The sequence below is a fragment of the Fundulus heteroclitus genome, chromosome 6, assembly GCF_011125445.2.
Source record: "Fundulus heteroclitus isolate FHET01 chromosome 6, MU-UCD_Fhet_4.1, whole genome shotgun sequence".
NCBI lineage: Eukaryota > Metazoa > Chordata > Actinopteri > Cyprinodontiformes > Fundulidae > Fundulus > Fundulus heteroclitus.
The window spans coordinates 13,980,887-14,049,041 of NC_046366.1; the positions used below are offsets into that span (position 1 = coordinate 13,980,887).

Below are 68,155 nucleotides of genomic sequence, written 5' to 3' on the forward strand. Positions count from 1 at the left end.
TACTTACATCAGACAAAGCCTTGGAAATACCATCTTTGTCTTTTGCAACACGGGTCATCAGAGAGACTTTGAGATGAAGTGTCACAGATTGGAAATTTGAAACAAAGCAATTTTTGCATGAACCAACCTTTTAAATTGATTTTTTATTCCCAAAGTCTCTGCTCACTTCCTCTGATGAGGAAAATTTGATAATTTAGGCAAAAAATCCCAAAGTTGCAAATCTAAGAAGCATGTTGACATAGTAGAAGAACAATTTACTGATTGGCTAACTACAAACCCTTTTGTAGATAAAAATAAATAAATAAAAAATCAGTTTCTGACTGGCTGCCCCCCACATTAGTTGGTTGAATGTAATAAAGCTTGGTTTTTGAGTTTGAGATTCCAGCTTTAGAAAAAAAAAAAAAAAAAAAAAAGCATCCTTCCAAGCAAGACAGAGTACCAACCTAATCACCAGGACCATGTCTATTTATCTCCAGCTGCAAGGAATCGTAATTTTACATTTAATGTTAAGCTTATGACAAAAGGACTGTAAGAATTGTCCATCACTGATGGACAATGTCTCCCACCCTGTGCATGGAGCTGTTGTAGAGTTGGAGGAACTCTTTCAGCAACAGACCATTAAACCACACTGATGCTCTAAGGAGCACTCCAGCAGGCCCTTCTTCCCAGATGCTTTAAGACTTTTTAATCTCTGCTGCTCGCACCAAACTCAATAAATGTTTGCAAACATGCTTACGGTTGCACAGGTTCTTGATCTGACCAACAATCATTCACACCATCTCTCAGATGCCAATGGCCATTTGCACTTGCATACTTTAAAGGAGCAATGAGCGATATCTCATCGTCTGTAGACCAAAACAAGATGTGTATCAAGCCACGCCTCTCCCTCGCTCCAGCACTAGCCACCCATTGCCCCTTTCTCACCCATTGGTTCCTATGAGTCTATTTGCAAAGCATAAATACAAAACAGAACAGCACCACCTTTCGGAGGAACATGTCTACTGTCAACTTTATAATGCCATTAGCGAGATAATTTTTTTAACTGATTGGCGTGCTCCATCTAAAAAGACACATATAGATCTTTACAAAACAATTTTTTTAGTTCTTTCTATAAAAAATATTTAAATTTTGCTTATTGCTTATTTAAAGACTCTGAGGCGTTTACTGGTACAATCATGTATATTGCATGATTTTTTTCTCACATTGTTCTGTCAGCTGCTGTCTCTTTTTTTAATATAGTGTATGCATTTTCACCTGAATATACGGTATTGTCAATCAACTATTGCACAGTTACCCCCTCCTGATAAGTTCATAATTTTTAATTTTTTTATTTAACTTTAAATTAGCTTTTTCAATATATATTACATAATGTAGTGTGTGCCTCCTGTCCCGTTGTGGAACAATACAGATATTTCTATTCTATTTTTCTATTTTAAGGAAAACAATGGTAGACTTTATGAACCGGTACCAAATCCAAAGTGTGGTTGCTTCAAAAGATCTCAAAAGCAACAAGAAATGCCAGCCTTGCTTACCTTTGTAAGATTCACCTGCATGGATTTATTTTTTGATTCAAATCCTTTCATTTCCCTCTCCCAATTTTTTTTAAACCAGGGATTTCATAAAATTCCTAGTTATATATTCCAAAACAATCTCCCTCTTGACACTTGAGATGTAAACACATTTTAATGACTTTCCAGTTACTAAGCTGCTTCAACACCTAGAGAAAAAAAAAAAGTCTCACCCAATAAGAAGTGCAGTTAACAGTTTAGTTATCTTGTTCATTGTTCGCCTATTAATTTGCTCTTGGTTGCTTTGTTTTAAATTCAGTTTGTTTTATTAGTAATAAGACATTTAAGACATTCCAGAAAAATTTTGTGTATGCCTCATCTGATATTAAATGTAAGAGATTGAACTGGTTTAATCTGGATATCCAGTGAGACTGGTTGTGCGATAATCATTTAAAGTAGCGGCCACTAAACAACAAAAAGATGTCAATGGTATCTTATGACAAATTCTAAAAAAGGGAAAAATAAAAGAGCCAAACAAATTCCTTCCCTTGGCTGGAATCAAAGATTGGACTCAAAATTCACAATTAATATTTTGTCTCTGTTTCTTATGTCATTCAGATTACATATATTTGACAAGATTTTGACAAACATGACAAGTTGTTTGATTGAAGTCCAATGTATGAGATTTTACATCTCAAAAAGGATTTTGTATCTCACAATTATTATGTTAAAGTATCAATTTTGACCTTGTATTATCAAATTAAGAATAAAATAACTTGCTATTTATTCAGTTGTATAATCATCAAATTAAAAATAAATACTTAAATGTTCGGACCCTGGGTGTATGTCAAAGTCTTAACACAGACCAGAGATATTTGTGCAATCCTCTAACTCCTGGGATAATTTATTGATAAATTATCAGCTCTAGTGATGCTAATCCCAATTTGGCTTTTGACATGAAAAAATATGTTAACTGACAGGGACTAACCTGTAGGTGAGGAATTTGATTTGGTAGAAGTTGCAGTGGTGTTTCTTGACCTTGTGGTTTCACTCAGGGGTGGAGACGGAGTAGTGCTGTTTGTTGAATTGAAGACTGCAGATGAATAGTCAAATGATAACCATGATGCGTACTTGCAATCAAGTTGCCTTATTGTAGTTCTCAGAAGAAATGCTTCCTCAGTTACACTATATTAGAATTTCACCCCACCAAATCATTAAATTCAGGTGTACAAAAGTTGTACAACTTTCAATAACAATAGAGCAATATTTTGGGAAACAGCCACCATGGTGGTATTTAATGCTTAGACACTGTAAAGATTAAAACGTATTCTTTTTACTATGTCCTGACAGGTAAGGCCTACAGGATGAACAGGATTAAAACTTGTCATAGCAGTCTACATACTTATTGTGTTTATGCTTACTTACATTGTATGCAGGTTAACTCAAAATCCGAGCAGCAGTCCCCAATTCTCACACAGTGCTCATCACAGAAACACTGAAGCCTTTGGCAGCTACTACTTAGACCATTTAGACTATTTAGCACAGCACTGATGGATTTGAACAGCCTGGACCAATTTAAGACAGCACATCTTGTCAGAAAAAAAAACTACACAATATAACTGATGTATTTATAATCTTTTCAGAGAGTAGCACTCCAACTAAAGTGGATATATACCTATACTAGAAATAAGTAGATTGAAGGACATGGAAATAACTATCTATACACTGAAACAGGTTTATAAGGGTCATAAACCTAATGAGAGCAATAAAAATGTCTGCACTGCAGTAGAATAATGGAAACAGTTAATGTGGTTTGTTGGTAATGTTGGTTTTTGAACATTACCTGTTGCTTTGACATTTGTAGCAGTTGTTTCAGCTAGGAGGTTGCAAAGGATACATTAGTCAAGCGAAGTTAAAAGTAAAAAAACAAAACAAAAAAAACAACTTTTAGATCTAATAATAGCTGACCTAAAAATAGGATAAAGCACAGTGAACGTGTTGTATAAACTGCCTATTGAATTAATGAACATTTAAATGTGTGGTTTGGGCTTAAAAGCACAATGAAATAAATGGTCATTCTATAAAATGTAAGGGGAAACAAACATTATTCAAAACCATGTATAATATTTTATGGGGGGAACATAAAGATATATTAGAGTAACATCCAATATTACATTAAAAGAAATCAGAATTGAACACATAAATCTGAGTCAGCTCTAGCCTTTTTAGTTCCCCAAAGTGACATTAAGGTTTGACGACCCACCCAAGGAAGTGGAAAGGCTACAAAAGAAAAGTCAAAATAATTATCCAATAAGTTTCCAAAGTGCAACTTACACAGAGGTTCAGAAAGGAATTAGCAGGTATAGATTTTCCTAGAAAAATAAGTAATAGTAATGTGCTCAAACAAAATGGGCGTGATGCACACTCAATTCACAAGACTGCACTGCCAAGGACAAATAAAGTTGAAACTTCTTTAAAGTTGCAGAATATTTGGACAATCCAGCGAAAATCCTTGTCTCTTTGGATGCTTTTGGATGTCTTTGCAAACACAAAGTTTGGAGGGAGAATGGTGCAGCTCATCACCATGCCAAAAGGGAAGTTTGCATATGACGACATCATGGTGTCACATTTTTTTTCATGCTGTGGGCTGTCTTGCAATTAGAGCTACTGCCAGACTTAATATAACTGAAATAAGGACTAAAGGAGAAATGTGTTGAGACCCCCCCACACACGCACACACACACACCCACACCGTTATGTCCAGCTTCATGGAAAGCAGAATGGTGCTCTAGCTGCTGTAGCTATGCCAATCATATTTGCTTTACCAAGGGAGGCTTAATACATACAAACTCTCCCTTCATATCCCACCTTTGATGATTTATTTTATTACTATTTTGGTTTTATGTACAAACTGATGCCAAACATCGCAGAGTAAAGGCTCTCACATACTCAGGCATACCTAATGCCTACATTTCTTGTGACAAATTCCGTACAATTCCGACACTTTCTGCCAGTGGGGCAATGCGGGGTAAGGGATGGTAAAATGTTTGATTAGTGAGTTGAGCACCCAGAGCCATTTCTTTTCCAGCAGTCACCCACCTATCAGTGCGATACAGACGGGGGGCTTGTGATGCCGTGTGACCGTCTGCTTGGAGCAGCTCAGTGTATCAAGTTCACACATAAAACAGTTTATAGTGTGATTCGATGTACACGGTTGTAAAAATTCAGCATACCTGTCCACGCAGAGTCCATGCAGAGTCCTCCTTGAGTAGGCACAGACTCCGCACGGACATCCGTGGACTCATGTCTGCTCAAGTACGTGGGGGCCTTGAGAGGGGAAGAGTAATAAAAAGGACAAGTTAGGAGAAAGAGGACAGAAGCACAAAGTAAACTGAAAAAAATTACAAAACCTGACAACGAGCTGCTCCAAATAACTGCTCCTACAGCCACCATTTGGAAACCGGGGAAAGACAACCTAAACACCCGCAAAGAGACCACGTGTCCACCCAGAACACAGCTGCAGAGAGCCTGGGACAGAGGGCCTGCAGCCCTAGAGCAGAGGCCCCCTCAGGCACCGGGGTCGACAGCCTACGAACCGGATCAGGCCCTAGTCACCCAAGCGTGAGTCAGATTTTTATATATACTAATTTATTTTGTATGGACAAATAACTTGGGTTCTGGACATCTGATGAACATTTTAAGGCAATGGTCCCATTAGAAATATTTAAACCAGAATGCAAGCACATGAAGAACATACAAAGCCATCACAAAAAGACCGTGGCTTAAAATGGATTTGGACAATGAGCCTTTTTTCCTTCAGTCAGCAATGCTAACCTTTACTGTGTTTTCCCATTTCTTATCGACACTAAACATGTTGACCATCAGGTAAAGTTTGCATATGTGAAAACTCTTTAGAAAATAAATATGCAATGTTTCTTTGTGTTTAGGTCTTGTTCATAAGTACGTTCTTAAGGAATTTGTTTTCCTGTTTCATAATAAGTACCTAATAATCCTACCTGGTGTGCTGTGATGTTTAGAACAAAATTACAGCTGATTTAAAGTACCTTTTCCCTCTTATCAAGATACAGAGTTTTTCCTGTTATTATATCCTGAGCAATAGTGGATATGTAGATAAGTTTTAGGACAGATATCATTTCAGGAGGCCAACAATGATTGGTGGAAAATTGTCAGCAGGATTTTCAAGGTCGTCTTTGTGGGTATAAAAAACATCTGAATCACAGACAAAATATTTTGTCCATGAATACTGTGTGTGGGCGACGAGGGTTAAAGTACTTCTTGATTGTGAGATCATACAAGTTGCTATATATTAGAGTTTATATATTATTATGACCCGAGGAAATTTTTAAAAAAAATTCGATGACAAAGTGGATTTTAAGCCTTTTTAGCGCAAGGCTAATAAAAAATGTTGCGCCGGGTGTCACATGACCGATGACATCATTCGTTGACAAGCGTTGATTTGTTGACATTGCAACAAGTTACTTCCTGGTTGCAAACACAAATAGACGGATTAAACATGGCTAAAAAGTGTGTGGCTTATGCTTGGTCAAATATCAACAAGGATAATGTCGCCTTACACACATTTCCGAAACCTAAAAAGTCCCGGAGGTGAGAAAATCCTCGCTGAATGGAATCAGCAAGTAGCCCGTATCCTCTAACCTTTAGTTTCAGACGCAGCGTTGCCTCACGAGTCCTGAGCGGAGTGTTTCTCCACTCAGAAATCTCGCTGTCATCAAAGCAGCCTGCTGTGAAGTGACGTGTTATCCACACTACCTCTCAGCACGGCCCTGCTACCCCGCAGAACCCTGAGGCATTTAAAGCCGTGGTGGGGATAGACCAACAGCCCTTTCGGTTCCGAACCCCCATGCCCCCCCCCAGGAGAATATGAGCGCCATGGTGCAACAGATAAATGCACGTCCGCTCTCAGAGTGCTCACGTCGTTGTTTCCGTGTTTACATCTGAACTGTCAGCCAGAACCGCGATTATCAGCCCCGGTTCCAATTATACACCAGCAACCCATTTCGTTTATTCTCATAAAATGTTTTTATCAGACTTACCCGAATTGGAAGACGCTTGCGCTGTCTTTCATGTTAAAATCACTTTGTGAATCCGCATTTGAACTTGTCGTGTACTCCATTGTACTCTCTGTAGCGTAGCCTGAGCTACATCTACGTCATACCACGTGACCCAAATTGTGGATTTTCAGCCTAGCGGTCGCAGAGGGACAATTTTTAGTCCTTAAAAAAAAACCTTTAACACGGCAATGACTATCTTAATGCCACAATTTTTAAAAATATGGTCACTAATGCATGCATTTCTGAGTTGGTTGATCTCAGAATCAAGAAGTACTTTAAGGAGTTTGTCCAGTAACTGGCGGCTTACCTATTTGATCCCCTGCTCTGACCGTCTCAGTCGTGTCCTTGGACAAGACACTTCACACGCATTGCCTACTAGTGGTGGTCAGAGGGCCTGGTGTCACCGATGTATGGCAGCCTCGCTTATATCAGTCTGCCCCCGGGCAGCTGTGGCTACTAACATAGCTCACCACTGTTAGGGTGTGAATGTATGTTGTGTAAAGCGCTTTGTGGTCATAGGACTTGATAAAGTGTTATACAAGTACAAGCCATTCACTTTTTAAAATTATTCTAAATTGTCTGTCCGCTTCCTTTCATAGCTTTCCCCCGGTTGATGCTTCCAGACTTGTACAAGGAATTGACCAAGTGACAAGCAACTAGACTTTTGCTCAGTTTTTTTCTAAACATTTTAACACCCATCCAGTAGTCTTTTAATCAATTCTGTGCTTGAGCAACCTGTGGCTGGAGTGCTACTTATTTTAAGCACATGGCGGTACAACCACATTCCTAGTCAAACGCAAATCAACGACCCACCCATCACTCATGTTTTGACAGGGATGTTGCATTACAATTTTAGAATTTGACCAAAAACTTATCATTTGTTGCCAAGGTAAAATAAGTGCCAGTGGGTTTTGTGATTTATTTATTATTGGCCTAATCCTGCTTCGCTACTAAAGGCCTATTTTTTACCCCGGTTTAAGATTTGACAATAAAATAAGGAATCATTGATCAGAGGTAGAACGATTTAAATACATATTTAATTCATACAAATTAAATATGGAGACAGTACATACCATTTACAAGATGTTGTTCTCACCGCGGTGGATAAGTCTGTCTGTCTGAAGTAAGTTTTACCAAGACATTCCTTTTATCAACTTTAAACTCCTCCTACATGGCTCAGTGGGAGGATGACTGACCCCCTCTCCTGCTGACCACCCCCTCAGGACAATAAAACTCCATGTTTATCTTACGCTGAAGCAGGAAAGGACAGACCCAACTCTGCTTTCCTCAGTAACCCCAACTAAGATATATTTTTAATTCTCAGTTTCCACCACCAGCTCTGCAGCTTCAAATTTTGATTTGGCAACACCAAGACCTTCTAGCAGGTGTACAGTAATATTAGTGTACCCCTCCACTGATTGTATAGCCAGAGACCAGACTGAATTGGCAAACAGCATCTGTAGTACTGTAAAATATACTTGATTTTATAGCCTATTTGTCAGCATTGTTTGAGTATTAAATTTTCAAAAGCTGTAGGCCTGGTTTGGCTCACCCATGTGAGTTTCCACTGCATAATGTAAAAGTTAAGGCAACAACAACATTTTGAAAGCAGCCCTAGTCCATGTAAACTTCTGAATATTAATTGTCAAAAATAATCTTCATTCTGGCATTTAGCAAATTATTTTGGCAATGTAAAATTTGACAAGTTTATTCAGATGTCTAACAGTGAGAAAACCCTCATGTTGCTTTTCATACTGTGAGCAAATGTCTAGTTTCAAGTGTATATCAATTTCCAGTTGAGTTTACTGCATATGTTTTAGCACCTGATCCAGGAAGTCATTTAGAAAGGTTGGATTTGCAAAATTGTGATGGTCTTAAACTACAATCTTAGTATTTGTGATACGTGCAAATGCCTCAAACATTGAGTACCCAAGTCAGATATTTTTTCCATAATTATAGGTAGATCAACTCACCATTATAGCTGCCCCAAAATGGGAAAGAAGTGAAACATAAGAAAACCCATTGCCCTGCTACGCGACAGTCTAAATCAGGTTTAAGTCACCATATAAAAGAACAGTGCTTGTTTGGAAGCATACCAGCTTGCTGACATTCAAGTTAAAACAGGTTTTTAGTCTCTACCTGCAAAGAGTGTGATGAACAGTTAAGACTAGAATGATGAAAGCCACAGAAGTAGTTCTCTATACATTTTTTAATCACTGAAAAATGGTCACACATGGACTGTACTTTAGGATAATTGCATTTGAAATATTCACACCTTAGTTTTTGATCTCATAATGAATTTACAGCAAACACCACTTAATCGTAAATAGCAACTAGTTCACATGAAGAGCTTTAAACAACCTTCAAAATTGCAGATAAACCAATATTTAAAGAGGATACTGGCAGCATGATAGTAAAGTCATTGTGAAAAACTAGAGGCACAAATCTATAGCACATGACAACGTATTAAAGATACAAGTGATGAGTTTTCATGTAAACATTTTGAATCAGTCATCAGAAACCATGAAGATGAAATCTTATCCAAGTTATACTCTCCAGCTTTCTCCAAATTCTTTAGTATTCTTGGCAATAGTGCCATCTGGTTTCACCTTGTCATTAGCTTTTCGTCCATCAAAGTTTCCACACAAACCTTCAACCCTTCTTTTATAAAGGAATGGCAGAATGATGTCTGCAGAAAAGAAAGCATACATTAGTTAAACAGAATTTAGACATGTCCTTTTCAGTTTAAGATTCATTACCAGTTTTGCAGTGTCCATTGAACTCCACTGACAGACCAAAGTCTGTCTTAAGGTAGATGTGGGAAGACTGCATCTTGATCTCAAAGCCAGGAGCTGATGAACCTGGAACTTGAATCCTTTGTCCATCCACCTAGAGGGAAATTATTTTCATTTGAGAAACTAGGTATTCCTCATTGTGCCAAATTACTGTTAGAGGATTAATGCACACTTGAATCTCTGCAGTTTTTTCCACATGCAATGACCTGATTGAGCCATTGTCTAGTTAGCAGAATTCTCTTGATGCCAAATTGTTAAAGTTCAATTAAGTTTGAACCAGTTACAAAACATTCAGTGTTGCTTTCCTAATTGCAAGAACTGCATTTGTTACGCTAGTCCAATGACATTTACCACTTTTGATACTTACCAACACCTTCCTCTTGTGCTTGAGCTCAACAGTGTGATTGTACACTTTGATTTTAAGCTCTTGCAATCTTTGTCCATGACCCTCTGTGTCATCATCAATACCTTCTTCACTGCTGTCATCACTTTGACTGTCCTCATCAGTGCATGTATTTGTACCCTCTATGTAGATTTCTGGGAGATTCTTTGGCAGATTTTTTGTCCTGACTAGCACATACAAGTTTGACCCACTGAAGTCATGCTTCAGTTTGTCAAATGTTTTGTACTCTGGGTCTCCCTGGATGGTGCACTCACCAAAACCTTTAAAAAAAAGAAAAAAAAAAAAAAAAGTGTTAAGTTGTATCCAACATTAGAATGCAAATAAACAAATTCCCATGCCATACCTGTGGACTCGCAATAATACTGGCCCATTTCATGTTGAAGGCAGACCGCGTCACCTTCACACCCATCTTTGTCTTCACAGTCAATTTTCCCTTCATCGTCATCATCATCTTCACACTCACATTTCTGAGTGCAGTGATCAGTGTACCATACCTCTTTGAACTAAAACAAACCAAGGCTACAGCCATCTGCACAGATATTCCTTAGAATGTTTTAAATTTGTCAAAGTTTTTACTCACATTGTGATAAGTACCATTCCTGTCCATGCATCCACACTTCTGTACAGGCAGACAAATGCTCCCTTTTTGTGCAAAGCCATCATCACATACACATCCTGATGCACAAGTCTTCTCTGCATTGCAGTTTGGTGGGCCATTCAGGTGCTTGCATGTAGGGCTGCATGCAGGGATGCAAGTGGTGTAGTGACTGTTCTTGGCGCAAGAGGGTGCTAGAGAACAAGTACATTTTAAAAATAAAAACGAGCTGAAAAATATAAAAAAGCTGTATGTTGTCCATATAAATAACATGCAAATAATTTACTTGAAATATGTGGGGTTCCTGGTGGTGGCCCAGCAGTGGGTGAAGGTTGGGGCCCAGTCTCATTTGACGACACTGGCTTGGTTGTAGCTGGGACCTGGGGTCCAGCAGTGACATTGCCTACTGCAGTTGGAGGCTGTGGCCCAGCTGTGGGTGAAGGTTGGGGCCCAGTCTCATTTGAGGACACTGGCTTGGTTGTAGCTGGGACCAGGGGTCCAGCAGTGACATTGCCTACTGCAGTTGGAGGCTGTGGCCCAGCTGTGGGTGAAGGTTGGGGCCTAGTCTCATTTGAGGACACTGGCTTGGTTGTAGCAGGGACCTGGGGTCCAGCAGTGACATTGCCACCTACAGTTGGAGGCTGTGGCCCAGCTGTGGGTGAAGGTTGGGGCCCAGTGTCATTTGACGACACTGGCTTGGTTGTAGCTGGGACCTGGGGTCCAGCAGTGACATTGCTTCCTACAGTTGGAGGCCGAGGCCCAGCTGTGGGTGAAGGTTGAGGCCCAGTCTCATTTGACGACACTGGCTTGGTTGTAGCTGGGACCTGGGATCCAGCAGTGACATTGCTTCCGACAGTTGGAGACCATGGCCCAGCTGTGGGTGAAGGTTGGGGCCCAGTCTCATTTGACGACACTGGCTTGGTTGTAGCTGGGACCTGGGGTCCAGCAGTGACATTGCCTCCTGCAGTTGGAGGCCGTGGCCCAGCAGTGGGCGAAGGTTGGGGCCCAGTCTCATTTGAGGACACTGGCTTGGTTGTAGCTGTGACCTGGGGTCCAGCAGTGACATTGCTTCCTACAGTTGGAGGCCGTGGCCCAGCAGTGGGTGAAGGTTGGGGCCCAGTCTCATTTGAGGACACTGGCTTGGTTGTAGCTGGGACCTGGGGTCCAGCAGTGACATTGCTTCCTACAGTTGGAGGCTGAGGCCCAGCTGTGGGTGAAGGTTGAGGCCCAGTCTCATTTGAGGACACTGGCTTGGTTGTAGCTGGGACCTGGGGTCCAGCAGTGACATTGCTTCCTACAGTTGGAGGCCGAGGCCCAGCTGTGGGTGAAGGTTGGGGCCCAGTCTCATTTGACGACACTGGCTTGGTTGTAGCTGGGACCTGGGGTCCAGCAGTGACATTGCCTCCTACAGTTGGATGTTGCCCAGCTGTGGGTGAAGGTTGGGACCCTGGTTTGGTTGTAGCTGGAACCTGGGGTGCATTTGTTGTACTCATGTTTGCTGGTTTGCCCAAATCTGTAACAGTGTCATACAAACTGTCATCCAAAAGGCCAGCAACATAACACATAAATGCATGTTAAACAATCACCTTGGCAGAACCCCTGATGAAGCTTTATGTCATCCAAGGCCACATCAGATTTGTCATCAGAACCTCTGCGACCCTCAAAAATTATCTAAGTGAAAAATCACATAAGAGTCAAATTACCAAGCCATTTTCATTCTAATAAAACAAATTTATAAAAAGAAACTGCACCTGGAATGTTCCATTAACTACCAGGTCCACCTGAGCAAGATGCCACATATTTCCTTGATCATTTCTTCTTCTCCATACTACAGTAGCATGTCTGTCTTGGAGCAGGTATACATGAATCCCCATTGTGTCAGCAGAGCCATACATATGATACCAGAACATAAGACATTGTGGGCCAGCATCTGAACACTCTGCACTAACAAGGCGGGCAGTGTCCCCCAGTGATGCCCGGTTGGCTTCAATGTATAGATAGTGGCCACCTGAATAGGAAGAAGCATATATAGCATCAGGTAACATTGTGGATTAGTCTTTAGTGTCAAATGATTAGCTTTGGTTTTATTATGGAATTCTTCATTATATAAGGGTTGGGGACCATGTGACAGGATACAGGTTATTCAATCAACTTCAGAAACAAACTACCTCCTGTGGTGTGATCTGAAAGTGGACCAGTGTTTGAAGTGGGGGTGGAACCATTCTGCCTCTCCCAGTCAAACACATCAGTGAGTAGTTGACTCCATTGACAAAGATCTTGTTCAAAATCACAGTCAAGTTGGCATACTGAAATTAGAAGTTGGAAATTCACTTTAACCCATGTACATTTTTTTTCCTCAAGTAGCACGATGTGTCACAATGGTGCTCTAGCATTACTATACCTGGGTGGTGGGTTTGTCCTGGAGATTTAGTTGTGTTTTTATTATTTGAAACAGTTGTTAGTTTGTTTGTGGGAGGTACTGTAGTTACATTCAGTGCTGGGACCTGGGCTGTACTTTTCAGCACTGGGAACTCTGGAGTTGCAGTTGATGCAATACTTTGAGGGGTTGTGCCGTTGCCCATAGGGGGCTCCAAAACTGCGGTGGTAGGTGATGCAACACTTGGAGGGGTTGTGCCGTTGCCCATAGGGGGCTCCAAAACTGCGGTGGTAGGTGATGCAACACTTGGAGGGGTTGTGCCGTTGCCCATAGGGGGCTCCAAAACTGCAGTGGTAGGAGATGCAACACTTGGAGGGGTTGTGCCGTTGCCCATAGGGTGCTCCAAAACTGCAGTGGTAGGTGATGCAACACTTGGATGGGCTGTAGTGTTGCCCACAGGGTGTTTGGGAGATTCAGTTGTAAGCACATTTACAGTTGGGATGGCTGTTGTGTTAAATTCAGGTTCACCCAGTCCACTCAGATCTGTAGAGGGAGCAAACTTGAGTTAGGTTGAGAATACATCATTTATAAAGATTTAGCAGTTCATTTACCTGAACATCTTCCTTGGTCAAGCGTTATGTCATCTATGGCCACATCTGACAGATCATTGGAACCTCTCCTTCCCTCAAAGAGAATCTAAATGGGGATACTGATTTGTAACTATCCAGCATTTGCCTGCTCAGCTTTACAGTGCTTATGTTGGGATAAATCACCTGAAAAGGTTCAGTTGCATTTAGGTCAACCTGGGCCAAGTGCCACATGTTGCCTTGGCTGTTCCTCTTCTGCCAGACTGCCTTTGCCACCTTGTTCTGAAGCAGGTAAATGTTGAGGCCCATTGTATCTGCTGACCCATACATATGGTACCAGAACTGCAGACACAGAGGACCTGTGTCTGTGCACTCTGAGCTAATGAGACGAGCTGTGTCACCATACGTCACGCTTGAGGCCTCAATATAAATGTAGTGGCCATCTATAAAACAAAGACATCTTTTTAGTTTGTTCCCCCTTGTTTTAATCAGTTTGCAAAGACTAACTTACCTCCAGTGTGGTCACTAGAGGGGCCAGTCATCTCAGTAGGTGTAGACCCATTGCTCCTTGTCCAATCAAATGCATCAGTGACCATCTGAGTCCATGTGCATAAGCCAGTGGTGAAGCTACATGCAAAGTTGCAGACTAAAGGGAAATACTGGCATGATTAAAAAGTGTAACCATTCCCCTTGCACTCCAACATTAAATTACAGCTTTGTGGTTTTTACATATTGCAACTTATAAAAATATTAAGGGAAAATCATGTACTTGGGTGTGGTGGGGTAATTTCTGTAGTTCTGACAGGAAGGTCAGTTCCAACTAGGTTGGGGAAGGCATCTAGGAGGGTTTAAAAAAAAAATGAATAAAGTTACATACACAATTTAAAGCCTAACCATGCCTATCCATGTTATCAGTATTCACCTGAGCATGACCCAGGAGTGATGGCAACATCATCTATAGCCACATCTGACTGTTCAGTGGAGCCTCGAATTCCCTCAATTATGACCTGAAAGAGCATATTCATTCAGTACCATTGCTATTTGCAAGACATAAGCCAAACAATATCTTTACAAGCCAGATATAAAAATCCTTACTTTGATAGCTCCAGATGCTTTCAGATCAGCTTTCCCCAGATGCCATTCAGGTCCTTGGTTGTCCATTGTAGACCAGATCTTTGTGGCCTTTGTACCTTGGAGCTGATAGATATTGAGAGCCACACTAGTGGCTGAACCATACATGTAGTACCAGAAGTGGAAGCAGATTGGGCCATCAAGTTGACATGATGGGCTCAACATTCGAGCAGGGTCTCCATGAGTCGCATTGTCTCCCTCGAGGTACATGTAAAAACCAGCTAGAAGATGATTGAAGTATCACAGTAAGTATCAATTCAATAATAAAGGAGAGAATTTATTATTTTTTTTACCTCCAGTTGTGTGGTCCTGGTTTGGTCCTGTTAGATTTGTTGGTGTAGATCCAGAATGTCTTGTCCAGTCAAAACTGTCTTGCATGAGCTGCTCCCATTCACATAAATTTGTGTCAAAGTTACAGCTAATGGGACACACTAGAAAAAGAATAATGTTAGCCAATATGTTAATTTGACAGCCCAGTGAGAATGTTTGCATTGTTAACAAGCTATGCCAAATCAATTCAATGTCTTACAATTCTGAATTGGAGAGCTAGAGGCTGGAATGGTTGGAGCCGCAGTTGTGAAATCTTTGAGGGAAAAACAAAAAACCTCATTACACCATTTTAGATTAAAGATGCTTCATTTCTTTACATCTCAGACTAAAGAGTCTGATACTCACCACATGGTGTGCCAGTTTGCCAGTGAGAGAGTTCCACTCCTTCAACAAAGCATGCTGTTGCATAAGACTTCAGGGACTCACATAAAGTGAACCGATTACCACTTGTGGCACAATAGTCATATACACAACTACTAAAGTAGATGCTTGGGTGAACATGTTCATGGCAGGCCTCAAAGGCCCCTTTAAACACCATAGAACATTCCTCATTGGCCATGTTCTTCTCATCATCGACACATTCTCTGGGATCATTTGGATGGGTAGTACACCTAAAGATGAATATTTTGAAGTGAGTATTTGAGCACACAAGGCCCCTTATTGCGTAGAACATTCCATTTTAATCTGATGTTCTAATTTAAGCATACTGAGATTAAAATTGTGGAAAAATGTTTGGAAGTTATACATGTTCCACTCAAACAGTCACAGCAATGTGTATTAATAAGTTATCCATTAATAAGTTATCCATCTTCTAACACAGCTATCCCTTGTGGGGTGCTGGTGCCCAACTCCAGCTGTCAATGGGCAAGGTACACCCTGGACAGGTCAGTCTATTGCAGGGCAACACAGACAAAACCTCATAATTTAGAGAGGCCAATTAACCTACCAGTCATGTTTTTTGGACCGTGGGAGGAAGCTGGAGTACCTGGAGAGAACCCACGCATGCACAGGGAAGTCATGCAAACTCCCTTTGCAAGGGTGGGACTTTAACCTAGAACCCTTCTTGCTGCATGGCAACAGCACTACCTACTGCACAGCCCATTACTAAATCATGTCATAACATTTTAACTTCCAAGATGGTTCAAGTAAATTTACTCATCATGGAGCAAATCAACTATTCTGCTAGATAACTGTACACATTTTATCAGGACAAGTAACCTTACTCACCCTTCATTGGCATGCATTATCCAGCTGTTGCCAAACTCAAATGATCCAACAGCAATATTGCCTCCTGGCATTACAAAGTCATCCTCTTGATATCCAGAGTAGGTGCCACACAGACCACAGAGTTCATATTTGAAGCGCTCATCCACCTGCAGGAACAGCCTGCTCTGCCCATCTATCACCATTTTTAAGCCAAAGGTCGTCTCCAGAATAGTGTAACCCTTCTTCACATAGACCCACACTGAGCCATATGAACCGTTGGTTGAATAGGGAAGTCTGACAGCGTCACCATTCACCTGGAGATTACACCACTTTAATTAAAACTGACAGGCAAACCAGTAGTCTCAGTTTATCATACTAGGTAGCTAGCCAGTGATTAACTGCCATTTGGTCAAATTATGGCTTGCCATTTCATAAACTTACATCAACTTCCCCACTCTGATTTAGGGTAAGGTTCAATCCACCAAGCTGAAGAGCCACAGCTTCAAGTTTGGACCTTGTGAAGTTTTGATTAGCAGGGTGGATGTTGAATCCAATTACAGTGAACTGCACTGTAGCATGTCCACCACAGGTGGTGGTCAGGGTGTAAGCACAGCCACCTTGAAAGTCGTAGGCCAATTTGTCAAAGGTAACATAGTGTGGATCCCCATACACACTGCAAGTGGCAGGTTTGAAAGGGAAGCAGTCTTTGATGCCATTTTTTTCTTTACAGACTTCATCACTGGCACATTTCATTGCGGTGCAAAGCATGCCGTCATTGCCAATACATTGGCACCGTTGGACACAGTCTCCCTCCACAGTTGTTGCCCCTCTCTGTCAAGGAAAAGGTTTGAGTTAAACGCCATACCATGTACACAAAAAGAGGGGGGAAAATAAATAAAATAAAAAATACACTTGCCTTATAGTGTTTTCCTTTATACCAGCACCCACAGTCTTCTGCTGGGACACACTTATCCCCACTGAACTTGAAGCCAGGGTTGCACTCACATCTTTCCTCACAATTGCCACACAAACCTGTTTGATCGAGACTGGAGCACACCTCAGGACAGCCACTGGCACAGGAGTTATAATGGCTGTTCTCGTCACACTCGAGTGCTGAAAGATAGGAATACGGCATGACAGATCACCCAGCCATAAATTAATAATAATAAAAAAAAAAAAATCAATAAGATGACTTACAGCAAAAAGTTGAGTTCCTCCATGCAGGCACATCAATTCCAGCCTTTTGGCAGACATCTGCGTAGGCTTCCAGTGTTTCACATAGAACTTTATCACCATGACCAGAACACAAGCCAAGCAAACAAGCACGGAAATAGCCCTCAGCACCCACAACTGGTAGACAGGAACCAAAGGGCCCAGAGCTTGAACGTAGCAGCCCACAGTATTTCTCACTGCTGTAATGAGCTTTGTCCAGTGGGTTACACTGTTGTGGCACTTTAATTGTTTCACAGGAGGAGACGTTTCCTCCCGTCTGCCAACTCTCAGCCAGAGCTGTAGCACTTTCAGCATTTGTGCCATCAGGCTTGAGCAAGTCATCTCCAGGCAGCTGATTGAAGTTACCACACAGTCCACAAACCCTATCAGAATATTCTAATGGGATTCTGATCTCAACAGCCCCTGTATTGTCATAGGAAACAGATACTCCAGAACTGCTTCCCACTACTACAGCAACAGGGTTGCTCTTGACATTGATGGTGTCATTGTTCAGGCTTAGGGGAAGCCTTTTCCAGACACCATTAACCTGAAAAACAAAAAACAGGTTGGAGCAAGTTACATTCCATCACTTTAAAAGTTTGCTTTAAGAAATACCAATATTACGTTTGAATTGCATAGATGACTTAGATATATTAAAAGTGTAATAGAGCCCTTTTGGTAGCAAATTTAAACATCTCTAGACATTCACACTAGTTTGAATTAAGAAACTTCAGCCACAGAGACCCATTAAAGAGCCAGTATAGGCACTTGCAGACCTTAAGGAAACCTACCACAGCTCGACGAGTCTCACTCTTTAGCAATGACACCCTGAACGTCCCCAGGTCCACATTTATTTGTTGGATAGTTGGCAGTGACCCATTGTCGTTATACACATTAACTACCTCTACGTAGAACTTTGGCAGAGGTTCAGATGCTGAGCAAGTCTTGGCCAAAACATAAGTGCAGGGGGACATGAAGCGGAACACTACACCATCAAAGGTATGGCAGTCTGTGTTGCTGTGGATTGTGCACACGCCTGAAGGAGAAATCCTACTAGGGTCATCTCTCAGAGGGTCACATATCTGGCCTTTAGGGCACCAAGAGGGAACGCAGAAAAACTGGGCAACCAAGCAGAGGCAACGTGTTGAGTCGTCAGTCCACAGCTCAGTATTGGATTCACACTGGTTTCCTGCAAGGTTTATTTATAAAAAAAAAAAAAAAAAAGTCAACAATTTGACAAGGCATTACTCAGGTTGTCAGTTGGGAGGATAGGTAGCACTTACTACATGAGCCTCTTCTTACTCCAATTTGTTTTAATGTAGTATGGTCTACGGATAGTGGAGCGACGGCTTCAAATATGACCTAAAAAAAGGAAAAAAAAAAAAAAAGTTATGTTAAACTTAAAACAAAAAAATTCCCCACACAGCAAAGCAATTAACCTCAACCTAGAACACGTCACCTGAGCGCCCTGTTCAGTGATGTTCAGGGGCACAGACACTTGTCTCCACCCATCTCTGGGGAGGGGAGTAGAGGTCCAGAGTTCCACTTGACCCAAACTGCTTTTCAGCAGAGCACGAAGTGTAGCACCACTGGATACACCCGAGGCCAGATACCAGAACTCCAAGCAGGCCTCACCTCCGAATGCCAGAGGAGGGCTTTTCAATATTTTCACTTTGACATCCCCTGGAGCTGAAAATGTAAAGCCATTTCCAGAGAACGTCTTAATTCTGGGACAACACTTGAGCAAGCGATTATAAAAAGATCCTGTCAGTCTTTATCTAGAACCTTAAATTGATACAAAAAAAAAAAAAAAAAATAAAATAAAAAAAATAATGAATGTTTCAATGAAAGTAGAGGTCCTTAGTACCTGCTCTTTGGCTGCTTGTCCAGTCACAAGTCAGATTCCCATTTTGTCTATAGAGACACTGGGCAACATAAGCTGAAAAGATCAAATAGCATTACATAGATGTTTTGTCTGCCCATTGTTCTCAAGCAATACCATTTTCAGCATTTGTAATGAGGTGTTTGCAGTACCTGAGGGTTCCTTCCACTGAGGTAACTTTACCAATGACAAGTCATTTTCAGCTCTAAAATTACAAAAGGGGTAAAAAAAAAAAAAAAAAAAAAAAAAAAAAAAAGTGTAAGAAGCCATTTAAAATACTCACATTCATGAAATAGTGAAATAACTTTACCTGCATATTGTAGCTGAATGAGCCAAAAAGACTAGCGCTACAGTGATCAACAAGTCTGCATGGATAACGCCAAGCATGACTGCTGCCCAAACAGCTGTTTTTCAGCTGTTAAACTCAAGCTCTTTAATAAGGTGAAGGACGAATAGTTATAGCGAAGCCGTTCTGTGAAGACAAGTCACATAACCCATTAGCCACCTGTCGAGTTGGAAGTCCCGCAGCTCTTACAACACAGCAAGGAGTTGACCGTATATATCATCCCGGCAACCAGGTAACTTCATTAGTGGGAGGAGAAACAAATGACTAAGGAATGAACAGGGCTGGACTTTGCATGCAAATGCTCTAAAAAAGGTCATGACATCCAACCAACAGTTTCAGTAAATAGTGACATGAGGCAAGGTTTAGGACTTCCCAGCCATAAAAAGCACTGAACCAAAGTACCCTCCAATAACTGCTGTTTTAACCAAGTTAAAACAGTAGTTAAATTGACCAGATCGTGGGAAAAATAAAAATAATCATTAGGAAATGTATCAATCCTAGTAAAAAGTCAAAGAAATTAGTTTTGTGCTAAACATTTTTTTCTTAAGGAAAATAAAATCCTTACTAATCAATATCTACACCTTAAATAAACATTTATTTAAGATGTAGAGTTTGCTAGAAAAAGAAAGGAAAAATCAAACAAAGAACAAGAAGACCACACACCTACAGAGTCAAACACCCAGCTCTGAAGATTTTGGTTTCCACTGTGCCAGCACAGCTGATTTAAATAGAGAGCTCATCAGCAGCCCTTAGACGAGCTGAATGCTGACCCAGATCATGGATTTCAATCAGGTGCTCTTGAGTGGTAAATCTTTAGAATTGTACTGGGCACTAAATTCCCAAAAACAGCGCTGGAAAAGGCAGCTATTAATTATAGTGGAATTATTTTCTGTACATTGGCAAATATTTCCAGTTTAACACATACCTACTTTATATATATATATATATATATATATATATATATATATATATATATATATATATATATATATATATACATATATAAACATCAGGATATAAATTATCTTTGAACTTTAAGAGATGCTGTTTATGATGTGTATAAATTTCAGTAACATTTTTTCAATAGAGATAATATAGAAGTTAGGTCTCTTGTGTAAACATTCAGAGCTGATATCTGCATGCTGTAAAAGAAGTCCCAAGTTCTCTTTCCAGTGTGTCCTAAATCTTTTCTATTTTTCTATTTTTTCATTTTATTTATTTATTTTTTCGGAAAAGATATGCAGAAAAATAATCTGCATCAACATGTGCACTCCTTATTCACGAAAATACCCACAAAGTATACATTTTTACCTGATGATGTAGGTGGTGTTTGCAGAGTTATATGGTGAGTGTTTTTCAATCAGGTAGCCTTTCAGGGGTTGAAAGGAAGTGCTGAGAAAAAAAAGAAGTATTGTGCGGGAAGTGCTATCTGAGCCATTTATTGTGACATTCCTGAGGCCATGGCTGCATGTGTAAATACAGAGCTTGGCCCTAAATAAATAAGGCATTAAAAAGAATCCAGAACAAAGATGGTCTTTGTCAGGGACCTAAAGGTAACAAGACCTGTCTTCTTGCATCCTGAAAATAGAATTATCCTAAACTTAAGTGGTATTTTGAGTTGTTTTTCTAAAAAGCATGAATAACTTTATCTTTGTATGCATTGCTTTGCATACAAAAGCAGAATTTAGTGTGTTGGAAGAATCTAACCGCTTATTTTTTTTATTTGGTCAATTTTAGCCTTCAAAATTTTTACGACTTTCTGCTTATTTTTTATTTTAGTAAATTTGCATTAACACACGATTGGCACCATTCACATTTGAACATTGGAAGAGCTAAAAGGTAATCATTTTTGGTGTACAATCAATGTTGTAGACCAGCACTGAATGACATACACTGACCTATAAAGTGTGCATGGATATGTGTTGCATGTTTTTGCAGGACTGTTAAACATTATTTCAAGTATTTTCTGTTCAGGTGCATAAGACGATCCTTTATGTGCAAATGCACTTATTTTATTTATTTATTCAGTTGATATTTTGCTGATCTACTTGATTTTTACATACATTGACAAAACAGCGCAGCCGCTTAAAAAGTTTGTTCAACAACCACATGTAACATTATTTTCATTTCTGACTGTAGTTGTCATAGCCAGAAAAGTTGTCTGTCTGTTGAAGCCTACCCCCAAAGTCAAACATATTCAGGTGTGTGTCAAGTTAATGAAGGTGTATCTTGACTACAGACTGATTCTTGTTGATGTTATCTAAGAGAGTTTCTAATGTGGAACCTTTCTGTCCCACCCAGAGGAACAAAACAGCCGTGATACACCCCATAGTAACCTTATCAATGTTACCTTGATATGATCATGAGTGTTGAAATATGGCATTTTGAGAACTCTGCCTAACCACATACCTATAAATCCATAAAGCTGTGCTAGTCCTCGTCCCTCCTACATACAAGCTCCATTAATAATAAACCTTGTCCACAGGAAGCAGGAGACGAAGCAACATGGGTCTATGAGCACGTACAAAATAATATGCTGTGGAGTATTTCAAGGGTCACTTCATGCAGATCCCCTGGTCCATGACAAACAGTTAATAAACCTCTGCTTGCTATTTATATTACCTATTTAAGTAAACCCCAGTGATCAGAAATAGTACACCAGAGGAAGCTAAACAAAAAAAAAAAAAAAAAAGACTGAGGACATGCAAGACCTGTCAGATTTTTACAAAACTCAGCATTACCTGTAATGTTACAGTACGTTTTTTTCTTTTATGAGAATAAGTATTTAATGAAAAAAGCAAGAGCTGACAAAGCAAATTTCCAGTGACAGATTTCAGAGAACTGATAGGCATAGCTGAACATTCTGGAATATAAAACAAATGTAGTCGGACTTGTATGTTTTTGCACTTATTCCTGTACAAAATCCTTGTGTTAGTGATGGCTATAAATGGAGACTCTGAGCTCCCTTAAGTTAAGAGGCCGGCGGTAATAAGTGAATGATCCATCAACTGTTGAATGAAGGCTTAACTTTCCACTACTCTGAGATTTTCCAGGTACGTATGCAAGGTTTAAAGTACACATTTAACTCGTTCTATGCTTAACAAAAACAGCTTTATGTGTTTTCTTTAGCTTATCTTTTGTTGTCGTCCCACTGAGTAGTTTTCCATCTCTGTTAGCTGTCATTGTATTAACCCCAAGCTTGGTGAGGACCTCTCAGACAACCAAACAAGGACACAAAGGACATTAGAAGCCTTGTAGGAGTGGCTAAATCACGGAAAGGACTTGTTGACACCTTTATTGCTCTTCAAAAATTTAACACTCTTGCACAGCGTGTCCAAAGTGCGTTACTGTGACCATTTGTGGCACCTGTACTGATGTTGTGCGGCTCCCCCCAACTGCATTGCAAAACAGTTTTGGCCTACCAGCACGGGTGGCTGATGCAGATGGAAACATTGTTTTTTAAAATAGGGTAAAAATGACTACAGACATACAAGGTCTTACTATACAACACAAAATATTCATCTTTAAAATGACCACACTTTTCACATTCTCTTCAATTTCATATTAAATAGAACCATCCATCCATTTTCCAAACCGCTTAATCCCTCATGTGGTCGCAGGGGTTGCTGGTGCCTATCTCCAGCGTTCTAAATAGAACCAGTTCTATCCAATTACTTTTACTCAAATGCAGACTTTGGTGCATTAAAATCTACTTTCAATTAATTTATTAAAATTAAATACAGCAAGTGTGTTCAAAGAAATACTCACCCAAATCTTTTTCTTAACAGAATATTTACCACAACATAAGCTTTTCTTTAATTATTATTATTCATTTTTTGGCCTTCGAGTACTTTTGATTTCACAATTTCGGTCCACGTGCTGAAAAGTTTGGCCTATGCTCTATGCCCTAGCAGCTCACCTTATAAAATATTTTAAAAGCCTACTTTACATGTGGCAATGAGAGCATCTATTGATGCATGATGAACTAATTTGCATGGGTCAAACTGTGACTCTAATTACACCACCATGCAAATATTGAACATTCATGGCAATATTTCTAGTGGAAAAGGCTATTTTTAGCCCACCATAAAAAATATATAAATGTGATTATTTTACCTCAAACATCCTTTCCAAAGTCATCCTCAACAAAGATGTTAGCCTGTTTGATCAACCCTTACAACTTTCAACCATATTTAGTTCATTTTCACATTTTAATTTTGTTAAGATGTAATACAATGACCCCCCATCCCGGCCCCAGATGGGGGAGTCATTGTATTACATTGTATTACTAGAAATAAAAAAAAAAGATGTAATACAATGTAACATTTTTCTGTTTATTCAACAAAACTTTGCATGTGTGCTTTACAGTGCCTTGGAAAGGTTCATAACCAGTTTTTTTTTCTAAGTAGAACACAATTATATAATGATACATTTTCTATTTTTTTAACAATTACAAAATTAAAAGGTGTTGCATGCATCTCCATTTAACCCTGTTTGCTCTGATGCCCTGAAATAAAATCCAATGCAACTAAATACCTGCATAAGTCATTTCATTTAACTTGGGGTTCATCTGTAAATGGCATAATCACAGTAAAAATCCAGCTGGCTTGTGCAGGCCTCAGATGTTTCTTAGAGATCAGTCAAACAGCATCATGAATACCAAGGAATCACCCCCGTTAGGTTATAGCACAATATCGCAATCTATGGACAGCTCACACAGCACTGTTCAAGTCATCATCCGAAAATTAAAAGAGTATGGTAAAACTTCAACTCTAGCAACACATGACTGTCCACCTAATTTCACAGACTCATAGACCGGTCAAAGAGAGCAACATGTATCCCAACTGTTACCATTTTGCATTATCACCTCAACACTGCCAGTTAGCCTGCCACTCAATTCTGCACATTAACACTAGGTGTTTTTTTAAGCAAGCCATAGCCGCTTTTCCATTACAAGCCCCAGGATTTAAAGGTACAGGCTTTCGTTTCCTGGGCTAGACCATAGTCTGGGGCTTTTAGATGAGTCGTATTTCCATTTGCCAGGAGCCATTCATGTAAAACAGCCCAATGATGTATGGAACGTTGTGAGGAAAAACTGCAGTACCAGTACAGTCCAGTGGGCAGCAGCCAGAAGACAGTAGTCAAACAGACAAAGTCAGAGTAGTTGTATCCTTATCCTGCCATTCATTTTGACACTAGTACTAATTCGGACTCTGGAGAAACAGGATGGACAACACAAAACTGATGCCTTCACGTCTCCTTAGCTCCTTTTACATTGCCCGAACCCTATATTGCTCACCACTGGGCTTCACTCTATTCTACTCCTGTTGGTATAAATAAATAAAAATATAGCAAAGCTTCTTTCTGCCTGCGCAGCGCGGGGACCGATATAGTGTGTGCGTGTGTATGTGGGGTGTGTGACAGAAAACAGACAAAACAGACAGGGTGGTTTGAGCAGAATTAAAATTGGCTCACAATCCTGATGAACTGACTGCACAGATAAAGTTTGGAGGTGTACTTTCTTGCCTAAAAACATCTTGGTTTTCTAGGTTTAAAAACTCTTTGCGTCCTTACTGCTCCTTAATCCTTACTAATTGGGATGACGGCGGTGCAAGGGACATTAGGGACATTGTCTTGTAACTGGTGGGTTGCTGGTTCAATCTCCTGCTCTGACTGTCTCTGTTTTGTCCTTGGGAAAGACACTTCACCTACAATGCCTGTTGGCAGTGGTCAGAGGGTCCGGTGGCGCCAATATATGGCAGTTTCTTGCTGCCCCAGGGCAGCTGTGGCTACAAACATAGCCTGTCAGGGTGTGAATGTGTGAATGACTGACTTTAAAGCGCTTTAGGGTTGTTGGAGTTGAAAAAGTTCTGTACAAGCCATATATCATTTACTCCACCCTTGTGGTTGACAGTTTTTCTTGCTGCACACAACCCCTCAACAAGGCCCAGGAAAGCAGAGCAAAGCACTGGGGCGCTTGAGGGACCAAAGCCCCAGAAAAAGGAAAGCCCCAGGAAAGTGAAATTAGCCAGGCAAATGAAGACACTACTAGGGATTTGAAAAGCCCCAGCCTTTTGAGTGGCAATGGAAAAGGGGCTATTATGTTTAGTCAGGCTCAGTTCAACTCTGGTGAGAAGTCTTCAAAGTGTGGTTGAAATCTGACAGTAGAAGTTGCAGTCACTTCGTCTTTGATGGCAAAAGCAAGACTTCCTTTGGTATTTTGAAAATGTAATTTGAAATCATCATCAGTTATTACACAAAGTTTAAAACTTCTAAGGACTAGTTCACCACAGAAACTAGACATTGCTCTAAGTGGATGGGGATAAAGTGATGTCATCAATTTACCACATAAATGTGTTGAACAGTCATCCATAAGGAATCAAACACTATTTGGTGGGCATCTGATAATGCATCAGGGAGATATGGATATTTATCCAGTAACCCACTGGTTACAGGACAAACTCCCTAGCTCCCTGCATCACTATTGCTCCACACATCATAACAAATGTTCCAAAAATGAAAAATAAATAAATAAATCCTTCAAGCAGCACAACATCCAATGCCAGTGGAGAAAGCCGTCCAAAAAAGCAGCCTTGAACCACAAAAAGGAGGAATCGCAGAGTAAAAAACAACAGAGTTTCTCCAACATGCAGCCACCTTGACCTGCACATGTCCTGACAGAGAAAATATGAGATAATCAGATAACTTGTGAAACAATAAAGCTTCTCTGGCTCCTCTCAGTGGTCCTACTGCCATTGCGGAAATTCCCCGCTCCAAGTCAGACACGACCAATGAGAGCCAGCAGGAATGTCTGGATCTGGCTTGTTGTAAGCAGTGTCAATTACTCTTGTGTAGACATTGCTCACAGTCACACCCCTCTTGCTCAAGATTGCTGGTGGTTTGCAGCTTTGCTGATAAATTATGGAGAAACCCTCTGCTTTACAGGAAAAGACAAATTCTGGAGTGGCACCAGCTCAGAAAGCAAAGGCTGGTAAATATTGGAGTAGCACGGCAGGCTCCGCTGGAGGAGCTATGGAGGGATGGCTGTAATGCAGCAGAGAGCAAAGGGAGTGGTCCGTGAGGCGTGCCTGTTCAAATCCACAGTTTTCTCACAACTCCCTGTACTGCTGCTTTAAACCAACCTGTATTCAACCTGAGCACAGTTTCATGTGGATTAGGTTGGGTGATGTCAAATATTAAGTCTTGCTTTCCACAAATCTGGCCTTTATTGAAAGAGTTGAATGTAGTCCTGTGTTCTGTTTGCAACAGGCGATTTAGGACATGGCCTTTCACCTAAAACGACATGCTGGGTAAGGAAAGCATTATTCAGAGAAGCATCCTATGGGAGGTACTAAGTATGTACTCCACAAATCTTGGCTTCGCAGAAGAGTAGAGGTGCACTGGTCAGATGAGACCAAAGCTGTACTTTTCAGTCTATATTCAAAATGTTTTGCATTGTTAATAATTAACTATAAACCCTATGGTGGCTGCATCATGCTCCTGGGATGCTATTCTGTCACACCGACAAGAAGGCTGGTATTTGCAGTGAAAGGGGGCTCTATAAAGTGATGATTCTGTCAAGCAGGGTAGTATTCAATGGCAGGTCACACTTTTCAAACTTTGTTCTCAAAATATATTGGATAACAATTAATTATTTTCCTTCCACTTCACAATTGTACTTTATGTCAGAGCAATCTCTTAACAGCCCAATAACATACAGATGTTTGCATGTGTAACATGACACAATGCTTGCAAGGCTGTTCATTCTTTGGAAATGTTTTGTACTGCAGCTTCAGAGAATACAAACTCGAGCACCTCCTTGACCCTTCTTGTCAGAGTTCAAACTGACCCAACTTGTTCAAAAGGTCACCACGGCCACAGAAAGAAATCAATCCTGAGTGCAGTGTTGCCTCTACAAATAGGTTACTCAGTGCCATTCAAAAAAATGTTTTTAGTCTTAGGACAGATCTTCAGATGCAGAACTAAGGTCACGGTTAGGGTTAGTTAGAGGACAGTGCAACTCATGGAGACTCAATGTCAACATCAGGACTCATGCCTTTGTCCACTTATAGGGGTTTGTCCATATAGAAGCGAATCTGTAAGCACCTGAATCCAAGCACCTGTAGGTGTTTGTGAGAGTGTGCTTGTGTATATAAGGTTTATCCATAAGAAAAATGCTCAATAGTGGTTGTGAGGAGCCAAAGACCCGCCCCCTGATGCCAGGAAACCAGAACCCCAGATGCTCGAAGGGACTCTCCGAGCAAAGGTGTCCAAGAGAAGCCAACACAGGGAAGGCCGCCTCAGGCAAGAGCAGAGATGAGTCCCAGGAAACCCCCCAACAGCCAAAACGCCACAGCCCCCTAGAGCTGTGGGGACGAACCTGTGGGCTCCTTCAGCAGGCAGCTACACTTGAGCGGATCCAGCTATGGGCCCAAAGACCCTAGAACCAAGGGCGCCCTGACCCCCAGCGCAGAGCAACAGGGGCCCAGGCCCCATGAAGCGGCCACCAGAAGCGAGGCGGGGGCCCACCTATCCTGGACACGAGGACCACCAACGCACCAATAGGCCAAGGCGCCAGCCAATGGAGGAGAGAAGGACTCTGCTGCAGTTTTCTATTGCTTAGTGCATGCACAGTCACTAAGGAGATGGAGCCCCCCCCCCCCCACACACACACACACACTCCAAGGACAAAGACACATCACTGCAGATCCATCTCATCCCATTCACAACTCTTTCAAACCTCTTCCCTCTGGTAGGCGCTACAGAGCACTGCATATTCTAATGAATAGCTAACTCTGACTCAGTGTCAGGAAAAACTCCTGTGCAACAACTTAGTAATCCTGCTTCTATTCGGCCACATCTTTGCTGGCTACCACCATCAGTTATCTATTCATTATTCTCTATTTCAGCGCTGTTCATAATGTTCATATTGTGATATTGTAAACGGTATACCAACTCCACCTACATACATAACACTACATCCTAAACTTATTTGTTCCAGCATTCTCTGCACTCATCACACTGTGGACCTGTATGTTTGTATGTGGATGTGCTTCATTTCCATCTCCAGCGTGCAAATAATGACAATGATGGTGATAATAATTTACTTTTGGATCCTTTGCACTCTGCTCATTGCACCATTGCATTATTTTCTCAATCTGTTGGTTTTGTTCATAGTGTGTTTATAGGTGTTATCTGTACTGCAGACTGTGTTTTATTTTGTTACTGCATTACTGTGGTATTATATTATTGTGTAAGTATGCACATCGTGAGCATTATACTCCGTACATATAATCCAGAATGAAATTTCTCATTTGTACACATGCCTGGCAAATCAAAGTTGATTCTGATTCTGATGATATCTATATTTAGATAGGTTGAAGAAAATGGGTCTTTATCATTCAACTAGAAATGCATTTGTGGAGACTTGCAACTAGAAGCCGTATTGCTTATTTTAATGAACATGACCTCTTATAAATTAGCTTACACGTTCAAAAAGCAGCTACAAACAAACTAATATGATTTTCAGCTCAGAATGGCTCTGAGAAGTAGGAGGTTTAACAAATTGTGTTTATTTGATTGAAACGCAAATGTAATTAGTGATTGTTTGAAGCAGGATGTCCGGCTGATGTAGAGTTTCACTGCTGAAGTGTTTGTGAAACAGGGTGAGGGGGAGAAAGGAGGCACTCGCCCAGGGTGCCATTTGTGTAAGCTCCGCCACCGTGTGAATTATGAAGTAAGGAACTCAAGGTTTACAGCAAGGTTATACAAAATAAGTATATAAACACTAATTAGACCTCAATATGCATTGGCTCTTCAATATTCATTATTCAAATTCAGTTGACTTGGCAGAGCATTTTTTCATTTCACAGGGACGGCTCAAGCTTGTTAACATTTCACCTCCAAGCCTCCAAAGTAAACAGATGTTTAAGAAGCAATAAAGCAACAAATAACCTCAGTCTCAGTCCAATCACATCCCCAATTAATGCAGCCAATTTAGCTTTTTTGTTTTGTTTTGCTTTACCGCTGCCTCATTTCTCTGTTTTTCTTTTTCTTTTATACCCTCCTCCTTCTCTCACGCTTTGTGGATAAGTTTCCGTTTGATCTCGCAGGTGTTTCTTGGCCCACGGAGCTCCCCTTGGCAAACACAGGCTGACTTTTCCCTGTGCTCCGTGGTTACTAAACAGGTTGTGTAATGAATACAGGTGCTGTGGTTCTGCTCCACCTGTCAGGGTGACACGATCAATACTGATGGCAGGCTGCGTTTAATTGTCTTCTGTCAACACTCGGTGAGACAGAGGAGAAGGGAGAGAAAAAAACGCTTCCCACTCAACACACAATTCCACACTTTATCAGGGTTTTAGTGCCTCGTTATGTTAATTATTTGGATAAATTTCATTGCCAAAATGTATTGTTTTCACTTTAGGACAACAGGACAGTGTTCAGGTTAAATAAATGTTTTATTTTTTTGTGCATTATTTCCTTGTATACTTAAGGAAAGACAGCTTAACTTGCTGAGTGGCTTCATGTTTTCCATCTAGTTGGACTTCTTTGCTTTATGCCACATTTTTAGGGACTCTCAGTGCGTCACAACGCTTTTGTAATTACATTTATCCACCAGAAGATGGCAGTGTACCTCCTTCTGAAATCCAGTTAAGAGGGAGAGACAGAACAGCAAAGTTGTACCTTAGAACTTCTTTCACTGTTGCCATCCAAGCAGCATAATGTAATATTAATTATATAAGCTAAAGGCAGTGACAAATTGTTGGCAAATACAATGTTACAACATTTAATTTAGGAAAGGTTTACATTAGGTCTCACAGCCACAAGTTTCACAAATGAATAAATGGAATTAATTAAAGTTAAATAGGAGAACAATTCATTTTTTGATCTGGTAAGTTAAAATGCGATGATTTTATTTCTTGAGGTCTGAGAAAGTTTTATTTTCTCTTTATTTTTAAAGACTTTACAGACTGTTTCACTGTTAAACCCAAAACTCAGCAACAATGCTATACAGGAGGCTGTGGTCTAGTGCCCTATCTCCCCTCAATTAACTTCAAACTGCTCTCTATTACACGCTACAAAGAGGCACGCAATTTCATTACCTCACACCGGCCTATCAGAACCACTAATTGTTTTTTTTTTTTTTTCATTTTCAGTACCCCTCCATTTCCTGGGTAGAGAGTGTGAAGATATTCCACGTAAAAAAAAAAAATATATAAAGATGAAGGATATATATATATATATATATATATATATATATATATATATATATATATATATATATATATATATATATATATATATATATATATATGTGTGTGTGTGTACCTTCCAAAGGCCACGAACCCAAAGCACTCAGAGTCACTTGATACACAATCAGCAAAAGGTCAACACACAAATTAAGTGAGATGCTGAAGTCTACTGGGTAGAGTCTGGGTTGCTTGACTTCCTGTCTTTAAAGCAAAGCTTCAGACCCATCAGTTGTCTTTTCTGTTGTTTAAATTTAGATGTAATTCTGTCTCACTCCAAACAAGATTTGGCACACTTGTGGGCAAGAAAAAAAGCACAATGAATGTATCAACAGTTCCGAACACATTTCTTAGGTAAGGAATCTCGAAGAAAATAAAATGCTTATTTTAAAAGTGCACCGCACGTCGACCAACAAAATAATTACTCAAGCTGGTATTTCAAGTCCTACTGAAATGTGCTAGTATTACTTCCAGGTACAAATAAGAATTTCAGTTGTGCTGGATCAATTTATTAGATAGTATTTCTGGTATTTACATGAAGGGGGTGATATGATGATATCACATTATCTATAATTAGAACATGATGAAAGCACAGTGATTATGTTGTAGTCTGTTGGGCATAGTATATCCTTTGCTGTTCAATGTTTCCTTTAGCTATATAAAATAGCTTTTATGTCACAAAAGTGCAGTTTATCTGAATGGCGTTGTCATTGTTCAGATTTTAAAGTGAATTACATCTTTTGGGTTTATGGAAACTTGGTTTCTGTAAACCTAGGGTTTATGAAGACTAAAGATTAGTCAGGTTCTGAATATGTTTTAATTGTGCTTGATGCAAGTGGTTGAAATTGCACTGACTAAAAGCTGTTACATTTTAAGGGGTCTAAATGCCTGTTATGTTTCGTTTTTAGAGCTGTTTCCAATGCAGGGAAAGTGAAATTGTGATCAAATTATGATCATGTTTCTGTGAAAATATTGCGATCATGATGCATTTGCCACATCACTCACTTTACTTGTTTAAAACATTGCATGCTTGACCAAAACATTTGGTCATATATAGTGTAGTGCCACAAGTATTCATAGTCCATGAACATGTTCATGTGACAGATTCCTATTCATGTTAAAACCACACACTTTAGTGTATTTTATTAGGCCTTAAAGTATGTGATAGACCTGCACACAGTAACACCTGTCAAGTGGAAGAAAACAAATGCATGGATTTCCAAAGGATTTTACAAATGAAAATCTGACCTGGTTACACAGCTTAAACAAAGTCAAAACTCTTAGAAGTAAGGCTTTATTTCAACTAAAGCTTTCATTAAGGAATGTCTCCACAGAATTGTACAGATATTCCCCACTATACCCCATGCAAATGTTGCCCATTATTTGCAAATCTGCTTAAGTACAGTGATATTGGATAGATAGGCTGATGTTTGTGAATATAATTTACCAAGTCTTACCACACAATCTGAATTGGATTTAGGTCTGGACTTTGAAGGGGGAATTCTAATTATAAATATTCTAAATCATTCAGTTAGCAGTTCTTGGTGTTTGTTTGAGGACATTATCTGCTAGAAGGTGAACCTCCATTATTTTTTCTTTTAATTAATATTACCAAAAATCTGAATTAGATACAATATGAGCATCTTGAGCATATTATTCGACAGCACATGGCGTATGTTCATCTTTTACCTATTTATAATGTTCTTCATTAAATCGTAAAACTATAAAATAATAAAATCATTTCAACAAGGTTTTGATTATTACACCCCCACACCAGAAACATATGAACTACGTGGCCTGTCAATACAAGTGTACTTTATTACTTTTCAGATGGTGGACCTGATGAAGATCCAAGTGAGATTTAAACTGTTTGTCATTAAATAGCATGTAGATCATGTGTATGGTCTTCCCTTTTTTTCTCATTTGAGGTTTATTGTTGTGCCATAGTGTTTTCATTTACCAATGATGGATTGAATGGTGCTCTCTGATATGCTTAAATCATGGGATATTGTTTATAAACACTGTTGCCAAGTCCACTTTGGGCTTCTTTTTTTCTAAAGTTGCTTGTGAATTATGTTTTTTGGGCTTGTTTCTGAAAGTGAAATTACTTATTTGGGCTCTAAAATAAGTGACGATAAACACGAGTTATAAAGAGACCCGCTTGCTCTGCCGCGCTACAGACACCGTAAGTATAATCAGCTGAAATATCCCTCCGCCTTTTTGCGTTCACACACTTTTACCTGAAGTGCATCCTGCATTGCCGGCATATTGGCTGGGTCTTTTCTACTCTAGGCTGACATTTGCTTGTATTTTATGCAGTTTACAGTTGCAATAGCCGGCGATAACTGCTGAAAAAGTAAATCACGCGGTGCAGATCACCATTTTGAGGATTCTGAAGATGAGCTTTTACACACAGATAACATTACAGAAACCCAACCCATAAACCATACTTTAATGCTTATTAATTAGTTGTCTCTGTATTTTACAAACTAAGGCTGAATCACATTACCAACTGAAGCACCCTGGAGTTACAGTGTTAGCACATGCAAGAAGCTGTGCAAAACAGTTCTCTTTCAAGGGTATTAAGCTCCTGCCCCTGTTGCAAGCAAAGTATAAGACTCTGAGAAGACCTGGAAATTTTAAACCCTTTTCCAGGCTTTAAAAAAAAAACAACTGTGTTTATGCACAACTGTGTTTATGCACAGCATGCAAAATAATATGAAGAAATTATTGTTGTTGGTGTGTACAGAAATCTCAGGATTAGATGTATGTGTGTGGGAGTGAAAAAAGAAATAAAATAAATAGAACTTGCGTCTTTATTAAAATGTAAAATGTATTACTTTATACTTCAATACTTAATATTATGTCTATCTTTGTTTAAGAGCCAAAAAAAGTATTTCAACATTAAAAACCGTATTTGTTTACATATTGTTTAAACAAATACACATTTAGCTTCCTTGGTTCTCATAATATCTGTCAACGCCGTTTATAACCTAACCCTGCGTTAAACCTCTACCAGACAATATCCCTTATGTTTGACCTGCCTGATGTGTTCCTTGCTTCTCATGCTGTTATTTGTTTACTAATGTTTTCTGGTAAACCTTTGAGGAAGAACAATTGCATTTATAGTGAGATTAAATTTCACATTGGTGGACTCTATTGATTACGTGGCTTCTAAGGCAATTTGTTGCAGTGGATTTTTATGTAAGAGTATCAGGGTGCTGGGGCTGAATACAAATACTTGCTACATGTTTAAAATTGCCATGTATTCCTTTCCATTCCACTACATAATTTTACACCACTCTGTACTGACCTATCACATTAAAATAATACAATAAAATACATTGAAATCTGTGGTTTTATTGTGACAAAATCTGGGAAAGTTCAAAAGGTTTTGCAAGAGACTGTGTTCATGCAACGATTGTAATGCTCTCATCCATCCATACATTTTCTTACTCGCTTTATCGCTCATGGGGTCGCAAGGGGTGCTGGTGCCTATCTCCAGCGTGCAATGGGCGAGAGGCGGGGTACACCCTGGACAGGTCGTATTTAATACAGAAATAATAAAAAAAACTAACTGCACGTCACCTGCTGAAATGCATTGTCTCCTTCTTTTATGAGACAGTGTATTTTGTTGTTTAATGATATTTGGTTTGATTGCACTGAAAACTCAGCGCAGGCATGGTTAGGGGTTCCAGAGAATTCAACCAGACGGGCTTCTTTTCATTGCATTCGGTATACCTTTCTGACTCTTTCATGATTTCCCGTTCATACCCTTTTCTGACATTTTACTTGACTTTACTTATGTTTCCCATATCAAGACTGAATTAAATCAAAAGCATCCGACTGATTGTACCCCAGTGACTTATATGTTAGAAAGGGTTTCCAGGCTCAAGTTAGAATCGTTTTGGTTGTGCTATCCAAGATTTGATTCGCTTACCCAACCAGCCGAGACCCGCCTGTGATGAGGTACTGGTCTCCAGCAGGGCTATAGAAAAATCACATGCATACTGTTTTCACCTTAGCTGAGGCACACAAGGAAATAAAAAGGGGGGAAAAAAAATGCAAAACTAACAGAGAGACACATGGACAGCTAGAAAGCGGGGAGAAGAGATAAGGAGAGGGAATAAGTCTTGGATCTTCAAGCAGTAAAGGTCCCTGCCCTAAATCCTGTGCAGTCAAGCGTGGAAGAACAATCAAAGTTTTCAAAAACACACCTACACACTCATTCACATGCACTTTTTGTATAGTTATTTAGTTGATTCTTCCTCCTGCTTGCTACTTTTTCTGCTAAATGATGCAACTTTGTCCATAATGGTCAGCCCATGGGAACTCAACAACAGCAACCTCATTTCAATTAAGTTGAAAGACAGTAAAAAAAAGCAACCTTTTATTCTAATTAGTGAGCAATCTGCATACATTCAAAGAGCAAGATAGTAGCCCAAGGTAGGCCCTCTGTCCTCTGACGCGAGGAATAAAAGTATTTTTCTCCTTTGTGAAGGGACTAGGCGCAGCAGCACCCTGGCAAACTCTCATTATGCTCTGAAGATCCTGCTTCGCCTGCAGCACCCAACCTATGCACCCTTTTCGCTCAGCCTAGCTGAAACAGATAACAGAGCAGCTGCAGCCAGGTAGAAAGGGCCACATTTGAATGTCAACCGTCAGATATCAGAAGCTACAAACGGTGCGGCAGCGTCAGTCGTACAGACACACATTATCTCAACATGGAGCAGCTCTGATAAGGCGAATAAAAGCCGGAGGAATTTTAATCACGATATTAGGGATTAGACTTTAGAAACTGAATGACATTAATTTCAAGTTAGCTAACATATGCCTGAATACAAAATGAACACATTTCATGAGAGCTGCATAAAGAACAGCCATGGTTGGTGGTATGTTTTAATAATCGATGCAGTGCTTTATTTATGCAAATACTAGCTAATTTGTAATTATTTGAGTGGGAGCATGTTAGGTATCTTTTTAATTAATTCCCTCAGTGTATAACTAACAGCCCCCATCTATGGCTGCTGATAGTAACGAGGAAATCAGAAGCTAATGAAATGCAGGATTATGAATGATGCTTCAGACATTTCAGGTATCCCACGGTAAGTCATTATTAGACTTAGTCATCACTGATTTGGTGCTAGAACTGCCATCAAAAGAAAAGAGAGCAATGAGCCTTTCAGCTGTCTCTGGAAGAAATGGCAGTCGGTTTTATTACAGTTGTTTGCTGTGTGCTTGCATCACGTCTACTATGCATAGTATGATTGCAGCAGTTCGATTGTTTTCTCTTTTTTGGTCTGTTGTGTATGCCAGCAAAAACAATTCAGGTTGTAACTTCTACATAAAGTTGGAAGCAGGTGTTTACATGCACTTTACAAAGACAAAAAAATAAATAAAAATCTTTCTCACTGTCTGACATTTAAAGCAACTATACCTGATTTTGTACAATGGAGAGTGAGTAAGAGTGAACTGTAAGCCCCGCCCACAAATGTTTTCCCCATTGTGAAACCTTCGACATGCATGAGAGAAAGCACGCATCCCAAGCTTGTGCACAATCCTCCGGAGGAAACAAGGCTTCATCAAGGGACTTTTATTTGTTTTCTTTGACATAAATGGCTGCGTCTTGGGTAAATGACATTTTCCTATGGGAATGGTCAGTACTTATCATGCATGCCATGCTGTTATGTTTTCTTACCCTTTCGTGCACGTGCTGGAGGAGCTGCTGCTTAGCAACGGTTACGCACATCGGTGTGGAATTGGCAGAGAAAAGTCAGACCGGGTTGTCCCCAGTTTGCTACTTATTCAATTAGTCAATTGTCATTATAAAATTAGATATCTTAACTGATAATACATTGAGTAAAAAAGCATTTTTTTATTAACCAGACCAAAAAGTTCAGGTATAGTTCCTTTAAAGGGGCCTAGCCACATACCATAGGTCTGTCCCAATTCAGGGGCTGCATCCTTCAAAGGACCCGGTCTATGTAGGCCAGGTCCTCTGTGGACCGTGAAAAAGACTGGAAGAGATTGGCTCGTGAATTGGGATGGTCTAGCCTCCACCGACTGTCCCTGCCCTTACCTTAGCATTACTCATGTTACCGAGCAACCGAGACAGCGCAAAGCAGGTGTGAAACCAAACAAACGGAACCCGAATATTAATCCTATTGTCTCCTCTGCTTTGTAAATAACTTTAGGGCCACATTGTTTTTATTTTCTTGCTTTACCTATTAATTATGACCCACAATCTTCTATTTAAAATGTTTCTTTATCATCTTTTATTATATTCAAATTCATTAATCAGCCTAATGTATAACTTTATGTTGCAATATACCATTAAACAAAATTCACTGATGACAAACACCATTTGCGTAATTTAGTGAAACATTTTCCAATTTAAACACTAACCCTATAACGTTCTGATCCTATAACGTCCGAGCATTTTTAAAATCAAGCGATATGTCAACAAACCGAGCAGATATTTTGGTTTAACATAGCTAACTTCTTACCTAAAAATATTTTAAAAGTTACTTTTATATCACAGAAAGCGTAATAAGTTGAACCTTATTCACAGCTTTTTACTCTACACCACCATTGCTGTTTCCGGTTAAAACATTCTCTTCAGTGAATCATGGGGTAGGTTTAACCATGAAGGACACACCGGACCCATCCTTCAAAAATAAAGACACTCTCATCGGCCGCATTTGAAAGAGTCTTAGAAGGATTCAAGAATTGGGCCAGCCTTCGCCGCTGTGCTGTGACATAATCGGCCTACTAATACGTCTTTCGAAGGATGCAGCCCGTGAATTAAGACACACCCTATGACTTAATGAATTTCTATGCCAGTAACTCACTCTGGTTGCATACAAAGGTTTTCTGATTAAATGATTGTGCCCAGTTGGCTTAATATATTTTATTTATATATTTACACTTTGTTTTGGCCCTAGCTGTTAGTATATGCAGCACTTTTGTGTATATTTACCATAACAATACCACATGACTGGAGGTACAAGCTGTCAATTTGCTGTAAAGCATTGCAGGACAGTGTGCTGGCTCTTATGCCAGGCTCTCAATGGATTTGGTGCAAATACGGCACAGGCACCACAAGGAACCAAAATCATTAAGATCAGTGTGTACACTGCAGCAGATGGCGCAGTTTATGTCAGCTAATTGTGCCCAATGCAAAGTTCTTTTCAGGCTCATAACGGACTAAGTAAACACTATCAGGACAAACGCCTGCCGTATATTATTTTATTAGAAGATGAATATATGGTCTTCTGTGTTTTTTAAGGATCATATTTCAATCATATTTACCAACATTATTTCCATTTGCTAAATGTGAAAATAATACAAAATATTTTTCTAGATATATTTTTGTCATCATCTCAATTTTTATGAGAAGGAAACTGTAAACTGTATGACAGGAGTGAAACATTTTCATATCCTTCCACGTTTCTCACAATAATTTGCTGGAATTTTGTCCATTTCTCACAAAGACCTTTTCAGCTCTGTCCACAAGTTTTCAATGCAAATGAGATCAGGATTTTGTGATAGCCACTCCAAAACATTGATCTATTTTGTCCTATTTTTGTTTTTACTAATTTAGTTGGATGGTTATGGTCATTGGCACTTTTTAAAACCCATTTACATCCATGCTATAGAGGGGACATATAATGCAAAATATATTTTTTAGCTCCCTATATACATTCACAATACTTCTTGGAATGCCAAAAAGTTGAATTTTGTATTTTCAGGTGCTGCTTAGAAATCTTTATATTCTGTTTTGGTCATATTTTTACAGTCTGTCCAGTTTTCTCCAATATCTATTACATTTTGTTAACAGTATTTGCTGCGGAGCTGCTAAATAAAGTCATGATCTTCAGGCAAATACATTTCACAGGTTTGTAAACCTCAAATTTCAGCTTTATTCGTTTGCAACACCAGACCAAAAAATGTTGGGGCTTTTACTTTTATGACGCAACTTGTGCATTGATGCAGAGATGAACAGGAGTTTGTACTTGTCTCCAGAGGCCTCTCATTGTGATAGAAGGCATGCTCACCTAGTCGATAAACAATCTGAGCACCACAAAAGAACAATGGCCACCATGCCTTTGTTCATGCTCCAAATACATTCACCTTAAAATGTCAAAAGAAAACTATTGAAATGGTTCAATCTTCAATTGACTCAAAATGGCTCATCACTTGACAAATATGCCCAATTAATGGACTCTATCTGTGCTCAATACACAGCGATGAGTAAGAATTAGACTATTTAATACATTGCAGATAAATACATTAAATCTCTTTATTTTTTTCCATTTTACTGAAAAGCTTCCATTAACTGTTTGCAAAAACAAGAGTGTATGAGTGTAACTCATCCTCTAAATATATATATATATATATATATATATATATATATATATATATATATATATATATATATCAAATGTGTGTGTGTAGGTAGAGAGACATAAAATATCCACTGTCAATAACCTATAGAATTATTTACTGAGCAGAAAGGAAAGCCCTAACCCATAATAAAACATCGAAACGGGCTGTGGCGGTGTTTTAAGTTTCAGTTCCTTTGAAGGCTGGCAGAGTGTGGATTCGGTCAAGTTTAATATCCCTCCTTCTGTGGTGCTTGGCCCAGTGAAACATCTGTCTGTTCATGCCATGACTTTTTATTCCTTTGAAAGTTGTCTTCAACAACTCCAACCCCTCTTCTTCTCATTATTTCTCTGTCTGCACGTCCAACTCATCTTTCTCCTGCTGATCTTCACAGTTTTCTTCTCCACTCCATGAAGCACATGCAGCATTGTTTCAGAGACCCTCATCCCTCAGTGTTTCATCCATCCAAGATTCCTTTCAATTTATAAATGAATGAAAATAGCTTTATTTAAAACACAACAGCAACATTACTAACCAGAAGAATTGTTGTATCATATTGTGAGAAATACTTTACGTGTGACGATAAAACATTAAAAAAACAAAGACATTTGAATTACGACACAAAATGCCTTCCTCAATGAACAAAGCATTTCAGAAATCTTTTGAATCCTATAAGTATGGTCCTATATTTACATCAAAGCCTTCTTAGAATTGCTTATTATAATTTTAAATGTTTGAATGTGGTTTGTATGAGGCAGACCTACTTCCAATCACCCTAATCGTTAGCTCCCTCCAAAGATTCTCAGTCAGATTTATGTCAAAACCGTAGAACCCTGGGAACCATTTTGCGTCTTTTTTTCTTTTATCACTTTGAATTATTACAGCTATGCATTTTTAAAATAACTACAATCTATTCCTAAAGCTACTGATTTTAATGATTTCCTTTCCTTATTTTGCTAAAATGTTTGATGGTTCAAAGGTTCACGTGTGCTGACTTTGAACATATCTTATCAGCCCTATGTATGTATTTTGCATGATTCTTGAAGTAAAAAAGTCAAGAATGTTTTTTAATACCTCAAGTCCTAACACATCTATGAAGTTTATCAACTTTGATGTGCTCTGTTTTTTTGTTGAAACATGCTAATTTTAATACATCTGTATTACGATGGAAAATATGTAAAAAAAAAAAAATACCCTTGATGTAAAAAAGCTGTACCTATAAGATGTATACAAACAGAATTGAGGCGTTGTGATTAGTTCTTATGGTTGAGCTCTCCTTTTTTGCGTTCCAGGAAAACAGAGGTATTACTTGAAGTTAAGATGTTCCTAAAGTATCACATAGCAGATTATTTGTATTACAGGCATATAATCCATGAAAAATGATCAAACCTCCTAGGATTTTTATTAGACCATTAAAGCACTACAATGCACTCTATTTTGTCCAGATCATTCAATGAAATTACTGACATGGAGAAGTAATGATGCTGGCCATGTCCTGTAATACTAATTTCATTTAGAGAGGCTATTGTTGTGGGATAAAAGGAGCATATAGAGGAGCACTTAACTCAAAATGAGAAGCTTTTTGGTAATACGACTGATGGAATACTTTAGCAGTAGACCCACAAAAATATTTAATGTGTACAAGACAAAACAGAGGGAATCATAAAATGAGATGTAAATAGTGCTTTTTATCTAACATTTACAAAGGTTGTTTTCTCTTACATGAAAAAACAAACCTTTTCAAAATTAGCTGTATATTTTTTCCGACTCATTCTGTTCCTCATTTGACAAATAAAATGTGAGTTTCCTATCTATCTATCTATCTATCTATCTATCTATCTATCTATCTATAGATATAGATATCTATATATATATATATATATATATATATATATATATATATATATATATATATATATATATATATATATATATTTATATATCCCCATGCGGGATTGGAACCCTGATCTTCTGCATAGGGCTCGGACACCCTACCAACTGTTTTTACAAAGAGGAAGTGAAGGTTGGGTGAGATGAAAAAGAAAGGGCTGTGTATTTGATGATATTACAAACATACCCTTAATTAAAGTATTTGAAAAGTATTTGAATAAGGGGTTTAAAATGTAAATGGCACATTTTAAAACGCAATTAAAAATCTTCCAACAAAGGTAACTGCCAAAACCCAAATAATGTTTTTACACAACTTTTATTTTGTGCACATTTATCAAAAGAAGTTCATCCTTTATGTGTAATGTTTCTATAATTACTTTTTCTCTTAGCTAACATATAGAAGAACAAGTGCCATTGTACTTTTCTGTCTGCACCTAAACTGTCCTGCCTTGTGCTCTTCAGGCCTCAGTGCCTCTGTGAGAAATTCTTATTGCCCACTAGACATCTGCCTCTATTACAGCTGGACCGGACTAATGAACTGGACTAAAACACAGTCATTATAAGATTGATGTTCAGGCACAAAATCATCATCTTAAATGGAGGAAAACGCATATATTGTCTGTAGGTAAAAGTTTGCGTATCACTAAAAGGTTATTTGATTCTCGACAAGCTGATGGCCTAGGTCAAAGAGCAAAAAATGGAAGGGGTAGAAAAAAGGCCAGGTGCTCAACATATTGCATTCAGGTCTGTTGCTGCCAGAAGAAAAAAAATGACTTTTAATTTTAATTTCGCATGCAAATCATAAACATTTTTCAAGGCATATGGAGGAAAAATGGCCACTTCTGTCTTGGCCCAAGGGACACGTTGGCTGTTTACACATAAATAGAGTTCAGACTAAAATGCAAGGTAATAACAAGGCTCGGATCATTGTGAAAACTTAGATATTTATGGTTTGAAGTATGGGGAAAAGGACTATCCAAAGGCAAAGACAAATATACATAAAATTCACATCAAATGTTGAAAACAACCCCAACAAAAAGCAAATTTGTCAACAAATAAAGATATGGGAAAAACATTGGAATAATAGAAAATAACATTAAAATAACAAAGCTTGTGTAAAAACAAAGAAGTCTCACTTTAACATAAACTCTAGATTTTTGTCGCTCTGGTGCATTTTTGGTTAAAACAAGTCTGTTTTTTTTGTACATGAAGTTAGGGTCGCCAGCAATTTATCTCGAGCAAGAGTAGCGATACTTGAGTAATGATATAACTCAAGTAAAAGTAAAAGGTACAGTGAAGTAAAACTACTGCCAGAAGCACATTTTGTTAAAACAGTTACTCACGTAAATATAACTGAGTAAATATAAGTAGTTACTACCCACCTCTGGAATTAGGCCATTTGAATCAGGTGTGTTGGAGCAGAGATTCATCTAAAAGTTGCTGAATAGTAGCTCTTAAGCACTGGACCTGGGTATCCCTGTTTTGCACAGTGTCTTCAAATCTTGACAATTCCGGGGTTCTTTTCGACACCAATCTTCAGTTCTTTCCATAGATTTCCAATTGAATACAAGCCACATGAGTACTAGACAATTCTAGAATTTTACTTTTTTTACCTTTTTATTGGATGTGTGTGTGTGGGACCATTGTATTGCTTGAAAATCCCCAATCAATTTGTCTTCAGATTCAAAACAGTAATGTCCCAGTAAATTTCTTCAATAATCCTTCCATCCTTTCTACGAAGCCTTCCCCTTTGTAGGCTGTAATAAAGCCTATACTTTGATAATACAGCATGAAAAGTTTACTTGGCCTGATTTATTTAGGGGGAGATATATAGAACCTCTATACAGTTTTGGCCACATCTGACTGGTCTATATTTTCCCAGTATTTATCTGTCCTCTCCAAATCCTCAGCAACAGACTTTACACAAGCCTAACCATGATTTTTCTTCTGCAGTGGAGTCTGATGCAGTGGCTGTGCATAGATACAATTGTGGGTGACTGCAATAAATACTGTTTTCATGGGGAAAACAGTAACTGCTTTTTCTAGATCTTTCTGAAGCCCTCTATGTGTGCTCCTTGACCTGTAGACAACTCTTGATTATTCTTTTGATCCCTCTGTCAGAAATCTTACAAAGGGTTTCTGGTCAAGGCTGGTTGCATGGTTAAGACTGCTCAGTAGAGTACCCAATAGTGTTGCGTCGTTCATGAATGATTCGTTCAAAAGAACAAAACGTTAAAATTAACGCACTGAACCGAATCACTTCATTAACTGATTAGCTCATTCTCAGTTCAGTTGAAGAATGAGTCAGTGCGTGCCAGGCTTCCACATTCTGTGAATCTGAGTGTCACATGGACGACCTTGAGCGGTTGGGTTTTTGTTCAGTGAGACAGAGTCTTGAACCAGACTCAGGTGGAGAACAGCAGCAGTTTATTTTCCACTCAGCATCCACACAACACTGTCCTTCACAGCTGACACTGCAGTCTTAAATAGTCCCAGCTGTGACGGACCAAACCATATTAAATTGACAGGGGAATCTCTTAATCAATCTCCACCAATTTACATAAAATACATTTTATTAAATACCATACTTCTATTTACTTTTTATAAATATTTTTCCATTTTATCATTACACCTTAAATAAACACCACAAAAACCCAACAATTCCCCCCTAGTCTCCTCAATGGCCTCTCCCAAAGCTATATATGGCGTCTGGACCCCCGGGGTAGAATTTGTCCAAACACCCTGGAGAGGACACAGAAAAGACAGGTGAGTCACTTTACCACATCACTCCTCACTCAACAGAGTATGCACACATTTGCTTAGTTTTTCCTCACCATTAGCTCATTGCTCTGTGGTAATCATTATGCTCCTCCACAGGCACCAGCAACCAACCTCACTCATCAATGAGGAGCAGCTGTGCAGAGCCCAAAACAAAGGCCACATACCAATCGCCAAAATGCTCAATAAATATAATTAAAACTTCTTGTGTGCAAACTTATTGCTGTGCAAATCTCTGCTTAAAGTGCGAATGCTAAATAAAGTGTTTGTTAATACAGTGCAGAAATACCTTTTAAGTGCCATACAGTGCTATATATGTAAAATAGTCCCAGTAATGAAGATCTCTTCATTACATTTCCTCCCTCCTCTCTTAAAAGCACAGTACCTCAGTCCTCCGACATTCTGGATAAACAGTCAGCAACCACATTAGCCTTCCCTGGCTTGTACTGCACCGTGAAATCAAATGGCTGCAGTGCCAAGTACCATCCAGCGATGCGGGCGTTGGCATCCCTCATTTTTCTCAACCACTGGAGGGCACGATGGTCAGTCTCTAAAATAAAGTGACGTCCCAAAAGATAGTACCTTAGAGCCTCGATAGCCCATTTCATGGCCAAACACTCCTTTTCCACTGTTGAATATCTTGTCTCCCTGTCAAGCAGCTTCCGACTCAGAAACACCACAGGTCTTCTTTCACCGTCCACCTCTTGTTGAAGAACGGCTCCAAGCCCCACTCCTGAAGCGTCTGTTTGTAAGATGAATGGCTTAGTGAAGTCTGGTGTGTGTAAAACTGGATGAGTACATACTGCTTGCTTGAGATCCTTAAATGCTCGATCACAGTCTTCCCTCCAGCACACTTTGTTGGGGGCTGCACCCTTTGTTAGATTGTTCAGTACAGCTGATCGCTCTGCAAAAGAAGGTATGAATTTCCGGTACCAACCCACTAAACAAAGAAATCCTCTCACCTTCTTCTTGGTCGTTGGAACTGGGAAGGAATGTATTGCGTCCATCTTCCCCACTTGAGGCTTTATTTTCCCAAACCCAATGACAAAACCCAAATACTCCACTTCTCTCTTAGCTACATTACACTTCTTTGGGTTAACAGTCAGTCCAGCCAACCTGATGCGGTGTAGCACCTCCTGCAGGTGAGTCAGATGCTCCTCCCAAGACCGGCTATACACCACAACATCATCTAAATATGCTGCAGAAAATGCTGAAACATCTCTCAGTACATGATCCATTAAACGTTGGAATGTTGCGGGCGCACCCTGGAGCCCAAATGGCATGACTCTAAATTGGTACATACCAAAAGGAGTTTTGAAGGCCGTCAGCTCTCTCGCTTCTGGTGCCAAAGCCACTTGCCAGTATCCTTTGCACAGATCCAGCGTTGTGATGTAACTTGCCGAACCGACTTTCTCCAGTAAGTCGTCCACCCTGGGCATCGGGTACGGGTCAAAGTTGGACACAGCATTTAAATGTCTAAAATCTATACAAAATCTCAGGGAGGCGTCTTTCTTTGGCACCAGCACAATCGGGCTGCACCACTCACTCCTAGACTCTTCAATTATTCCCAACTCCAACATCAGCTTTATTTCTTTTTCCAGTACCGGAACCAAACGTTCTGGTATGCGATAGCTCTTTTGCCGACTCGGTGCATCTTCTTTCAGCCGAATCTTATGTTGGACCAGTGATGTAAATCCTGGAACTTCTTTAAAGAGCTGAGGGTCCAAGAACGGTTTGATTTTTTCCTGCTCAGTAGGAGACAGATGAGAAACGTCAACCAAAGCACAGTCTGACATGCTAGTTGGGAGAAATTTTTCGGTCACTTCCTCATCCTTAACTGCTCTCACAAATAACTCCTGGTGCACTGGCTCTTGTCGGCTGCGAAACTCTTTCAACAAGTTGACATGAAAAGTCTGATGCTTTTTAGCCCTTTCCGGCATGTACAGTTCATAAACCACTTTACTCACTTGTTTGGTGATCTCATATGGTCCATGCCATTTTGTCAGCAGCTTGTTGTCACTGGTAGGCAACAGTAACAGAACCTTCTGTCCTGGCAAGAAGACTCTGTCTCTGGCCTTCTGATCGTACCATGTCTTTTGATGTTGTTGAGCTGCTTTCAGGTTGTCCTGTGCAAAAGATGCCATTTCCTGCAACCGCTCTCTCATGTTAATGACGTATGCTGCAATGTTTTCACCCTCTGGCTTAGCGTCTTCCCAACAGTCCTTCAGTAGATCCAGCGGACCTCTCACTTGGCGGCCATACAATAACTCAAAGGGTGAAAAACCTGTAGACACTTGTGGAACCTCCCGGTAAGCAAATAACAGGTACGGCAGCCATTGGTCCCAGTCGGCACCTGTGTCAGAGACAAACTTGCGCAGCATATTTTTAAGAGTCTGATTATATCTTTCCACTAACCCGTCCGTCTGGGGGTGGTAAGGGGTGGTCTTAAGTCCTTTAATCCCTAATAATTTATAAACCTGCTGCAAAAGTTTGGACAAAAAATTTGTTCCGCAATCTGTGAGAATTTCTCTTGGTATTCCTACTCTAGAGAACAACTGCAGAAGACAGTTAGCAACATGTCGGGCTTTAATGGATCTGAGAGGAAAAGCCTCAGGGTACCGTGTCGCATAGTCACATATCACCAATATGTAACAGCAACCTGTAGAGCTCCTCTCTAATGGACCCACAATATCCATGCCTAGCCTCTCAAACGGTGTCTCAATAATTGGCAGCGGCTGTAGGTGGGCTCGGGTTACTCGTCTGCCAGAAGTCAACTGACATTTTCCACAGGAACTACAAAATTTTGAAATCTGGGTATACATTCCCGGCCAGAGAAAACGGCTACTGATTCTACTCAGCGTCTTATGAAAAGCCATATGACCTGCCCATGGAATTGAGTGGCCCAGCTCCATGACTTTGTACCTGAACTGTTGTGGAAGGGCTAATGCGTCACCCTGTCCCTTCTTCTGATACAAAATGCCTCCTTTAATAATGTAAACTGCATCTTCCACGAAGTCTAACCGGCGCTGATGAGTTCCCCCCCCAGTTACTTTTTCAAACCACGGTTTTAAAGTAGGATCATCTCTCTGGAGTGCACCTACATCTGAGGGAATGTCAAACTCCAACAAGTTATTTGGCTTAGACAACTGTCCTATCCCTTCATCACCTGAGCCTTTGAATTTCTCCATTCTTTTCTGAGCTCTTGACTTTTTAGTTTTTCCCGGCTCTATTTCCAGAGACTCCCCATAAAAAGGCAGCTCTTCCAACACAGTCTTTGCACTTTGAGCTCTTGTGACTATATTACAAGGTTTCAGTGATTCTACTGGTATATCAGATTTTGGGCATAAATCCTGGGCCTCTCTGTTGGTAAGCCCTTTGGGTTCATATTCTGACTGGTGAATAAGGTCAAAAAGAGTGGGGATATCATTACCAAGTATAACGGAGTACGGCAAAGAGGGAACTACAGCTACATGTACCAAGTATGTTTGACCTCCCACTGTCAAATACACCTCAGCACTTGGGTAGACATGTTCATCTCCATGTACACATTTTATCTTAACCCCCACCCCACTTAGCTTTTCTTCAGAGATTAAGCTAGCATGCACTAGAGACTGGAAGCACCCAGAATCAAGCAAAGCTTCTTCTTTTTGCCCATTCACTAGAACAGAAACTGTACAAACCTTCTTTTGCACAGCCTCAATAGCTGGTCTTGGCACTGAACACAAAAGTGATGGCTTTGATTTAAGGGCGGGGCAAAAATGTTGCGTATGGCCAAAGCCATTACAATTGTAACATCTAATATCTTGCGCAGAAGACTTGTGAAATGACTTTTTTACATTAGGAGGTCTTTGAGAAGGGAGCTGCTTTGAACTAGAAAAATTTCTAGCCTGACTTTGACCAGAGCCCTGTTCACCCCCAGTGGACTTACTTGATGGGGCATAGTGAGTCTCTCGGCCAAAATAGGTGCTCTTGCTCCCCTTCCTGGCTGACGTGAAGACCTCTGCAAGAGTAGCTGCTTCTTTTGCCGTCTTCGGGTCGCGCTCACGGATCCAGATCTCCAACTCTGGATTAACCATTCTTAAAAACTGCTCCAGAATTATCTGCTCGGATATTTCTTGCACAGTACATTTATCAGGTTTAATCCATCTTGAAAACAAGTCTTTTAATCGCACATAAAGTTCACGTGGCGTCTCACCTGCTTCAATCTTCAGGCATCTGAAGCGGCGTCGATACGTATCAGCAGTGATTTCATATTTTGCCAGAATTGCCTCTTTCACTTTTTCATAGTCCTCAGAGTCAGCCATATCCATTAGAACATAGGCTGTGCGGGCCTTACCGGTCAACAAAGGGACCAGACGAACCGCCCACTCATCTCTAGCCCAGCGACACACCTGGGCCATCCTCTCGAACGTCGTCAGGAAATGCTCAATGTCATCATCCGTGGATAAGGGAAGAAACTTTGGTTCAATTATGGTCCTGGAACCACGAGCCAGCTGGACATCACCACCATCTGATTCTTCTGTAGGTGCTTCAGATGTCGTGGGTTGAAGATGTGCTTCTGATACATCAGATTTTCCAAGTACAGCATGCACTTGAAGCTGCATTTGTTGGAATTGATGCTGTATGCTTTTCCACCTCTGCTCCTGGCGGGAAAAATCTTTATCAATCTTCAGGTCTCTAGCCACTTGAGACCGCATCATAGATTTCACCATCACCGCCAGTTCCTCCAACTTATCTTCAGGGTTGGTTGTTGCCATTGTCTCCATTTCAGAGGAAGCTCCAGCTCCTTCCTCAGGCTCTCCCTCTTGGGCTGGCTTTTTTCCTCCTCTGGTCATCATCTTCTCTGGCATGAACATCCCACTCCTGACACCACTTGTCACATGGACGACCTTGAGCGGTTGGGTTTTTGTTCAGTGAGACAGAGTCTTGAACCAGAGTCAGGTGGAGAACAGCAGCAGTTTATTTTCCACTCAGCATCCACACAACACTGTCCTTCACAGCTGACACTGCAGTCTTAAATAGTCCCAGCTGTGACGGACCAAACCATATTAAATTGACAGGGGAATCTCTTAATCAATCTCCACCAATTTACATAAAATACATTTTATTAAATACCATACTTCTATTTACTTTTTATAAATATTTTTCCATTTTATCATTACACCTTAAATAAACACCACAAAAACCCAACAATTCCCCCCTAGTCTCCTCAATGGCCTCTCCCAAAGCTATATATGGCGTCTGGACCCCCGGGGTAGAATTTGTCCAAACACCCTGGAGAGGACACAGAAAAGACAGGTGAGTCACTTTACCACATCACTCCTCACTCAACAGAGTATGCACACATTTGCTTAGTTTTTCCTCACCATTAGCTCATTGCTCTGTGGTAATCATTATGCTCCTCCACAGGCACCAGCAACCAACCTCACTCATCAATGAGGAGCAGCTGTGCAGAGCCCAAAACAAAGGCCACATACCAATCGCCAAAATGCTCAATAAATATAATTAAAACTTCTTGTGTGCAAACTTATTGCTGTGCAAATCTCTGCTTAAAGTGCGAATGCTAAATAAAGTGTTTGTTAATACAGTGCAGAAATACCTTTTAAGTGCCATACAGTGCTATATATGTAAAATAGTCCCAGTAATGAAGATCTCTTCATTACACTGAGCGAAGCACTGACTGCCCTTAGTAACTCATTCTACCATTTCCACTTGTGGAGGATACATACATGTACTCATGCCACTGTGAATGGTATCAGTTTTTCCAAGCTAACTCCCAACCACGAGTCAAGCCACATGAAAACAAACTAACAAACACACACCTGACACATAGAGCAACACATAGAGCCGTGAAAATGAGGGCAGAGGAGACAGAAGAAGAATGAAGAATAACAGGGGAGGCAGTGAAAACAAGCCTATTCACAAGCCTATTCTTCTGCCTGGGACCTGGAGGAGACGGGGTAGCTGGGACCAGCCAACCATGCCCTGCGAGCCACATGGGACTCAGACTCAAACTTCTTCTGCCTGGGACATCTGAAGCAGAGGGTGGCTGGGGAAGCCAGCCACGCTGACCAGCCACCATGCGGGTCTCACAAGGCTCGAATGCCCACAAGCCGTACAGAACAGGCCTTCTGTGAAACTCTTCTCCCCTCGCTTCAATGGAGTGAGAAAAGGGGGAAAATGATTGTCCTCTGCAGAGCAGAGGACCCGACTGAGTTTGGAGATTCACCGACTAGAATCAGAGCTAAGTTTGCAGTCTAACTTGTGCACAACCAGCCGCTGAAGTAAAAAATGCCCAAACCAAGCTTGTTTATTTTTCTCAGCTGTTGCAGAAGGCTGACTCCAGAAAACATGGAACAGCCAAAAGGTCGGCACAGGACCCACTTTCCCAAGTGGAGACCGAAAAGGAGCTGAAATCACGACTGCAACCGGGTCAGAGACTGCATGCAGGACCTTGGAGCTGCCTGCTCCGACCACATGTTGGCTAGGCCACAGAGCCGCAGGCTAGCCCGCTGCTGGAAGAACCAACGTATTCCCGCTTTCCACTGCTCTCTTCCTTGGATGGCCAAAGTGAACCAAACTCACACGAGGCACCGACAGGTCTGGCAGAGAAATGAGCAGGGAGAGTTACATGGTGTGTTTGGAAAGCTTGTGTAATGTGTACTTACAAGCTTCTGTGTTACATTAACGCACAGTTTACTGAGTGTCTATTGCTTCTGTATATATATCCTTTTTACTTTTTATTTTACTGTATTGTTATTTTTTTGTCTGCACCATCAACACCAAGTCAAATTCCTTGTAAGTGCAAACCTACTTGGCGATTAAACTTGATTCTGATTCTGACTTGGTGTTTTTAAACACAAAGAGCTAATGGAGGTCGCTGATGCTAGTATTCTGTATCAGGCCATTGCCGATGTGATTCGAGTGTGTTTTTATGGTTATAACAAACGTTATCTCCACAAGGGTTTTATACATTGATGAGATATTAATGTTTATGTTATCCAGCTCACTCCTTATGACTAAAAATAAGGCTGAAGCTTTTAAACTTAGCGTTGAAAATGTGCTAGCCAAAATGCTATTTAGCTCCCAGTGACTTCCTGTTTCCGGATATTCAAATACAGTCGTTTCAAGCACAAGGCTTGTTTGTTTTGCTCCGTTATCGTTCGATAGTGCTATGCGCGTTATTACTGCATTAATATAGAATATTAATGTTGATTTAAAGGCGTTTTGTTTAACTTTAGGATTAGCCAATTTTAGCGACCGATCGCTACAGCGGCCCCTAGCCTCCCGATGTTATAAAAATCGAGCATCCCTAAAGTTCAGCATTCTACTGAGCAAATCATTCTTTAAAATGTTATTTCTTCAAATAATGTTTTGTGTAACTCGGGATTTGCATTGTGAATGGGTTGGAACACATGCCAAATATTGTTCTAAATTAGTTAAGCTAATTAACTCCATTCTATGTTCTTTAACTCTGATCTGCAGTGAACCTGGGATTCAGTGAATTATTCCGATGATGTTCAACCACTTTGTTTTGTGTTCTGTGTTCTTTTGCATGTATATAGTTCCTTAGCTTAGCTTCTTTTTATCTTCCTTTTGCTTAGTAGTTCAGTGAAATTTCACTAGCCTAGTAGAGAGGATTTGTTGATTGACATGTAGTGTTAATTCAGATAAACAGCATTATATAGTCATGTTCTCTTGATGTTCATTTTATTTCTGTTAATAAATTCTTGAACTTGAAGAGAAGTTGTCACTCCTTATTCTATGTGTGTGCAGAGTTTGCTGTTAAAAGATCGGCAGTGCTCAAATCATCCCTTTCAATATTGTCCTGATATCAGCTTAAGAGCTGATATCTATCGGACGATACCTAACAGACAAAGAGTGATTTATTAAACATTAAATAACTTTAAAACAGTGTATAATTGCACAACACTACCAATCCATGTCCATTGAATGTGAAATGCTCCCAGAATAAAATCTAATAAAGTGTTTTGCATATATAAATCAAGCATAGTACTTTGGCGAAAGCAGTTATGCTCCACTTGTGAAAGTAATGTATGTCTGTTGGGCTCTCTTTGGCATTAAGAATGAAATGTTTAATGCTTCATTACTAGACAGAATACTTAAAAAAAAGGAACATATATTGTTTTTTTTTAAAAAATATATAAAATTAGTCTGCTTGTAAATGAACCTTTGCATAAAGGAAGACAACACTGAAACCCCAAAACACAAGAGTTGTCTAAATATTCTTAATACTGGCCTGAAAATAAACAAAACTTAAGAAGAAAAAAGGATTTGACAAAAGATAACTAAAAACGTGGACTTAAAAAAAGCCCCACACTTTTGCATTCAGCTCCTTTTACTCCTAAATCCTTTTACTTCTAAATCCAGCGCAGAACACTAATCTAAAACATACAGCCAGAGCTACAATAGAATGTCCATGTGTTAGAATAGGCCAGACATCCCAGACCTAAAAACAATCTGAAAATCTGTGGTACTATATATTTCTATACCTATCTAAATGAAAGACATGAAAACTTAACAACAAACTTCAGCAAATTGTTGATCTTTATGTTCCCTCTGTTGAGAATGTACTGACAGGAAATCGTAATTAGAACAATTATGCAAGTAAAATCTTAATTTGTTGTTTTCCGTTCTTGTTGATTAAGTGGATTAACTCATTATACATTTTCCTGAGTAATTAGTGATATGATGACAGTTCAATTTAACAATCATCATTATGATATATCACTTTAAGTCACAGTAGGAGTCAGTTCAGTCAGCTTTTAAATCTAAAAAACCATTTGATATAAATCCTTCATAACTTTTATTTCCCCAGTACTTGATGGGATCAGCAACTAATAAACAATCTAATGATCAAGTAGGGATGTTTGTGAATTAAATCACACTGAGCTAAATCTTCCAGGTCCTCATTGTAGATAACAGGCTGTTGTTCTCATCACATACCTAACATGGAATCGTTTGCCTCCATTGACCTGTAGTCATAGCTCTCAGAAATCCACCTAATGATCTCTCCACACTGTATGACTTATGAATAAAACACAAGATCGATGAATTATTGACTATGTGCCATCAGATTTAGGAAACCTCTGATGAAAAAAATGATACTAATCTAGGCTCTAGTACAACATATACAAGTAAGATTTATTAACTTTTTTGAGCCCCTTAAAAAAATAAAACAAAAAAACATTACCGTATTAATAATAAAGGCATTTTGGAAAAGAACAGCCACTTTTCTTAAAACAAATAATTTAGCACGCAATAATATTAGTTGTCTGGTTAACTGTGTTTAACTGAATGACAAAAATCAAAGTACATACAACTTAAAACAACTATCCCACAGTTCAGTATACTGCTGTCCAATGCCTTTGCAGATTTAAGTTCTTTCATTTTGCCAAAGTGGTTCTTCTGAATTGAAGTCCCTACTTTGAATCTGAGGTAATTTTTAGCAGGCCTTCCAACCCCTAAAACGGGGAGCTCATCATTAAAGAATCAATCAGAATACCATCAGAAACATGCAAGGTATGATCAGCAATTATAAGAAAGCTTTAGAATAATTCTTTACTTGTAATTTATAATTTTTTTAAAATGTAAATCCTTTTAAAACAGATGTTTTTTTTAACACTGACATCCTTTTAAATTGTTTTATCTTTTCAAAAGATTTCTGTAGCAATTCTTATCAGGACAAACTTGTTCACTGAATGACAATAATTTTAGGCTTGAAATATTTAAAAATGTTTTACCCATGACTAGATCATGGTGTACCCTGTGCATTGGGTGTTCAAATAACATTGAATAGCAAATGTTTTTAGCCAAATTGTGCTTAAAGTTGCATTGGCATATCTCATATTAACGTGTCAATTTTTTTTGTTTTGTTTATTGCAAAATAAAAATTAATTTAAAATGTTTTATTTTAGCCATTTTTAACCACAGCTGCACATAGAAGCTTTTCACAAATTACAATATTGTCACATTAGAGCTCTTTCATGGTCAACCCTGGACCTTAAAAAACAGAACATCCCAGCGGCCAAAAGGAACACCAAGGAAAAATCTGACACAAAATAAACCTGAAATAAAAGGTGCTCTTTTGTGCTTAAGACATATAAATCTGTATATTAAAAATATGACAATCCCAAAAACAAAAGCTTGTATTGTGACTATAAAATCAACTAAACAGTCGCAGCTACATATTCAGAGCATCTCAAAAATATTTCCATTGCTCTTTAGGTGCTGGGAAATTGGTTTATTCTGTCATATGGGATTTAGCAAAAGAAGACGGCAGTTTCAACAGTTTTACGGCTGGTTTAATTGAAGTTTCCTTCGGTGTTTGGAGGCTTGGAGGCAGAACAAATGATGCATTCACAGAATGTGGGAGAAACTAAACTCACAGTGAATTAAATACAACGGCTCACTCTTGCCGTAAAAAATTGCATGCGATGGTCGCGATACAGCCATTTTCAATATCGCGCCGAGGAAAACTCGAGATACATCGAGTATATTCGATATATCGCCGACCCCTAATTGGGAGTACCCAACTCGAAAAAGAACGGCCCGCTGCATTCCTGAACAGGACAAAGAAAGTTTGAAATTACCCCACTGAGACAGTGCTTGTCCACGGCCCCAGCCAAATAAATTTAAATCTGATCTGGTCATGGTTTAGATTTTTGTATGTTTTTTTTTTGACTTAACAGTATTTCCTCACATCCCGATCCTATATGACCATTTTTAAATAACTTTTCTGGACTTGTCTTGGTCCAGCCTTCACCTCTCAGCCACTATCCCTCAGATCCACCTGCTGCACTATTTACTTAACTCTTTTCACCTGTGTACATATACCTGCCTCAGCCAACTCATCCCTGTCAGAACGTCTCATCTGATCTCCTTTCATCTTGTCCTTTGTGATGTCCTCTACCTCTACCAGTTCCTGTGTGCTTTGCTAGCTGGAAACTTCTGTTGAAAATTGCCTGTGCCTGCATGCTGCACAAGTCTCCCTATTTTACCATGAGTTCCAGCCACTCACTCTGCTCATTCTGATGGTTCCTCAGTTCACATCACCTGTTCTGATCAGCTCCTGCCTTCTTCACTGGTCTGGCCTGTCACTACTTGCATTTGTTCGAGTCTAGTTCAGCCTGCATCTGGTCAAGTCTGGTCCTGTTTGCCTGCCTCATCATCCACTACTCATCATTTCAATAATCCTTTTAATTACAAAGTTCTGGCTCTGGCTGCATATCGGGTTCACTAGTGCAAATCATTACAGATCTAAAAGGGCAAAATCAAAAATCTCATAAAAATTTATATGACTCAACATGAACTAAAAAAAATAAAACAAATGTGTTTACTTGATTTTAAAGCTGCTCTCTTCAAATATGTTGTTAGTTAATTGATTGATTTCTGATAATGATTTTTGTCTCGCATAAACCTGGCTGCAAGAAGACCACATTAGTATAAATGAGTCAACTCCCTCTAATTATTTCAATTTCCACATTCCCAATTTGGGAATCCCAAAATTATGGGATGAGGAAGAGGAGTAGCAACCATACTGCAGTCTAATTTATTAATTAGTCCTATGCTAATTAACCACTACAATTCTTTTAAACATTTAACTGTTAGTTTCCCTCATCCAAACTGCAAAGCAATAAACCATGATAAATGTTTTGTATCATCCATCAGGCCTCTCAGTTTTTAGATCAGTTCTCAGACTTATCTGATTTAGTGTTAAGCACTGTCAAGGTCATTATAGTGCGGGATTTTAACATTCATATTGACACTGAATGAGATAACTTTAATGTAGCCTTTAATACTATCCTAGATTCAATTAGTTTTGCTCAACATGTGCATAACCCAATGCATTCTTGCCTTCATACTTTGGACCTTGTGCTGACATATCAGATTGATTGTGAATAAATAACAGTATTTCCTCACTTCCCTATCCTATCTGACCATTTTTAATAACTTTGAGTTTAATATAACTGTAGTCCCCATGCCCAAAAGAAGGTTTCATCAGACAATGCTGTAACAAACTTTAAAGAAATTTCCCTTTTTTTAATTTCCTCAGTTTCACAGAAATGCCCAGAAGAGGGCAGCAATGTTATTACTTCCCCTTGACAATTTGTTGCCCTTGTTGATGGTATTGCTTCCTCATTCTGTTTTGCAGTAGGCAACGCAGCCCCCTTGAAAAAAGAAGGTAATTATTATAATTCCAATTTGTTCATGTTAATAATAAATCTTCCTCAAACTCTAGGGTCACCTGTGGAGTACCACAGGGTTCAGTCCTTGGACCAATTCTCTTTACTATATATATATATGCTTCCGATAGGCAAAATTATCAGACAGCATGGGATTAATTTCCACTGTTATGCTGATGATACTCAGCTATATTTATCCATAAATCCTGATGAATCCAATCAATTACTTCGACTGCAGTCATGTCTTGATGACATCAAAAGCTGGATGACTTTAAATTTCCTGCATCTAAATTCTGACAAGACCGAAGTTGTAATCTTTGGGCCAGAGTCCTCAAAAAATAAACTTCTTAACCAATCACTTAATCTGGGTGGCATTAACCTGGCCCCTGGTAATAAAGTAAAACATCCTGGTGTTATTTTTGACCAAGACATGTCATTTAAATCCCATATTAAACAGGTTTCCAGAGTTTCCTTTTTTCACCTCCGGAATATTGCCAAAATTAGAAACATTCTGTCCAGGAGCGATGCTGAAAAACTGGTCCATGCATTTGTTACTTCAAGGCTGGACTATTGTAATTCTTTACTATCAGGAAGTCCACAAAATGCAGTTCAAAGCCTTCAGCTGATCCAAAATGCTGCAGCAAGAGTTCTGATGAAAATCAACAAGAGGGATCATATTTCTCCAATTTTAGCTTCCCTTCATTGGCTTCCTGTTAAATCAAGAATAGAATTTAAAATTCTTCTTCTAACGTATAAAGCCCTTAATAATCAAGCTCCATCATATATCAGAGCTCTGATTACCCCGTATGTTCCTAACAGAGCACTTCGCTCTCAGACTGCAGGTCTGCTGGTGGTTCCTAGAGTCTCTAAAAGTAGAATGGGAGGCAGATCCTTTAGCTATCAGGCTCCTCTCCTGTGGAACCAACTCCCAGTTTTGGTCCGTGAGGCAGACACCCTGTCTACTTTTAAGACTAGGCTTAAAACTTTTCTTTTTGACCAAAATTATAACTAGTGGCTCATGTTACTCTCAGCTACCTTTATAGTTTTACTGCTATAGGCTTAGGCTACTGGAGTATATCAGGATCTAATTTTCTCACTCTATTGAGTTCTACTGTTCTTCAATTATGCATTATGTGTTGTCATTTCTGCTTTAACTTTCTGTTCTCTCTCTTTTCTCTTCATAGTAGGTACACCTGGTCTGGCGTTCTGTTAACTGTGACATCATCCAGAGAAGACGGCTCACCCGCTACTACCATCTAATGTAGAACAGATTACTAGATCAATGTGTGCTTCTGTGCTTTTTTGTCTCTCTTGTTGTGTCTCTGCTCTGTCTTCTGTAACCCCAGTCGGTCGAGGCAGATGACCGTTCATAATGAGCCCGGTTCTGCCGGAGGTTTTTCCTTCCCGTTAATGGGTGGTTTTTCTTCCCACTGTCGCTTCATGCTTGCTCAGTATGAGGGATTGCAGCAAAGCCATGTACAATGCAGATGACTCTTCCTGTGGCTCTATGGTTCCCCAGGAGTGAATGCTGCTTGTCGGGACTTTGATGCAATCAACTGGTTTCCTTATATAGGACATTTTTGACCAATCTGTATAATCTGACCCAATCTGTATAATATGATTGAACTTGACTTTGTAAAGTGCCTTGAGATGACATGTTTCATGATTTGGCGCTATATAAATAAAATTGAATTGAACTGAATTGAATTGAATTGAATTATTCACAGGAAGCTAGCTCCCTGGTTTAATCTACCCTTCACATATTTTAATCATCAATAGAGGAGACTGAAAGACAAGACTAAGTTGCCAAACTTATACATAGTCATAGCTCTGTTGATCCACCCATTCCCTTAGCTCTCAATAATAATAACATTATGGGATTCTTTATAAATAAATTGATTCTATTAAAAATGAAATCACTGGAATCTTCCCAAACATGATTACATCATCCTCAGTAATTGAGGCAGTGTTGGAGGCATCTTTAGAACCAGATTGGTGTCTGGACTGTTTGGATGCAGTAGATCTTTTTGAGTTATCTACAATTTTTACTTCATCTAAACCTCTAAACCATAGATTTAAAATGATAAATGCATTAAAAATAGGACATTTATTACATAAAGTAAAGGTGAGCTCTGAGTCTTCTAGTTCAAAGGTCAGAACAGGTAGACCTTCATATGACACAGTACCAATGAAGTAGCTCTCAACTAAAAACCTAAAAAGGTTGACGATCCCTACTCTAGAAAAATAAGCAAGCCTGTTACTTTGTGAAGGTTATGGCGTTAAAGCACTGTTGTTCAAACATCTTGATTCAGCTCTTGTTTTGGGGGACAGAAAATGAGATCTTGTTACAGTGGTGATCCTGTGTAACATCAGCAGTTCATTGAGGCCAGCCTCATGTGTTTAACTGAAAAATATGAAATAATTACTCCTATTTATGCTGCTGTCTCTGATGGATTGTCTGTAAAATAATCTATAAATGTGATTGTTTAATTAACTTGAATTAAAATAATTTGAAGATTGTGGACACAGCAACAAGAAGAATTTTTTCTTCTGAAGAATCATTTTGTCCTGTCTTTCTGTCAGTTTGTGCCTACACTCTACACACATTCAGTCTCACTGGAATTAATTTTTGAGCTCATATATCTAAAAAAAAAAATTTTTTTTAATTTTTTTATATTTCAAACTACTCCAAATATTTAAAAAAGCTGAATTAGACTGATTAAAATAGACTCGTTTAAACCCGTCCATACCCGTGCTGCATACAGTTAGCTTGTTGCAGTTTAACAACAACCAACTGGTTAACGTAATTCATTTACTAAAACTGGCTACATGAAATGTCACTGGTGACCTATTTTAGTATGGAGCAGTCAGCTAAAGCTTCACAATGCCAAAATATTTTGTAATTTCATCAATTTACCAGTGAAAATGACTCAGAAACACTGAGAATGAACTGCATTAATTTAGGGTTGTCACGATACTAGATTTTCAAACTCAATTTCGATACCCAGGAAAATATTCAATACTCAATACCATTTTCGATTCCACGGAGGGAAAAAAATGACAAATAAAGGCATACAAAATATTTTATTAGCATGAAAAACTCACCTTTTTCAATCTCAACGTAGAACGTGCTTTCTCAACAGAATCACAGATGCCAGTTAACTAAATGTGCAAATAAATGCTAAAAAAAATAACCCAAATATAACATATGCCTAGTAGCATGCTAGCCACAGCTACTCACACAACATCAATGTAGACCACCCGTGGCGCAAACAGTAATACATTTAATGTATTAAGTTATGAACTGGAACTTTCATTTATTAACCTGTCCGAATTAAGGCCAGGGTGTCGGTCCTTGAGATGTTTGGCCAAGTTTGTTGTGCTGCTTGACTTTGTTGCCACCACTTTAAAGCACTGTTTGCTCACAGGCTTGTCAAAACCTTTGGGTTTTTTTCTTTTCTTTTTCTTTTGCCTCATATGCAAAATATTTTGTATTACCATGCCAAATTTGTATTGTATCCGGATACAGCAATTGAGTATTGATACTTTTCAGAGTATCGATACTTTTGACAACCCTACATTCATTGCTGGAACTATCGCTGTTTGGAAGTATTTTCGGCTGCATGACCCACGTGACTTCTGCATTCCATTTTATAGAAGTGTATGGGCGTGTCGCCACTCTGTTATATCACTCTGCCATCCTTAACATGAAAAAGATTCCTGGATCAATGTGTGCTTCTATGCTCTTTTGTGTCTCTGCTCCGTTTTTGCAAACCCCCAGGCTGCCGTGGCAGATGGGCGTTTGCACTAAGCCTGGTGCTGCTGGAGGTTTCTTCTTTTTAAAGGGGAGTTTTCCACTACACCGTCGCTTCATGCATGCTCAGTATGAGGGATTGCTGCACAACCATCGACAATGCAGACGACTGTCCACTGTATCTCAGGAAGAGTGAATGCTGCTTGTCAAGACCCGATGCAATCTGCTGGGTTTCCTTAGATAGGAAACCTTTTGACCTATCTGTCTGGAGGATTTGATTAAACTGATTTTGTAAAGTGTCTTAAGATTACATGTGTTGTCAATTGGTACTGTATAAATAAAACTGAATAAAAGTGAATTGAAATTGAAAAAAAGGAATTTCTCTTTAGGCCTGTTTGGAGTCAGCAATTGACCCTTACTCTTTGATAACAAACATGTTTTTCTCCACTTACCAAAAGTATAACACCAAAGCGCACATTTTCATGCAAATGGATGCGAGAAATATTTAAAATACAGACATTATCGCTCGCTGCTCGTGTCTGCTGTCTGAAAGCTAAACGGTGAAGTGGTTTGCGCTTGTCTGTTGCTGAAAAGCAGTGAAGCTGTGGGCCCATTTTCTGTCTCAGACTGACAGCTCTGTGATGTATACAAAGCCCCCATTCCTCAGCTGGGAAATCAGCCTTATACAGCCCCGTCACAAACAATCAGTGCTTATTACTGGCTGCACACTAGCACATTTGACTGCACTGTTTGGGCTGGTTTTGTATGTGCAAGTTCGCCAACGTGCATTTTTATGCTCCATGTAGTCCATGGTGTTTTTGTGCATAATGAATAATAAGCACACCTAGGTAAATTGCTGTCATGGGCCAAACTTTGAGGCTCTAACTTGGTGACTGAGCTCTATTGTCAGGTGCTTTGCTGATGTACCTGTGGCCTCTGACCTTGCAATGAGCAGAACAACTGTCAAATCCAGCAAGGTGCTTTTATCTGCTTGGTGCCCCAGCACAGCACACACAACCAATTATCTCCCAGTCAGACATAAATACGGATGCAGTGTTGCTATTCTCTGTGTATGCCTTTTTTGAAGGACATGATGATCGCAAACCAACCTTGTGGCAGGGAGAGGGCCATTCCATGAATTGAGTGTAATTGGCGAGGAGAGCTGCAAGCCAGTTGCTCTCTGTGTAAGCAGATTACAGGCTGGCAAAGCTGAGACCCCCTCAGGGCGCCAAAAACATGGCCGCTGGTACGTGGTGTGTAAAACAAGCATGTCACTCATGAATTATACATGGGAGGATGCCCAGCCATGAAATTGGAAGACCAGGGAAAACAGTGGAACAGGATGAGGTAAAAAAAGAGAAAAGAAATGAAAGAGGGAAAATGACTGTCATCATTGCACAGCAATTAAACAGGAAACAGGTAAAAGGACCTTTAGTCTTTGCCATGGTCTATTCATGTTGTCCCTGTTGTCTATTCTCAGCCTATCTCAAAATAAGCTTGATCTAAGCAAAAACTGAATCACCACTTTCCAAATTTTAAGTTAACACATTTTTGGCTCAAATTATTTTTTTCAAATATGTTTTATCTTAATTACTAGTACCCCTCATGATTCATAACATATCCCTTTTGGATGTTCAAGTTTCAAGCAGAGACAATACTTCACTGCTCATTAAAAAACACCTACTGTGGTACACAAAAACAGTTTTTCTTAGATATATTTTTGAGCTGTTTATCATTCACTCACTAACTCAGCTGAGTTACTGAGTGACCCTCACACCTACATTCTCCACAATGTAGGGGTGAGGACTTATATTACATTGGCATAGTGCTACCCCTGCACTTGGGGGATGCATCTGTATGAGTCTGTAGTGGAAATAATGTCCTTTATTACCTTCTCTGGTCCTGGTGGAGCTTCATGGGGCAGCAGAGAGGTCATGCAAAGCAGAAATATTCCACACACACCCAAGCCACAGCCTTGGGAGACTCCAAAGTCTCGGTCACTACTCGCTCCATGTCTTGAGTCCTAGGACTTCTTGTTTCAAATAGCACAACTTGCTCCTGCATTAGCCAAAGCAGAAAGAATGGAATGCCTTAAATCCTGTAGATACTCAGCAAGAAGAGATACACTTGTTCTTTTACTCAAGCTAGAGAGAACAAGAACTAAGTTATTGCTGGTCAGCCCATTCCATACTTTACAAGAACGTAAATGCAGAACTTCTAGGAAGTCTTTATGTTCCTCGGATTGCAGCATCCATCCATCCATCCATCCATCCATCCATCCATCCATCCATCCATCCATCCATCCATCCATCCATCCATTTTGTGACCCGCTTAATCCGTCATGGGGTTGCGGGGGTTGCTGGTGCCTATCTCCAGCGTTCACCGGGCGAGAGGCGGGGTTGGATTGCAGCATACCACTTAAAATTTTTCAGACACAGTACAAGTATAGCTGTCAACAACAAGTTGGAAAAATAGTGCCTCATGAAATCTGACCCTGGCTCACCCTCTTGAAATGTTTTCGCTTGGACTGTTTCTGTCCCTTCTTCCAAAGCCCCTGTCCTGCTGCCAGGTTTTTATTGTTTTATTGGTGGGACGTTTTGTGGCACGTCCACAGATGTCCTTTGAAAGGAAACGTGATGTTACAACTTTGAGTTTTATATGCGGTCTTATACTTCAGTCTCTGCTGGTAGTATTTAGTGTTTTGATTGATTCCCATACTTAGCATGTTTTAAAATTATTTTAGAACAACCAATTAGGCAAGTCAACATTTTGTGCTCAAAATTGACGTGTGTGAAACAGGGAATAGCTTGCGGAATTATACATAAAAAGGTTTAATCCAAGTCATATGATCTAAAGGGCAGTTTATCCAAGTATGATGGAAATTGAAAAAAAAAATCTATCTATCTAAAATTCAGCAAATACAAATAATTTTGGCCCTGTGACAGACTGGCGACCTGTCCACGGTGCACCCCGCCTCTCGCCCAGTGAACGCTGGAGATAGGCACCAGCAACCCCCGTGAACCCCATGAGGGATTAAGCGGGTCAGAAAATGGATGGATGGATAAATAATTTTGGTAATCCTAACTAAAATAAATTTGGAAATTTTAAATCTGAATTAATGTGAAAAGGTGAGGGGAAAAAGGTTATACATCTTTTCACACAAAATCTGGTTTTACCTGTAAGCAGTGAGATTAAATGATCAACTATACTGATGGTTCAGTAGTTTTAAATCGAGGCAGTGTTGGAGACAATCATTTTCTAAAAGGATTACAAATATTAGACAAAAGTCAGAATTCCTCCTCTAGTTAACTGGAGCAGATGTCTATGGTTTACTCATTCAAACTGGATAATAGAAACTCAGCTTAGCTTTGGTTCCACAACAGAGAAACAACTAAAACTTTGAGGGAGATATTTTCTTGTTCTTTCTTTCAGGTACTACAATGACTAGCCGGACAAATTTCAAATAAATATATTTTAAGCACCACTGTGAAAGATATATATATTAAATTGCTCCGTTTGGACTGGCCTTCCCAAAAACTTGCATATTTAATTTGAGAGGGTCGAATCCGTCACTGAATCGGTCATGTGACCTAGAGCACTCTAGGTTACAGCAATCTGAGCTGAAACTGCTGTAACAACAAAGCATTGACACTTACATGATCATCAGATCATCACATATTTTTGGTTCCCTGAATCATTATTTAATATGGAGCGGTGAATATGGCCTTGTCTTTATAAGTAACTCTATGACCTCTCAATCTGCTGGTCCAAAGTGGTCTGCTATCAGATTCCAAAACACGCAGGCTGTTTGATTTTGAGACAGTAATATGTAGTATCCCTGAGACAGCCTTCAGGGATACTACACCTGGAAGCTACAGGTCTAGCATCCATAGTGGCTAAAATTACCAAGTGGCAGCTTTAAAGAAAATATAATTTTATCTCTGATGCTATGCTGCCCTCATGATGTGTTGCTCTTACAAAGCTAGACAACTATCTTACACTTGAGTTGAAAACACAAAAGTACACATCAACTACAGATACAGGAAACAACTAGCCTACAGCAAACAAATGACTCCCAATTCACTCCAATTTGCTAACGATGTAGCTTTAAATATTGGTTGGGAAACACAAGACTTTTCTACAAAATATTACACAGTACTGAAATGACGATTAATAAAATTAACTTACAGACAAATATAGTGTCCAAGGAACAAACGCATCTGAAGGACTGACAAAGACACCGACCGTACAGCTGGATGAGATCTGCTTAACTGACCAAATTAGATATACAAACAATGACCACTTGGTGTCAGTAAGGTCCAATAGTTTAAATTACAGTTTACTCACGTAATACTTAACAAAAGATAATGATGGAGTCAGCACAGATGCATTGCTACTTTTAGAGACTCTAGGAACCACCAGCAGACCTGCAGTCTGAGAGCGAAGAGCTTTGTTAGGAACATATGGGGTAATTAGATCTCTCATATATAGAGTATGATTATTAAGGGCTTTATATGTGAGAAGGAGAATTTTAAATTCTATTATTTTTTGTGTCCTGTCTGGAAATGTGGCAGTAAGAATTGTTGTCTTAATGCCAAAAACAGCCCAACAGATTGTACTTTCACAAGTGGAGCCTTACTGCTTTCCTCACAGTGCTTCGCTTGATTTATATATGCAAGAAGCTTTATTCAAATTTTTGCAGGGAATATTTCATGTTAAATGGACACTGAAACAAGAAGGTAGAAGAGGGAAAAAATAAGAAAAGGTGAAAGAGAAAGAGGAGAGAAAAAGGAGAGAGCGATACAAATTCTATTCTTAATTTAACAGGAAGCCAATAAAGGGGAGCTAAAATTGGAGAAATATGATCCCTCTTGTTGATATTCTTCAGAAATCTTGACGCAGCATTTTGAATTAGCTGAAGGCTTTGAACTGCATTTTGTGGACTTCCTGATAGTAAAGAATTACAATAGTTCAGCCTTGAAGTAACAAATTTATGGATTAGTTTTCAGCATTTCTCTAGGATGCAATATTTCACATCTTGGCAATATTGCGGATGTGAAAAGAAATGAAACACTGGAAACCTGTTTAATTTGGGATTTAAATGACATGGCTTGGTCAAAAATAACACCAATGTTTTTTTTTTTTTTTTACTTTATTACCAAAGACAATTATGAAGTTTATTTTTTGAGGACTCTGATCAAAAGATTACAACTTTTGTCTTGTCAGAATTTAAAAGCAGGAAATTTAAAGTCATCCATGTTTTTATGTCGCCAAGACCTGCCTGTAGTCAAAGTAACTGATTGGATTAATTGGATAAAAATAGCTGAATGTCATCAACATAACAGTGGAAATTAATCTCATGCTTTAGCTGCGCATACTAGCACTTTTAGTTTTGCTAAATAAAATTTTTGATTATGTAACTATATTTTTACTTCAGCAGATTTTGTTGTAACTTTATCTATCTCTGTAGAGGTCACACGTGTTTTAGATGTAGCAGCCTCCTAATAACACAAGCAAACCTGCATTGGATTTAGCAGATACTAGATGGGAAAATGTGTACCACTGAAGTTTTTGTTTTCTTTCTCGGCAATTGTTTTAAGGAATGGAAAATGTTAATCAAATTTTTAAGCACAGTTACAAGAAGCTACACAGCAGGACACAACAAAAGCAGCATCAGGCCATTGAGAGAGTCTCAGTTGTTGATGATGTTCATTTCAAGAGACAACATAGAACCAAAACAAAATCAGCAGGAAAAAAAAAACCAAGCCTCCGATTGAGATTGTCCAGTGCTTTATGAGCATCGCTGGTCCTGCTTTAGTAATTCAAATCACCTCTCCTTTGTGTTTTGCATTAGGATGCGGCAGACAGAAAAAAAAAAAAAAAACCTTGATAATGGTTTTCATTTACCCCCCAGCAAGACTAATCACTCTGCCATTGGTTCCACTCACTGCTCTGGCTGATGCATCTGATTCTACAGACCAGCTCTGTCAGTGGCAGTGGAGCAGGTTGATGCCCTTGTTTTACCTTGTGTACCAGTGACACCTTTGCCTACACAAGCTCATAGCAAAAATGCAGGGGATCTTCACTTGTTCCATAAAAAAAAATTGTGCACATTAGGAAACTAAATGCATTCAAAGTCACAAAACGGATAAATTGTCATATTGGATATACTACTACTACTACTACTACTACTACTACTACTACTACTAATAATAATAATAATAAAAGTGTGAAAGGTGGTGCAGTTGTTACCACTGTTGCCTTGCAGCGAGAAGATAAGGGTGTAAATCGCAGCCGTGCACCTTCTGAGATTGCACGTTCTTCCCACGCATCGGCAGTTTCTCTGGTCTCTCTAAATTGCCCTCAGGTGAGGGTACGTGTGTGTAAGGTTGTTCGTTGTGCTTTTTTTCTCTGTTGCCTTGTGATTGACTGGTGACCTGTCCAAGATGTACCCCACCTGTTTCTCAATGCTCGGAAAAGGCAACCCCGCACAGGCCAATAAGCCATAACATTTTTATGAAATATAAATACTAAAAACATTTCTATTTAGAGTTTTATTATTTGTGAAAACAATTTTTTTGAGTGTAGCTTCATTCACTTGAGTTGCCTTAGAAAAGGCCTCATAATCGTTTCAATCTTTTTCTTTTCTTTTTATTGTCTTACCTCTTGGCATTCAGATAAACCACATCTACACATTCTAACCCTGCATACAGCCCCTTTAAATCCTTTTTGGTTGCTTATACTTTCTAATTATCTGGCACATTCAGTCGGAGGGGTCTGTCTAATAATTTTCTATCAATTTCTAGCCAGGGTAAATAGACCCCTCAATCATTAATAGCATTAATTGAAAAGCTTGCAAAATAAATTAATCCATATTTAAAAATTACTATTCAAGATAATTGGTAATAAGGTGTCACATGTCTGATCCAAAGGCAGCCAAAACCTGTTATCTTTCTAGAGTATCGGTGGGTCTCTCCTTGTAAAAGTTGGACAGGTATGACACCATTTTTAAAACCATTTTTCTTTTAAAATATTACTTTTAAAACTATAAAACCCTTAGAGATGTTCTATGGTATGTAGCAAAAAGGTGTTAGCACCAGAAAAAACACCTTAAAGTCCTTAAAGTCCATGACTTACATGGGATAGGATGCATAGAGTGCTTACAAAGGTATCTATATCTCTTGCCTTTTTCATCTATTTAATTACTTTCCAACATGTAATTTAAATGCTATTAATCTTATTTCATTTGATGCATATACATTGAATAGTCTATCAGAGAGACAGCACAGAGCCCAAAGGTAACCCTGGAAGAGTTGCAGAGTTTCTTAGCAGATAATGGAGTATCTGTCCATTGGACCGCAATAAACATTATAAACATTGCCCACAGGAAGTGCCCTGATACGTCACCTCCGGCTGATCGTTATTAACTTGGTGGTTAAATCTTAAATATCCATTTCAAGCCTTAATCATTTCCTGGAGAAATAATTGCATTAATAAAATCAAGTGTCCTAAAGGTATTGATTTTACTGAGCAAATCATTCTTTAAAATGTTATTTTATCAAATGTTTTATTTAACTCATTTGCATTGTGAATGGGTTGAAATACATACCAAATGTTGTTCTAAATTGATAAAGCTAATTTGATCTCATTCCAAATTCTTTAAAATGAACTTTAATTCTCTAACTTGGATCTTCTTCACCGAATCATTTTGATGGTTTTGAACTAATTTATTTGTCCTTTTTTTGTGTGTACATAGTTCCTTAGCTTCTTTTTATCTTAATTTTGCGTAGTAGTTTAGTTAAGTTTTACCAGCCTAGGGATTTGTGGATTGAAATATAGTATTAATTCAGATAAACAGCATTCTACAGTGGTGTTCGCTGGATGTTAATTTTATTTCTGTTAAATCCTTGAACTTAAAGAGAGGTTGTCACTCATGTATTCTAAACATATAGGTGGAGGGTTTGCTATTAAAAGAATGCCAGTGCTTGAATCACCCTTACAACTATTTTCCTGATATCAGCCGTTTGGGCTGATATTCAGACAATACCTAACAGACCGAGAGGTATTTATTAAACATTAATTAAATTTAAACAGTGCGTGATGGCACAACACTTTCCAGCAGATCCCAAGGCATGCCACCAAAGCAACACTCGAGTTGTGTAAGAGCAAACATTTAAATGTGTTGGAATGGCTTGATCAAAGTCTAGACAGCGATCCAGTTGAGAATTAGTGGTTAGACTTGAAGATTGCTTTTCATAAGTGAAAACCATGCAACATGAAGGAACTGAAGCAGTTTTTTTTATTTAGGAAAGGAGCAAAATCTCAGTGGCAAGAAGTGGCGAGCTCATAGTAACTTGTCCAAAGTGACTTGCTGCTGTAATTCTACCTCGTCTCCTGCCCAATGATTGGCAGGATATTGGTAGGA

General features: G+C 39.3%; 2 protein-coding genes and 1 long non-coding RNA gene across 6 annotated transcripts; 1 reads left to right on the plus strand and 2 right to left on the minus strand.

Annotated features, from left to right (window-relative positions):
* Positions 1-8,792: 8,792 nt before the first annotated feature.
* On the minus strand, positions 8,793-20,149 carry LOC105935921 (zonadhesin). Of its 4 annotated transcripts, none has more exons than XM_036138127.1 (30): positions 20,129-20,149; positions 19,430-19,591; positions 19,272-19,324; positions 19,105-19,176; positions 18,697-18,926; positions 18,521-18,599; positions 18,029-18,426; positions 17,223-17,784; positions 16,942-17,138; positions 16,467-16,856; positions 16,047-16,339; positions 15,165-15,430; positions 15,019-15,072; positions 14,783-14,920; positions 14,454-14,710; positions 14,281-14,365; positions 14,128-14,196; positions 13,870-14,004; positions 13,545-13,801; positions 13,383-13,467; positions 12,796-13,314; positions 12,563-12,700; positions 12,146-12,402; positions 11,981-12,065; positions 10,681-11,907; positions 10,380-10,588; positions 10,143-10,302; positions 9,764-10,059; positions 9,361-9,490; positions 8,793-9,290 (listed from the first exon to the last, which is right to left on the minus strand). In XM_036138127.1, exons 2-30 carry the CDS (start codon positions 19,504-19,506, stop codon positions 9,148-9,150), a joined length of 6,861 nt encoding a protein of 2,286 aa, XP_035994020.1. In that variant the 5' UTR covers positions 19,507-19,591; positions 20,129-20,149; the 3' UTR covers positions 8,793-9,147. The 4 variants fall into 4 exon arrangements, with proteins under 4 accessions (XP_035994020.1, XP_035994021.1, XP_035994022.1 ...); XM_036138128.1 differs by lacking the exon at positions 20,129-20,149 and having other exon boundaries at positions 12,796-12,951; positions 13,015-13,314; positions 19,430-19,658; XM_036138129.1 differs by lacking the exon at positions 20,129-20,149 and having other exon boundaries at positions 10,681-11,730; positions 11,839-11,907; positions 19,430-19,658.
* A 23,401-nt stretch (positions 20,150-43,550) lies between these two features.
* LOC118563338 lies at positions 43,551-43,974 on the plus strand. The gene is made up of 2 exons (XR_004931153.1): positions 43,551-43,758; positions 43,870-43,974. It is a non-coding gene; the product is annotated as an uncharacterized LOC118563338 (long non-coding RNA).
* Positions 43,975-44,156: 182 nt separating this feature from the next.
* Positions 44,157-49,068, minus strand: LOC118563362. The gene is made up of 6 exons (XM_036137773.1): positions 47,966-49,068; positions 46,616-47,884; positions 45,074-46,123; positions 44,733-44,968; positions 44,353-44,418; positions 44,157-44,297 (listed from the first exon to the last, which is right to left on the minus strand). Exons 1-6 carry the CDS (start codon positions 48,624-48,626, stop codon positions 44,157-44,159), a joined length of 3,423 nt encoding a protein of 1,140 aa, XP_035993666.1. The 5' UTR covers positions 48,627-49,068.
* Positions 49,069-68,155: the final 19,087 nt, after the last annotated feature.

Coding starts and splice junctions, on each gene's coding strand:
- LOC105935921 (XM_036138127.1), bottom strand. CDS start 19,506: ATGCTTGGCGTTATCCATGCAGACTTGTTGATCACTGTAGCGCTAGTC. Junction 18,427..18,520: donor AGTAAGAAGAGGCTCATGTA/GTAAGTGCTACC, acceptor TAAACCTTGCAG/GAAACCAGTGTGAATCCAAT. Junction 13,802..13,869: donor CTCTAGTGACCACACTGGAG/GTAAGTTAGTCT, acceptor TTTGTTTTATAG/ATGGCCACTACATTTATATT.
- LOC118563362 (XM_036137773.1), bottom strand. CDS start 48,626: ATGTTCATGCCAGAGAAGATGATGACCAGAGGAGGAAAAAAGCCAGCC. Junction 46,124..46,615: donor TAAGACGCTGAGTAGAATCA/GTAGCCGTTTTC, acceptor TCTCTGACACAG/GTGCCGACTGGGACCAATGG. Junction 44,969..45,073: donor GGCCTTCAAAACTCCTTTTG/GTATGTACCAAT, acceptor CATTTTCTGCAG/CATATTTAGATGATGTTGTG.